We start from the raw sequence: 61603 nt of genomic DNA, 5'->3' as shown, positions 1-61603 counted from the left end.
AACCTTTAAACATACTCCTTCAATTAAGATAACATTTTTAATTGCATTTCTTGAAAAATAATGAATATTAGTAAGCAGCTCTTCAATTTTGTAACGCTTTTATGTTTAAGTAATCAAAGTATAATTTGAATTAAACCTGTAACTGGTCCCACTATGAAACCAAAGTTTTGACTTAAGGTGGTATGGGTGTCTTCCTCCATCTTGGATTGTAAAAAACAGAGAATCAAAGGTCCAGATTTTCCATCAAGTTAGTAAAATTTGATGCAGGAATGCAGATGTTTGATGTACATTTTCATTTAAAAGTACCAATTTATAAGAATATAACTTCTAAATATTGATATTTTTGCAAATGTTAATTATTTTTGGTTGTTTTTATTTTTTTTTAAATTGGCATTTTAAGGGGAGGTAACTCTAAACTAGAGGCTCTAAAGAGCCTGTGTCGCTCACCTTGGTCTATGTGAATATTAAAGTGGACTTTTAGTCCCCGAGGGTATCACCAGCCCAGTAGCCAGTACTTCGGTACTGGCATGAAAATACGGATTTTTTGTGTTATTTAAATTTGCTGTTACAAAATATTAGAAATTATTATAAATTAAGGAATGTATCTCCCTCATGCAAAGCTCTGATTCCTTTCACGAATTTGACTATACTTTTTGGACCTTTTGAATTATAGCTCTTCATCTTTTATATAAGCTTTGGATTTCAAATATTTTGACCACGAGCATCACTGAAGAGACATATTTTGTCGAAATGCGCATCTGGTGCAACAAAATTGGTACCGTTGATTTTATTAAACAAAGGATGCAAATGGATTCATGACAAAATTGTGTTTTAGTGATGGTGATGGGTTTGTAAATCTTACTTTACTGAACATTCTTGCTGCTTAAAATTATCTCTATCTATAATGAACTTGGCCCAGTAGTTTCAGAGGAGAAGATTTTTGTAAAAGATAACTAAGATTTACGAAAAATGGTTAAAATTTGACTATAAAGGGCAATAACTCCTAAAGGGGTCAACTGACCATTTCAGTTATGTTGACTTATTTGTAAATCTTACTTTACTGAACATTATTGCTGTTTACAGTTTATCTCTATCTATAATAATATTCAAGATAATAAACAAAAACAGCAAAATTTCCTTAAAATTACCAATTCAGGGGCAGCAAACCAACAACAGGTTGTCCGATTCATCTGAAAATTTCAGGGCAGATAGATCTTGACCTGATAATCAATTTTACTTCATGTCAGATTTGCTCTGAATGCTTTTGTTTTTGAGTTATAAGCCAAAAACTGAATTTTACCCCTATGTTTTATTTTTAGCTGTGGCGGCCATCTTGGTTGGTTGGCCAGGTCACGCCACATATTTTTTAAACTAGATACCCCAATGATGATTGTGGCCAAGTTTGGTTTAATTTGGCCCAGTGGTTTCAGAGAAGAAGATTTTTGTAATAGATTACTAAGATTTACGAAAAATGGTTAAAAATTGACTATAAAGGGCAATAACTCCTAAAGGGGTCAACTGACAATTTCAGTCATGTTCACTTATTTGTAAGTCTTACTGTGCTGAACATTATTGCTGTTTACAGTTTATCTCTATCTATAATAATATTCAAGATAAATAACCAAAAACATCAAAATTTCCCTTAAATTACCAATTCAGGGGCAGCAACCCAACAACAAGTTGTCCGATTCATCTGTAAATTTCAGGGCAGATAGATCTTGACCTGATAATCAATTTTACTTCATGTCAGATTTGCTCTAAATGCTTTGGTTTTTTAGTTATAAGCCAAAAACTGAATTTTACCCTTATGTTCTATTTTTAGCTGTGGTGGCCATCTTGGTTGGTTGGCCGGGTCACACCACACATTTTTTAAACTAGATACCCCAATTATGATTGGCCAAGTTTGGTTTAATTTGGCCCAGTAGTTTCAGAGGAGAAGATTTTTGTAAAAGATAACTAAGATTTACGAAAAATGGTTAAAAATTGACTATAAAGGGCAATAACTCCTAAAAGGGTCAACTGACCATTTCGGTCATGTTGACTTATTTGTAAATCTTACTTTGCTGAACATTATTGCTGTTTACAGTTTATCTCTATCTATAATAATATTCAAGATAATAACCAAAAACAGCAAAATTTCCTTAAAATTACCAATTCAGGGGCAGCAACCCATCAACGGGTTGTTTGATTCATCTGAAAATTGCAGGGCGGATAGATCTTGACCTGATAAACAATTTTACTTCATGTCAGATTTGCTCTAAATGCTTTGGTTTTTGAGTTATAAGCCAAAAACTGCATTTTACCCCTATGTTCTATTTTTAGCCATGGCGGCCATCTTGCTAGGTTGGCCGGGTCACGCCACACATTTTTTAAACTAGACACCCCAATGGTGATTGTGGCCAAGTTTGGTTTAATTTGGCCCAGTAGTTTCAGAGGAGAAGATTTTTGTAAAAGTTAACGACGACGGACGACGAAGACGGACGACGGACGACGGACGCCACGTGATGGGAAAAGCTCACTTGGCCCTTCGGGCCAGGTGAGCTAAAAAGTGCATTTCCTGAGGGATTCTGTATGGAATTTTCCTATTTTGTATTTTAGCCGGAAAAAACGTACGGTGACCCTATCTTTTATTTTGATATTCTCAAAGCAGTGTCTGAAAGCTATCTTTTCCTGAAGTATTTAACAATTCTATCATTTTGTTTAGTTTCTAATCACAAAATGGTGTTTTTTCCTGTATAATCCATACAAAATGTATCATTTTGTCCCGTCCTGTAGCTTGAGAAAATGCGCGGTGACCTATCATTTTTATTATATTTTTCAGCATGTATCAATAGCTACAACGTTTTGGCAAAGTATGAACAAATTCTATCATTTTTATTTTAGACTCCCATACCACCTTAAATACATAAGAGAAGAACTGGAAGATAGGAAATGAGGAATTAAAAATTATTTTGGTTCCTACTCCAATGTTCATTAAATTGTTTTGCCCTTCTTTCATACCTGACATTATTGGATGCAAGGCCAGACAATCTATAGAACTGAATCTATGATTTATTTGTTTTCGATTTTTAAGAATGACCTATGTATTTCCTTACACAGCAGCGTGTCGTATTTATCTATAATTACTCTTTTGCCCAACTTCAAACCTTTAAAATAATACTTATTAGACCTACATTTGTAAAGTAAACAAAATGTCCTAATTAGTACACGGATGCCCCACTCACACTGTCAATTTATATGTTCAGTGGACCGTGAAATTGGGGTCAATACTCTAATTTGGCATTAAAATTAGAAAGATCATATCATAGTGAACATGTGTACTAAGTTTCAAGTAAAGTGAACTTCAACCTCATCAAAAACTTCCTTGACCAAAAAAATTAACCTGAAGCGAGACAGACGGACATACGGACCCACAGACCAGAAAACATAATGCCTCTCTATCGTAGGTGGGGCATACAAGTGTTTGAAAGACAAATGTTTTTGATATTTGAGATGAGAGGCAAAAGATACTAAAAACATTCAAACTCATTTGATTTTTCCTCTGGTTTGTATATTTAGAAAAAAATGTTGTACCAATGATAAGGGTATTCAAATGTAAGTTAAGGATGTTCGATTGTCATGTTTTTGGAAATTTTGTCAGTTTTTCAGAGTCCTCTGGTTTTATCCATTTGAATGGTTGAAAAAAAAAAAACGTCCACTAGCCCCCATCTTTCTTTTTATAAATCTTTTACATGTATGATTATAAGCCATTTGTCAAAGTCTTTTAAAATCTTTATTTTTTAATAGTTTTTGAAAACTTAAACGTGTCGTTGATAAAGCTATGTAAAATCCAGAATGAACATTCCCCCGCCAAAATTTTAGTGGCTAATATCTCGAAAACAAACACACGGACCTATATATTTTTTTTTAGCTCTTTTGGTGCCTTTAATAATCCCCTATCAATAAACACTGGTGTTATGAAAAGCTTGTTATTTTGAAACTATGTAGCGAACTTCCTCAACATAGTCTACAACTTAATACCAACAAATTTTGATTACATTATCTTTTCAAGGAAATTCTCTGGACTAAGCTTATTTGACTGATTGCTTAAATGAATTATATATATTTCATTAATGTAATTGAATATTTGTAATAATTGTATTCTATCAGTTGTATTGCTTACCAATCATTGATTATTATTAAAAATATATATATATAAGTGAGGAACAACCTTTTAACTTTGTTCAATCTTTATATCTTTACCTTCATACATACTACTTGAATAAGGGTAAAGAATGCAATTGTGACCACAGAATGTAAAATAGGCAGCTCTTCAATTGTGTCATGTTTTAATCTTGATGTAGGTATAATTTGATTTTTTTTAAATGTGCATAATTAATGCCCAATAGGAAACCAATGTACTGATTGCAATGCATAATGGAATATCTGGAAGATGGGAAATGGGCACATGCAGTTGTATTCAATTGTCCACTGAAATGTAGCGTTGTCTCTCCAACACATTTGATGTAGCAAGAAAGTCATCAAACTTTACAAGATGCTTTCAAATTGAGATAAACTTCAGACTGATGCATATGTTATGCCTGAGTGTTTGGAATGCAAGACTACGACAGTCTATTGAACCAAACCTTATAACTGTTTGTTTGGGACATTTTTGTTTAATGTCATTTGCTTTCATCTTACACAGCAGATTACCTCATAATATCTATAATAAATCTTTTTGTCGCTCAACCTATAAACTTTATTAACCTACCTTTTTAAAGCAAACAACATCGACACTAGAAAATCAATAAATGCATATTATATGTCTGTTATTAAGGCATGTACGTAGTTTCCCTGACAGTTAACTGAAAAATGTCTCAATAGATATAGTAAGATGTGGTGTGAGTGGTAACAAGACAACTCTCCATCCAAAAAACAATTTATAAAAGTAAACCATTTAGCATTATAGTTCCATCTCATCAATGACAGTTTCATCTCGATTTTGAAGAAGAGAGGTGAATAATACCAAAAGGACATTATAGAAAAGGAAATATCAGGCTTATACTTCATAAAAATGGTAAAAAAAAAAAAAATAACAAGTAATGGGGTGCTAAAATATATAGAAAAGAGAATAAGCTGTTATCACAGAGTAATGTCTCGCCTTTTTGTAATTTTGATTAAGCAACTGTTAAGTTTAAAAAGCAATACTTTAACATGTTACATAAGTTATGCAAATATTCAAAGTCAATGAACTATGATTGTGCTAATACCAAATACCATTGACTTATTATAAGTCATTTCCTTAAAACAAACATAAACACAAACATAAACTTGTAGACCATGTAAAAGTTTCAAAGTCAATGAACCATGAAGAGAGGGTTGGGATATATAATCTCCATTGAAACAATACTTACAAATGCTAATAAATTTGCACACCAAATATCATTGACTTAACATTAGTAGTTCATCCTACACTGATCTAATCACAAACAAATACATGAAAACTAAGCAAAAGTTTAAAAGTCAATTGACAATGAGTCCTTCTCATGAAGTCAAATAATGTCCATCTCGCTGCTGATGCCTGAAACAGCATACCTATGTTGTGAGACATAAATGGCTTACAACATTTATGATCACAGAATTGAAGGAACCCCCACCCCCTCCCCCACATCCAGATCCTTATGAACTGGCTTCCATCTTAAAAATGGAAAAACAAATAATTTCTGCCAATTCATTTTTCATTTCTGACAATTTGACAATAAAACATTTCTTCTACAATAAAAGTATTGTTAAGATAGCAGTATTAAAAACATGTATAGTGCGTGCTTAAAACAGTATTCCATGATTTCATAGATGGTAATAATTACAAGATAAACAGAAAACATTGACATTTCTATAAACAAATTACTGAGGTACTCATTACATGATACATCAGAATATTGAGATAAAGCATATTGTCTGAAGCATGTCTTCTTATATGACTTTGTATCTTCCTTTGTTGATAGGCTGGTATGAGTTTTGCTGTAAAAAAAGAAAGAAAACAATTATATCATTTCTATAAGTAAAACAGAGATGATAGGCTTATTATATATTCGAAACATCCTGAAGAAGTTAATGGTAAATTACTAAATCACAAAAAGTCTCTACCAGTGTCTCTTGTGATTCACTGCTTCTTAAAAATCTAATGTATCAAAATTACAATATACATGATATAATTATATTTTTAAACTGTAAACAAATAATAATTAATTGTTCATTCTCTTAAAAAAATAGAACTCATGAATCCAGCAGTCACAGCAAATATTAACATTTTTTTGGCGTCCAATGATGTCTGTTAAGACAATTATTCTACAAAAGGGCTTGAGAAGTTTTAATGGGAACTAATTAGGATTCAAAATAAGTGAAATGCCAAATTGATTACTAATATTGAAAGCTTGTTCATTTTCAAAATCACAAAATGCAAAACAAAGGTCCATACAAAACATATAAATAAATACCAGTCTAATGAGCTCCTCCTTAATCAGTCTAGTGATTTCTTTCTTGGCTTTCTGTATGGCCATTTCACTGGTAGCTTCTATAGCCAGGTACAATTTCCTCTCTCCCTCAGGAGGCTCCTTCTTAGGAGGTACATAAGTACCTCTGACTGTAATACCTGCCTCAGAGTATTCACAGATCTGTGCAAGGGCTTCCTGTAAAAATAGAATTCAATGGCTTAATGAAAGATTATTGATCAGTCCAATAGAAAATACAACAGTGAACAATGTATAAACTAAATTTTATGGTGAACTAAAGCTTTTTGTTCCATCTAGAAACAATTTCAAAAGAGTTCTGCTTTTATGGATATTTGCATATTTTTAGAGTAATTGTAAACAAATAAAACACCGATATATTCAAAAAGGTGAGAAATTCATTTGGGTATTAAATCTGAAAATCTCAAAGCATAGCAGAAATCTCTGAACCAATTTTGGCTCTGACTTTTCGTCCATTCATTTGTTTCAACTCAACTCATTTGTATTTCAAATTTTCAGCATCTAAAATATTACAACCTATTGGTGAGACATTATTCGATAAAATAACCACTCTAAATACATTTGTATAAGACTGTCAATGAAGGGGTTTATCTTTTTACCTTAGAAGTGACTTTCCATCTAGCAGTTTGTGGGAAGTCATTAATTTCCAATTCTTCCTCGTAACGTTTAAACATGTCTGCTGCGTTCTCTTGATCTTCCTCCTCTGATACAGGTTTATACCCTAGCTTGGCGTTCAGCTTCTCAGCTACCTGCTCCGCTATAGTCTTAGACTGAAGAAGACAGATTCATATAATCAATATCACTGTAAATTCAGAATTGTTTTATGATAACTTTATGTGTATGTAGTATTTACAAGAATTATAATAATTAATCTCACATTTTTTGTCAAAAATTTCAAAAAAAAATTGTGTAAAAACTTCTAAATGTCCACTGATATAATTATCATATATGTATATAGCTTAAACTATTAGAACCAGATCTTTACATCAGTCAGGGGCATTACTTAAACAAGTAGCTTTTAAAATTACCTATATAAGTATGTTGAAAACGAGGCTATTTTAAAAATTACTTATATAAGTAACTTTTTTAAATAGCATTTTTATAGGTGACCAATTATACAAATTTTACTAATTTTAACAAATTTTTACAGTCATCTGGTTATTTTTCCCATGAAATATAAAATCTAATCCTTCTGAAACACTTATTGCCTTTCTGACGCACTTATCTTTGATATCGACGCTTCTTGGTTAAAGTTGGTCTTTTGGGACTCTTAAAATATCGTTTTCCTTCGAAATCTTGAAGGTAGACAGATATAAATAGATAGAAACTTGTGAATTAATTAAGACTAGAAGTAATTTATAATTTGTAACCCAAAACAATTACATATGTTCCTTAAATAATTGTTATTACTAATTATTTCAAAGATGTATAAAATAACTTATTCAAGTAACATTTTTGTCATCATTTTTTAAGTAACCCTTTATGTCTATTCTCCTCTCAAATCTTACAAATTCTTAAATTTATGATATAAAATGATGTAAAAATTCATGAAAGCTACATTTATTCCCTGCTTCTATTGAAATTTACAATAACTCTATTGAGTAATTTTATATTTTTTAAAAATAAAAAATTAACTATATAAGTAACTAAAAAAAGTTACTTGTTTAAGTAACGCCCCTGACTGTACATGTTGCTAAGAATAACTACAAAACTAAGGTTACTCATGAGTAAGTACTCAACATAACTATCATGTATGTAAATTACTTTACAATGCATTAAGAGTGTATACTTATGTCATGTTAAGAACTTTTGTCAGTTCTTCAGATTTTTGTTTTTCCCCTTGATACATGGTAAAATATTTTGCCCTATCACATCCATTTTTCTTTTCATATAAGACTTCAATAAAAAAAGTCATTTACCAAAATTCAAGCAAATTTCAAATTTCTTTTCTTTCCTTTGGGAACCCAAATAATACCAATGAAAATATAAGGTAAAAGTCTGAGGCAGCCTTTTCTCACCATTGAAGAAAACAAATATCTCGGAAAGGAGTTCCATGGCCTATCAATATTTTAAGCTTATTTTGTTTCTTAACTAATGTTCTTCTGATTTATAAAATCAAATTTAAACTAGATTTTTTTTTTACCTAGTACTGAATACATGTAAAATGCACAATACCCCCCCAAAAAACATGAGTAACACAAACGCCAATAAAAAACTTTTAGTGTAATTATTCATTCCAAAAGAGTAAGCATTTTAAGAGGCTACATATGGCTGACTTACAGCAACAAGAGGAGCAGTTCCCTCCCCAGTCATCAGAGATCTAGCAGCAATCTGTGTAATATCTTGTGCATCAGGTCCTTTCTTCTTACTGATCTGAGCGGCCAGACGTTTGGCTAGTTCTAGTTTCTGTTGATTCGTCTGTTGTGCAATGGCTGCTGGGTTCTGTGTTGGATTTGTTAGGACAGGATGGGACACATTGGTGACACGTTTGATACTGGCAAACATATTCTCTATCTGCTCTTCAATCTGAAAGAGTTTAATACATAATTAATATGAGAATCAATAACTTTGGAAAAATGTGCGATAGATGTCAACTCTATTCAGCCAAAAAAAACTGTCTAGCAATGTCATCGTCTTTAGCATTATATCCAGGTGTAGTTATTCTATGCATTTGAACCTTCGAGAAGGGTCTTAATGTCTTATCAAATGGCAAATTTTATAATTCAAATATTTCTCATATGTACCAGTGAAGCCTTATTTAAAATCAAAATTAGAATTGGAGCTTTATTGTGCTTGCTGTCTCCCTACATATTCACCACCACTCCTTCTATACAAATCAATGAGACAGAAAAAATCGTGTTTCTTTTTCAATGTGTGTAGTTGTATACTAAATTTGAGTTCATCATTAGTTAAAAATCAACTATGACATCAAATTTACTTACTTTCTCCTGATTTCACTATCGTGATGTCACAAAAATAGAAAATTATGACTGATAACCTCTCAAAGCATGAACATGATTCTTTTGAAGATCATTGCCAATACAACAACTCAAAAACAGTTATGAAACATACTCTTCAACTGCACCCCATTATATACATAAATTTCTTCACTAAACTTTCATTTGTCATATATTCTAAAAGGTTCACACCATAATGACCATGTGACTTTTCAATATAGTGACCTATAGTTGTTTAAATGCAAATCCCTCAATCAACAGTTAAATCAGTATATTTAAAATACTCATAAAGATTTGCATTTTACATTTGTAAATATAATGTTCTCAAGAAGAGAAATATTTATATCACTCTATTCAGAAAGTAGAACCTATATTTGTCACTTACATCAACACCAGCATCTTCATCATCAGAGTCCTGTAAACCTAGAGCCTTTTTCTGTAGCTTCTTACGTTCATCAGCCAGATGTGCCTCAGTCTCATCAAACTTAAACCCTCGACCATGAAAACCACTATTCCGTATGTTCTTGCCATCCTAAAATAAAAATGTATAAATTTACAAAATATTTGAATTAACAGAACTAGAACAATCATCACCTAGATAAACTGCCTCCTTAATAATTGAAAACAGTATAAAAATATAACCAGAGATACTATATTTATATGACTGCTTTTCCACCTCTAGGAGTCATATTTGACTTTTTATTAGGATCAAAGATACGTTTTTCTACATAAAACGTTAACCTCTGATCTTTTTTCTGATCAGCATAAATGTAACACTTGTAAACAACTTTCAAATAAATCATCACATTGAGAGTAGTGAGAACTGTATGCAATAAAACATGCCCCAATGAATGCACTTACTACTAAGAGGATGCCAAACAGGCTGATAATAATAAGTTATTTTAACACAACTTTCCCAAATCAACATGAAACCTTTGACTGTCTCTGTTATTTAAAAACATTAACAAAATAAGGTAATTGTTAAAATAAATTGCTGCTAGCATTGTAAAATTACATTCTGGTAAAAATAAATTTAGAAATATTTCACATAATTGGACAATCTGAATATTTAAGCATCTTTCTAACCAATAAACGTATATTAATCATACATAGAAAATATGGATGTTCAGCAGATTCAAATTACTAACCATCTTTGCTCTAACTTTGTACGTTTCCCAAATAGTATTCAATTCTGCTGGTATTTCTGCTCCTGAGAGTTCTAAAGCCTTTATTATGTCCCCTGAATATCTCTCCTGTTCTGGAGTTACAAAGGTAAATGCAAAGCCTTTATTTCCAGCCCGACCTGTCCGCCTAAAATAAAATGAATAGATACATTTTGACATATAACAAATAAAAGTACAAATGTGCAGACTTAATTTTCCTAATGAATGAAAATATTTTATGGTAGATGTTAGACAAAGATAACGACTGAATTAATTTTCAGAACTAAGCAACATATAATAGCAATTGAAATCTGAGACTAATGAATGTATTCTGTAAGTATGTGCCTGTCCTAAGTCAGGAGCCTACAATTCAGTGGTTGTCATTTGTAGCTGTGTAACTTATTTTTTTTGTACAATAATTGTCGTTAGTTTCTCGTTTGATTTCAAGGCCTTTAATAGCTGACTATGCAGTATGGATTTTGCTCATTGTTGAAGGCTATACAGTGACCTATAGCTGTTAATTTCTATTCAATTTGATCTCTTGCAGAGCGTTGTCTCATTGGTAATCAAACCACATCTGTTTTCATTTATTCATAAAATAGAGAACGATACAGATGTGTAAATTTTCATGTAAAATTACTTTTACTAAAAAAATGTTCTACAAAACTTAGGCCTTAGCCACTACATGTTTTTTTTTCATACAGACTCCTTTACTTACCCACATCTATGTACATAATCTTCATAATGGTTAGGGCAGTTAAAATTAACGACCAGGATCAAATGTTTTACATCTAAACCTCTAGCAGCTACAGAAGTGGCAATCTACAAAAAGAAAAAATTATGTGAGCTGTGTTTGACAAAGTTAACTCATCATAAATATCAGGATTTAAATTGTGCCAGACACACGTTTTGTTTTCAATGACTCATCCATCAGTGACCCTCCAATAAAATAAGTTAAATAAAACGCCAAGTGAGGTACAAAGTTGGAGAGCATTCTGTTTTGTAGGTTTCTTATATCATTTTAAATTCTTTAGCAGTTACAGATCTAGACTTTGCAAAAAAAATTGATAAACTGAAATTAGCTATCAGATGTTTTGATATTCATTAGCACACTTCAATTTTTATCCGACGCAGCTCAAGTGTTGTTGGTATATTGTATCAATAGTACACAATCATGTTTAGGGAAATAAACATGTATTTATGTTCACACTTTTAAAAACCTTTTTAACTTGGTTGTCATTCAAACTTACATCTTAATGAACATGCTTCTTTAATTTTCTGTACAATGATTATATGTCTTTCGTAAAATTGCCTTTTAAGAAACCCAATTTCTGATGCAGTTCCTAAATGATCTTACCAGAAGTTTAACATTTCCTGTTTTAAAGTCCTGTATAATACTATCTCTATCATACTGATCTATCCCTCCATGTAAGGACATACAGGGATAAGAGTGTTTCAACAAATCTTTCATCAGGTCATCAGCATGTTCTTGTTTATCTACAAATATCAAAACACTCCCTCTTTCTTGGTAAACACCTAAAATCTCCAGTAGTTTTAAGAATTTTCGGTCTTCATCAATTATGATCTGAAAAAGATAAAGTTTTTATACATTAATTGTCGACACAGAGATATGATTTACCTGTAACCTTATCACTGAAATTAATAATTTTTGACATCAGAAACTGACGCCAAAAACTGTACACCTAACATGCCTTATATAAGTCTCACTTACACATACCTTCAAAGTCAATAAATCTCCCATATGTTTAGTGTTAGGTGTTTTATCTATTATTACAGTATATATATGGTATACCATGGTTTTGAATGAAAACAGATATGTTTTAATTTTCAAAGGCTTTATGGGATGGGACAACTTTTTTTTGTTGAATCATTATTGTGTTCCTTTTACTATGAAAACAATCAAATATATTGGAATATGTTCTTTAAAAAATTGTTTAGAAAACTCTAATATAACAATAGTAACAAATCTAAAATAATATGCTTGTCAATTTCTTCAGTCCATTTCACTGTAACTTACCACATGCTGCTCGACATTTTTACATACAACACTCCTCCCACCTACTTGTACTTCTATAAGCTTCTGTACTTACCACATGCTGTTCAACATCTTTACATACAACACTCCTCCCTCCAACTTGTACTTCTATAGGCTTCTGTAGGATCTTTCGAGCCAAGGCCTCCATCTGTCTGGGGAAAGTAGCCGAGAACATCACAGTCTGTCTGTCTGGTCGAACACACTCAACTATCCTGGTAACCTGGGGAAAATAGATTTAGTATATTTTAGAACTCATCCATATTAGTGAAACTATTTGGGTGATAGGTAAGGGTTAAGATACTATTGAAATTTAATGGTTGCAGTACTTCTGAACAATAGTTTGTATAGAATCAAAAATAAAACTAAGTGTCATAACATTTGGTTGAAGCAAACTAAAACGTTCATTATCACTGAACTAGTATATATTTGTTTAGGGGCCAGCTGAAGGACGCCTCTGGGTGCGGGAATTTCTTGTTGCATTGAAGACCTGTTGGTGACCTTCTGCTGTTGTCTGCTCTATGGTCGGGTTGTTGTCTCTTTGGCACATTCCCCATTTCCATTCTCAATTTTAAAGTTAAAGAAAGGAAACCAACTTTGGGACATACAGATGGAGGGATGTAAAGAGGCACAAGGGTATAACTTAATGCCCCCTTTCGCTACATTAGGGGCATAAAAAAGAATGTACCAAAATTTTCATTACATTTTTACCATTGATAAAACAATCAGTTGTAAGGACATTATATCTAAATTTTAGGGAGAAGATATCTAAATGAATTATTTTAAGCTTGAGTCTTCTTCCATTAACCTGTAATACCTATAGTTTACTTACTTGAGGTTCAAAACCCATGTCAAACATTCTATCTGCTTCATCTAACACAATGTAAGTACATCTCCTCAAGTTTGTTACACGGCCTGAAAATATAGTGGTTCAATATAAAGGCTGTTAGTATAATAAATCAACTTTTTATTTCATTTAACTTTTTTCATTTCCCATAAATATCTTGTTTGTAAATTTCAACTTTTTCAGACAGAAAACGTGTGCAGTACTTACCAGTAGAAAATACAAGCTTTAAAAAACATTATAAAAATGTATTTTATACAAATTTTCATACAAATTATAAGTTAAAAGTTCCTTTTAACAATTTTCCATGTCATATTAACCAAAATTACAGTTTGGCAAATATCAATTTAAAAGATACTTGTATGTATAAAACAATACATTGAACAATAGTACGCTGAACATTTTTTTTCTCCTTTTTTTTTTTACTGTGTCACAGATATCAACTACCGATAATGCATATAAACTTCACATATGATACTGCAGAATTACCAATATCATATATCAAACACCATTTTAAATTTAAACATGATAATAACATGTCTTAAAACATCCTGATGAATTAGATACCATTTAAATCTTCTTGGATGATCTGTATTCATTAGACTGGCTGAAATAAACTGTGAAGTTACTATATGTCCTGAGCAAATAGAAGTAAATACATTACACCGTATGTGTGGAAGTTATAATCCCCACCCAGCCCATAGGATGATGTTTCAAATGAGAAGTGCTGGTATAACACAAATGTCCGAAGCCTTCAGCAAAGATTTAAATGAAGTAACTTTTTTATCAATATATATGCAACATTTATTTCAGGTCATCAAAGCCAATGAAAATGAAACTTTTGTTTTCATGATTTATGGATGAAATTGAAATTGATGTCATATTATGACATATTAATTATTAATTAAAGTTATTAAAAGACATGTATTTAATCAGAAGTTTGGAGAACATGTAAATTCTACCTAAATCTACCCAATACATGCAATATGGAAGTTTCTACCATACAAAATAACCAATGAGATTACACATTTCAAACTGAGTGTAATTTTTTTGAAATTTTCAAAGTCAAAATTTTTAATTATGATATATTAAGGTAAACAAAGCAGAAATGGAAGCTCTGTCATCTCAATAAATTAAATACTTTAGATCCTATCAGTGGAGATCTGTATATTTTTTGTGGGGGATATTAATGTTTATAGTAAGTTAGTTTAAAACTTTCAGACCAAATAAGAAGACATTTTGTTCAACAATAAAAATATGTTGGGGTAACAGAATACATTATAGCTCTATTATATTAAAGTTATAGCACAAAATATTTGGAAAAAACTTTATAAATACTTTTAAAGTTTGAAAGTCCCTTTTACTTCATAAAATGTGTGTGTATATGAAAAATATTTTATGAACACAGAAACGCATCTAAATACAAGTTTGGATTTCAAATGGTTGAATTGTGATTAGAAGTAAAGTTATCTCTCATTTTGTTTACCAAAAGTATGCAATTCAACTTATAATCTAAGACACGCCCACCAAATCTAATTACATACCATTATTGGCTGACAACATGTCAATCATTCTGCCAGGTGTACACACTATAATTTCACATCCTCTTTTTAATTCAGCGATCTGTTCAGAGATTCCAGTCCCACCATACACACAGACAGACTTTATACCAAATACTTTGGCAAACTTTTTACACTCTGTGTGGATCTGCATAGCTAGCTCTCTAGTGGGTGTCATGATAATAGCTAGTAAAGGAAAAAGAATTTTAGTACCTAGCTAGCTCTGGAGCAGGTATCCTTATAATAGCTAGTGAAAGGATCAACAATTTTAGTACCTCAATACATGTATCATAAAATTATTCATAGCTTCCAGGTGAGGTATTTTATCGCTGTGCTGAAGACCCATTGGTAGCCTTTGGCTGCATGATATCGTTGGGATGTTGTCTCTTTGACACATTCCCCATTTCCATTCTCAATTTTATCGATACAATTTATTTATTTTGCATCTTTAAAGAAAACATTAGCAGAACAAGAAAATTCATAAGCCAACTACCATATTTTAAGATATATATAAGTCCTTGGTTTTTTGCCTGAAAGATTGCTGCTCATAACTTAAACATAATTATTTTATTTTAGAAAAGGTATAGGTGCATGTGTAAACTGATTTCTAATCTACAAATACATATTCACTACATGTTTTTAAGATTTAATCATTGTAATAGTGAATTATAATGAAAATTTGTTTTACCTTGGGAAATCAGAGCTTGATATACTGTAAGCCAACTAATTTTTGCGAGCAATTTATTTACATGATTTTGCTAGTAGAAAAATAACGTGAATATAAATCTTTGTAATAAGTAAAACTTGGAAGAATCATAAAATGGGTTAGAAAGGGCTAAAGGTGAAATAAAGAATTCACAAAAATAAGTTGGTTTACAGTATTGTGTTGACACCTGTATATTGTAGAGAACTTAAGGTGGTACCCAACACTTTCACTAAAATTAATTTGGCTTGTTTAATTTTTATAAAATTTTGTCAAAGTACTTACTTTAACCCTTTAACAAAAATATAAAAATTTCAAAAATTTTGAACCAACCGTTTTGTCAGAAAAATTACGCTGGTTATATAGCAGTTTTTCAAACACTTATTTTGATCATTGGGAAGCTTAATATTCCCATATGAACACAACGTCATTAAAACGTTCTGCTGATTTTACAGAGTTATCTCCCTGTAGTGTTAGGTACCACCTTAATATTGTAGATCTATATTAAGCAGATTTCTCTTTGTTATTTTTATCATTGGATTACTTGCTGCTTCACTAATTATACCTCTTATTCCTATCAATGAAGTAATTTACTACTTTTTAAAAGCAATACTTACCGATTGGTCCGTCCTCTTCATCTAACGGCGGCTGATCCATGATGTGTCTGAACATTGGAATAAGGAAGGCAAGAGTCTTTCCACTTCCTGTCTTTGCTATACCTATCAGATCTTTACCTGACATTATGGCGGGTATAGCCTGGGCCTGGATGGGTGTAGGCTTCTCATAGTTATGTCTGGAAATATATCAGATTGTTATATATGAGGGTCTGGAAGGGCAAAGGTAAAACAGAAATGTGTCAAATTGAGCATTTATCAATGTGATTGATGTTCAAAACACACAAATATATGCTTAATTATTGAGATTTCAGAATGCAGCATGTAAATAACAAAAAAATATGGTTTTTTTTGTCATTTGAAGGATTATGTGATGATGGCTGATCATTGACTATTTCTGTTTAATTTATTCACATAATTTATACACTTAGCCTAATTTAAGGCTTGAAAAATTGTTAAAGACACCTGTCTATTGGTTGTAAACTGTATGGTGCTATTTTGATTTCTTAATATAATTTTTATAATTAGGCTGTTGTTTCAAGTTTCATATTTTTCAAATGGTAGAGAATAGCTTTCTGACAATAATACTACATAAACGATTTACATTTTCATCATGAAATTAAGAACCTTAGTGAGCATGCTTAGTGAGCACGCTCACATACCCCACGTTCCCACATTGTCATTGGAGAAATTAAATACGTGTAAGAAAGAAAAAAATGTATAAGAAAAAAAATATTGAATAAAAATTTCCAGTCAATATACACATCTACATAGTATGTCCTTATTATATCTACAAAATTTCATGAAATACTGTTGTGGTTTCAGAGGAGTTGAAATGACAAACTGTTGCAGAAGTACATTGAAGCAAATAAGTTCAAAGGGGCATAACTCCTAGGGAAAAAAATGAATCATAATATTCCTGTCGATATGCACATCTACGTAGTATGTCCTTATTATCTACAAAGTGTCATGAAATTCTGTTGTGAGGTTTCAGAGGAGTTGAGATGACAAACTGTTGAAGTACGTGTAGTACCTTAAAGCATAAGTTCAAAGAGGTGTAACTCCTAGAAAAAATTGAATTGTTATTTCCTGTCGATATGTACATCTACATAGTATGTCCTTATTACCTTAAAAGGTTTCGTGACATTCTGTAGTGTGGTTTGAGAAGGGTTGCGATGACAACAAACAGGAACTGACAGACTGACGGGTCAAAAACATTATACCCTCCGCAACTTCATTGGTGGGGTATAATTAATTGGTTAACATTCTGAAATCAAAATTAAAATTAAATGATAACTTACAGTTTGAGAACACTCATGACTTTACTACTACATCCACACTGTGGCCAGTTCTTTATAGGTTTAGGACAGCCTTTGCCTTGTACTTTAATTCCTTCTAAATCTAGTCTGTAAGCATCTACCTCTGCAAACCATAATAAATTGACATTGTTTTTCTTTAAATTTAAAGAGTTTGTCTGCTAAACATTGACAAGTTTGTTATTTATTTTATTATCATTCTTATATAATTTGCATAATGAGGAATCCTTTGCTGTGATTGTTTAAAATTGCTTTGAAAATTAAATTTCGTTGTCTGTATTTTTTCACACTGACCATGTTCTCCGACTACTTTCATAGCCAATATAAACAATATGAAGGTTTACCTCTGAAATCAAAAGGAACTTACCATACTATGTGTGCATAATTGGAATCAGATTATGGTATATTTTAAAAGAAATTATTAAATATTTGAAACCTTTTTTTAAATGTGTAAGTAAAACAAACAAGAGGCTCTCAAGAGCCTGATTCGCTCACCTTAATTCTTTTGGTTAAATCTCTCATCAATGATTATTTTGGCTTTTCAATTTATTTAAATGTTTTTTGGATCGTCCATAGGAGCTATGTTTCTTGACATACAAGGAAATAAAATATAAAATTTATACTAGATACTCTGAAACTCATTTAGCCTAAGTTTGGCTGAAATTGATACAGCAGTTTCAAAGGAGAAGATTTTTTAAAGTAAGTCAACATGATGAACAAATTGTGAAAAAAGTCTTTAAAGGGCAATAACTCCTTAAGGGGTCAATTGACAATGTTGGTCAAATTGACTTAATTGAAGATCTTACTTTGCTGAACATTATTGCTGTTTACAGTTTATTTCTATCTATAATTATATTCAAGATAATAAACAAAAACAGCAAAATTTCCTTAAAATTATCAATTCAAGGGCAGCAACCCAACAACAGGTTGTCTGATTCATCTGAAAATTTCAGGGCAGATAGAAATTGACCTGATAAACAATATTACCCAACGTCAGATTTGCTCTAAATGCTTTGGTTTTTGAGTTTTAAGCCAAAAACTGCATTTGACCCCTATGTTCTATTTTTAGCAATGGCGACCATGTTTGTTGATAGATCATAACTTCGGATATAATTTACAAACAAGATACCCTAAGGAACATTCAGTTAAAGTTTGGAAGTATTTGGCCCAGTAGTTTCAGAGGAGAAGATTTTTGTAAAAGATTACTAAGATTTACGAAAAATGGTTAAAAATTGACTATAAAGGGCAATAACTCCTAAAGGGGTCAACTGACCATTTCCGTCATGTTGACTTATTTGTAAATCTTACTTTGCTGAACATTATTCCTGTTTACAGTTTATCTCTATCCATAATAATATTCAAGATAATAACCAAAAACAGCAAAATTTCCTTAAAATTACCAATTCAGGGGCAGCAACCCAACAACAGGTTGTCTGATTCATATGAAAATTTCAGGGCAGATAGATCTTGACCTGATAAACAATATTACCCATGTCAGATTTGCTCTAAATGCTTTGGTTTTTGAGTTATAAGCCAAAAACTGCATTTGACCCCTATGTTCTATTTTTAGCAATGGCGACCATGTTTGTTGATAGATCATAACTTCGGATACAATTTACAAACTAGATACCCTGAGGAACATTCAATTAAAGTTTGGAAGTATTTGGCCCAGTAGTTTCAGAGGAGAAGATTTTTGTAAAAGATTACTAAGATTTACGAAAAATGGTTAAAAATTGACTATAAAGGGCAATAACTCCTAAAGGGGTCAACTGACCATTTCCGTCATGTTGACTTATTTGTAAATCTTACTTTGCTGAACATTATTCCTGTTTACAGTTTATCTCTATCTATAATATTATTCAAGATAATAACCAAAAACAGCAAAATTTCCTTAAAATTACCAATTCAGGGGCAGCAACCCAACAACAGGTTGTCTGATTCATCTGAAAATTTCAGGGCAGATAGATCTTGACCTGATAAACAATATTACCCATGTCAGATTTGCTCTAAATGCTTTGGTTTTGAGTTATAAGCCAAAAACTGCATTTGACCCCTATGTTCTATTTTTAGCAATGGCGACCATGTTTGTTGATAGATAAAAACTTCGGATACAATTTATAAATTAGATACCCTAAGGAACATTCAGTTAAAGTTTGAAAGTATTTGGCCCAGTAGTTTCAGAGTAGAAGATTCTTGAAATAGTTTACGACGACAGACGACGACATACGACAGACGACGGACGACGACGGACGCCAAGTGATGGCATAAGCTCACTTGTCCCTTCGGGACAGGTGAGCTAAAAACATGTTTACAGTTAGTTCTATTGTAAATACTGCTGTTAGTCTTGCTAGTGCAATCTATAAGATATGAAGTTACCTTCTTGTGTCATTTTGGAAATCTCTGGTACTTCAACATAAAAGTTTTTCCTGAAGGGTGCGTAATATATCCTGTCGTGGTCTACTGTTATCATTTCCTGAAGAAAACAAAGTAATCATAATATAAACTTATAAATTATTTCAATATATTACTATCCTGAAGTTTTCATGACCTGATGACTCCATGCAAAAAAAAAAATTCACTTGACTTTAGGCATATACTAATTAATCATAAAATTGAGAATGGAAATGGAGAATACATACTTTCCTGTATTTTTTTAGTTTTTTTACACAGCTATCTCCCATTTTCAAGGTAAACTGACTATATTTAGGGACACAACAGTATCATGAGTATCCAGGCTAATAATTTGATAATCCAGACCCGTGTTTCATCTAAATAAGACTCATCAGTGACGATCAGAGTGAAATATGACTATATTTAGTGGCACAACACTTTATTAGTTCACATCATAATGAACATGTTTTCTAAGTTTCAAAGTGACGTGACCACATCTTCATGTTAAACTATCGCGATCTTGACCAAAAAGTTTAACAGCAGAATGTAAGGGTTTATTTGATCAGTGAATTAAAAAATAAGGAAACAAAACTTTAATGTGGCATATAATTTAAAAAATCATATTAAAATGAACATGTGTACTTACATGTAGTTTCAAGTTGATGTGATCTCAACACGCTCAACTTCTGGGTGAACTATCTGATCTAGATTCAAGATAGATGAACAGACCAATGGATGAAGGGGAGGAATCTGGGACTGACTCACAGACCAAAACTTGCTATGTCCCTCTACTATTATAGACAGGGCATTAATTTTGGTCCAAGGTACAGAAGTGTAATAAGTTCCAGCTACAAAGGATATTTTCATTACTATGGACTCATTATTTTTCGTTGGATACCAATTTTCGTGGATTTCGTGGGTATAAGTGAGCCATGAATTTAAATGTTTAATGAATTACAAATTTTCCTTAGACTTGTTTGCAGACTTTGGCAGAACCACAAAATTAAATGTCCAGGAAAGTGTAAGTTTTGTTCAATCCACGAAAATTGGTACCCACCTTAAAGAATGAATCCATAATATTTATGTTATAACTTTTACCTTTTTCTTGTTTTTCTCTTTGGCAATCCTCAACATTGTGGTATCCAAATCATCTTCTTCCTCTTCTGAAGAATACTGAAAGAAAGATAATGCATTTCAATTTTACAACGAGAATGTGTCCATATAACACGTATGCCCCACTTGCACTATCATTTTCTATGTCAAGTGGACAGTGAAATTGAGGTAAAAACTCTAATTTGGCATTAACATTAGAAAGATCATATCATAGTAAACATGTGTACTAAGTTTCAAGTTGAGGCCATAAAAAAGAATAGGTTTGTTTGCCCAAACGCTACCTACCCAGAAAAAAGCTGCCTACTCAAATTCTTTTATTGTACTGATTTGAAGAAGTTTTTTTTTAATCAGATAGGCATGATGACTAATAAATACCTGATACCTCAATTTCTTTTTTTGAAAAAAGAAAAAAGAAAATGCCTACCCACCTACCCACTGTCTCAACCTTTGGGTAGGGTTTGGGCAAACCAAAATATTTTTAATTGTGGCCTGATTGGACTTCAACTTCATCAAAAACTACCTTGACCAAAACTTTAACCTGAAGTGGAACAGACAGACAAACGTATGGATGAACCGACAGACCAGACAACATAATGCCTCTCTACTATCGTAGGATAAAAAAAATACATTAGAAAGTTTATTAACTAATTTCCAATCAATGACAATGGTCACATTTATATTTTTATCACTCATTCTCATAATAAAATTGCACAAAAAATAGTGTTGACTTTTAGATATTTCTATGGAGTTATTTTTGTGTTGTTATTCATGTTCTTAAATTATTTTGAACTCAGTAAAACTGACTTTCTAATTATCTTTTGTAGCATACTTTGTTTTTGTTTGTCCATTGTCAAATTTGCTTGTCATAACAAGTAGGAGAGAGCTTAATTCAATTGTGTTCAAAAGTCAATAGAAGAAAGATGCAGCTGTTTAACTATCCAAAATTACAGAAGAAAAAAGCCTGTGCACTGCATTCTTTACAGTCTATTTGTTTTCTAGTTAAATCAATAACTTTATACATCTAGAATTTTCTTAAGTTGGTATAAAAACACTACAGGGAGTCAACTCTGTAAAATTAGCTAAATGTTTTAAACACAATCTATTGATAAGTAAATATTAAAGGGGCACTAGCTGTCAAATTCTTGGTCACCGATTTGACTCAAATTCTCATATTTTATTCATAATAGTGTAAAACATTTATCCAAACTACCAAAAGTCTAAAATAAACAGTTTACAGAGCATGGGGTAGATAATATGTAGGTTCGTTTCGTGTGTATTTTAGTCCAGACGCCATCTAATTAACTATCGATTTGACCTCAGATGACCATATAAGCGATGTAAACATGAATGAAGATATGAATAGATTAAACCAACACGTGCAATTGGATTTTTTTAGGTCTGTTTGAGTTTATTTTATAGATTAAAAATAAATGTTTCTCATTGTTTTAACCGTATAAGAATGATTTTATATGGATCGAATCAGTAATCAAATGATTTACCGTAGTTTCACTTTCATTGTCGACATTCTTTTTCTTTAAATAATCAGTACACGTACAATGCATGCGTTGTCAATCTCTAGCAAGGGGTTAAATTGAAGTTCACATGAATACAGATTTAATGAGGTCGACTAATTCACTTACAAGTGAATGAGTAATTATCAATGTTTCTTCGCTTAATTTGACAAAATTGAACCGTTTTGGCTGCTAAAAGCGAATTATTATTTCACTTTTTCACTTTCATTATTGATTGAACAAAAAAAAAAATCTTACTTTAGTTTTTTATATATCTCGTAGCTAGTGCCCCTTTAAGCTTCTCAATGATCAAAATTAGTGTTTTCCAAAATGCTATGTATCCAATGAAATTTGTCAGACAAAGTGTGTGGTTCAATATTTTTGAATTTTTTATATTTTTGTCAAATTGTCAAAGTTAATATTTTGTCAAAATCTTAATGAAAATTAAAGGAGCCAAATTAATTTTAGTCTTGGTGTAAGGTACCACCTTAAGCTAAATTTTACTAAACTTTTATGGACCAAATGATATTAAAGATGTGTTGCTGTGATAAAACTGTGGAGCCTTTTATTACATATAACAAGTGTTTTTACAATGTGTATTTTTGTATTCCTAAGAATAGATATTACCTCCATAGCATCAAAATTATTCTCCATGAGTTCTCCTTTCACTATCGAATTATCAACTTTCTTTTTAGTTGCAGTTATCATTGTAAACTTCTTTGTTTCACCCTATAAAATAAAACATTAAACATATTAAACAAGGAAAAAGCTGGCACTGTCAACCAATGCTCCCATTATAGCCCATTCATTTAAGGAAAAAAAAAATGTCAATAGTTCAAACCAGGGTGTAGCTTTATACTACCGCAGAGGTCGAACCCTGAACAGTTGGGGCAAGTATAGACATAGCATTCAAGCTTGATACAGCTCTGAACTTGGATTATGATTAAATTGTCGACACAGCATAGGTTTCTGACACAGAATGAATGTGGTCAAATGAACTGAATTTTTTTTTTTGGCTTTTGAGCATTACACTATGCTGTTGAATATTGATCATGTTGATATAAAAATTATCTAAAGAAATTTTCTTTTTAATTTCTGAAATCTGAAATGAGAAAATTTGTACCCACCCCACAAATTTTCATTTAAAAATTAATATTAATTAATAGTAACTTCTAACAAGAATGTGTCCTCGGTACACGAATGCCCCACTCGCACTATCATTTTCTATGTTCAATGGACCGTAAAATTGGTGTAAAAACTCTAATTTTGCATTAAAATTAAAAAGATCCTATCAAATTAACATGTGTACTAAGTTTGAAGTCCATTGGACTTCAACTTCATCTAAAACTACCATGAACGAAAACTTTAACCTGAAGCAGGACAGACGGACGAAAGAACGAACTAATGGATGGACAGACGAACGAACACGTGCACAGACCAGAAAACATAATGCCCCTCTACTATCATAGGTGGGGCATCAAAATAAATTTACAGCTAATCATCTCAAGACAATCATCATTTCTGAATACATAATTTTCAAGCAGTGTAAGGGAGGTTTTTGCCCCTAATTGCTTAATGATTTGAGCCATAACCCTCCATAGCCATCCCTTTGAGGTATGGAAACTTGTGGTCTAATTTCAGACAGATTTTTACACTTAAACACAATTTATTTTTTTTACAATATTTGGGCCCCTTTTTTGGCCCTTAATTCCTAAACCTTTGGGACCATAACCTCCAAAATAAATCCCAACCTTCCTATTTTGGTTTGCATTGTGTTAAAATTTTGTTTATTTTTATTTACTTATACTAAAGTTATTATCCGGAAACCATGTTTTCAGACGATGACGACGAGGTGATACCAATAGACGACCAATTTTTTTTTAATTTTTGTGGTCGTATAAAAACTAACATATTTTGATTATCAAATTAGCATAAATATGCTACTATAATGGCATATATATCTCACCTGTATTAACAGTGACCTTGACCTCTCAACCCCCAAAATCAATAACTTTCTATCTTTCATTTGCATCTTTTTTTGTGGAGTGTCAACATGATTAAGAGTTTTATTCTGAGAATTATTTTCTTAACTTATCTGTAGGATGATCACTATAATTTGAAATTAAGATATTTTACTGAAATTAGGAGAGCTGTGGTGTAGTGGTTAGTGCATCGGACTACTAACACAAAGGTTCCTTGTCCGATCCTTGATCATGGGAAAATTTCAGGGAATGAATTTTCGACTCTCCATCAACACCATTTGTGAGCATATAGTCTTGAGAAACAATGATAGTCCGTCGGAAGGGGACGATAAATGGTTGACCTGTGTTAAGAGAGAGCCATATCTCTTGCACGTAAAAGACACCCTTGTAGATTTCGAAAAAAAAGTAGGCTAATGCGGCTACAAGGCAGCATTCGCACCCGCAAAGTGGAGAGGGATTAATATAAGTTGCAATAACTTGTTTCCCAATCAACTATAAATAAATATGTTTACACTAAAATAATGATAAGTGATGTCTTTTTAAATTGATAATTTATTGCATCAAAATAGTTGAAAACACAACCAAAAACAGGTCTAGACCTGCATCACTGCATGAAATTGATCAGGTAACATGTGTACTGAAGTAAAACTGATCATTCACTTTCATTGAAGACAAAACAAGCATTCTTAATAGTTCTAAGCCGTTGGTTTCCCATTTGAATGGTTCTACACTAGTAATTTTTGAGGCCCTGTATAGCTTGCTGTTCGGTGTAAGCCAAGGCTCCGTGTTGAAGACAGTTCCTTGACCTTTAATGGTTTACTTTTATAAATTGTAACTTGAATGGAGATTTGACTCATTGGCATTCATACCACATCTTCCTGTATCTACTTGTACAAAGAACAATGTATGGTTACTTTATATATCTCTCACTTCTATCTCAATTATGATGTCAAAAACAACTTAATTCTATGCCCTAACTGGTCAAGAACATGCTCCAATACTGTAAACCAACTTATTTTCGCGGATACTTTATTTCGGGTTCTACCCTTTCTTGGCCACTTCTCGGCTATTTTATTTCGCGCTTTTCTTATTTACTTGAAGGAAAGATCTAAGTTTTACATGTTCGCGACGATTTATATTCGCGTTATTTTTCTACTCGCGAAAGTCACGAAAATAAATAGCTCACGAAAATAAGTTGGCTTACAGTAGTTTAATAGCTAATAATCACTTACGTTTGTGGCATTTTCTGTCTTGACAGGTTTCACATCCTTTTTCTCAGATTTTTTTTTATCAATGGTCTGAAAATGAAGTGTATCATTTATTATCACATGATTATAGCAATTGTTTACAAAAATATTTCTTTGAAAACTAAAAAAGAGTTAGGCGCTCCTTCAAATTAGGACTAAGGGGACCTTAATTTGATACAAAAATTGTCTATAGTTTTACCGTAATATATATATCTGTTAAAAAATTTCAAATAGTAACTATTTTAATTTCAATATACATGATATACATCTCTTTATAATAAACTAATGGTGAAATGAACAAAAGGCTCATAAGTGCCTCGGTTGCTAAACTGGGAAAGATATGCAACTTAGATGTTATATTTTAGCTTTACTGCAATCAGTAATATAATTTTTGAAGATATACTATTGTACATTTAGTGCTGATCATTATTGTGGATCCATATTTGCCCACTGACAGGGGAAAAACTCATAAAGTTGACACATGTACAACATACCACAAGGATCAATCACTACATGATTTTTTTTTGAGTTTCTGAGAGTAAGATGTTTGAAAAGTATACAAGAAGTATAAAAAGTTGATCAAAAATCATCTTTTCATGTTATAATTCCTTAAAGGATATTTTACTTGATTTAGTTGTATAGGCCTGTATCCCGCCTTCAACAATGAGCAAAAACTCATACTGTATAGTCAATACCATCCATGATCAAACCATTTCGATCAAACTAGTATCAATTAGCACTGCTATATGCTTGCTATTATCTTATTTCATAGAATGGAAAACAAATAATCAATATGAAAACTCTAGTGTAGGGTTTGCATACTCAAATGATGAGTAAATTATTGAGTAGACCCTACAGAATAATATACCTGCATAAATGCATCAAGAGGATCTTCCTCGTCCCCATCCCCTCCTGTCTGAGAAGGTTCCTCCTCTTCCTCCTCATCATCATCCTCTAGAGACCATTTCTTAGAAGGAGGGGCAAAATTAACAGGTAACAATTCAGCTTTCTTTTTCCTTTCAGCTCTCCATTCTTCTATTCTTTTTCTTCTTTTATCCATCTCCAATTCCAATCTTTTCTGCTCTTCTTCCTAAAATAAACATCAGAACAGATTACAATTATTTCATTGCTTTATTAATTTAAGAAGATTCATAAATATATAAAATATAAAACCCAGTAAAATGTTAACAGAAATAAGTCTTATTATATTCTTTGTTACAATTTCATGAACCTGAAAAACTTTGAGTGCCTCATTTACGCAATAATAATTCTATTTCAATTTATCTGTTCTTGTGTATAAGTGTAAATTGTTTCATAAGATATCAGTCTTCAGGCTGAATGAAAATCATATTTTTGATTAATGTTTGACTAAATACATGAAATATGGATGATTTTTTTTGCTTCAGCCGATATTATTTAGACAGAAAAAGACATTTTAAATGCAGTTAAAACGTAAATTTGGCCACAAACCTGAATAATAATGCCTTTGATGTTACCCCATACAGAAATTATGGGAGTATTACAATGCATACATATTCCAATATTGTTTAAAAATTATGTACTGGAACAAAATGATAACATTAATCTGATGACAATGACTCTGGCAAACATTCATTGTGAAACCACACAAACTAAGAACATGATCTGTAACAATGGTAACTTGTCATGGTTAAACTATCTAACAAATGTCAAATCAATATCAAGCAGGACAAAAAAAGAACTGTTTATTTGTGTGAATTTTCTAAGTCCAAGTACCATCACTTACCACAAAATCTTTAGACCCAAACAAAATTAGATCTTGATCATTTACTGGTCATGATAAAACATTGTACCTACAGTACCCTTCAAGAGGACCAACTCTCCCACACCCTACACCGAGGAAAATGTCGGAGCCACTCCGAAAAACTCCGATATTCCTCCCAAAATGTTGGGAGGAATTTGGGAGTAATCTCTCCCAAAATCAGGTAAATGTTTATTGTGATAACGAGCTCACTCTCTACACCGAGGAATTAATTGCCCTTATCCTACTTTGATCTCTACCGGCACAAGACTGAATGGGTAATTGGATTACCTGACAGGTAAAGGTTGAAGTAATAAAGAATTATATTTCCGGTCTACTGTATCAGTTTAAGTGTCAAACAGGTGTATAATTTTAAATGTCTTCTATTCTTATTAAATTTAATTTGTGGTAATAAAAACTAAGTCAAATTATTTTCGTATTTTTTGTTAGCCCATCTAAAAATATCTTAACCTTAATGTACTTGCTTTTAAAAAAAAAAACGATTATAAAATATAGTGGAATATGTGAAAAACCAAATATTCTACTTCAAAGTTAAAGTCTTTATTTAAAAATTATATGTCTAAAAGTTTTGCATATGCAAGTAAAAAGGAAAATTTATTCACCATTCATTAGGCATAATAATAGCCCCGTAATAATTGTGTAAATCTACGGCCGTTTTTTTTTTTACGATTATCTAATTGCTGGAATGAATAAAAGATTTAAAAGCAAAATGTTGTTGTTAATTCTTTCAATTGTATTCAAGTTTAATAGAAAAATGAAAACTACTTAATTTTGACCTCGATGTCTTCACCAGTAAATTAATAGTTTATTTACGAAATGAACATACTTGTGTAAAAATAACCGGAAACTTTCGCTAAATTAATCTGAGCAGTTAAAAGAAAATTATAAAATTACGTGTCTGAAAGTTTTGTATATTCAAGTAAAAAGGAAAATATTATTCACCATTCGTTATGCTTAATAATAACGGCATTTTCGTTTTACGATTTGTTGGCAGTACAGTAGGATAATAATACATTTCGGTTACAACAGGAATACTTCTACGGCTGCATTAATTCTTCTTTGTATAATATTTATTTTCGCACAATGAATGTAAATTTGTGTATTTTAAACAAAAGATTTTAAAAACAATTATTTGCCGTGAGAAGACAATTCCACGATACACATCTCAGTTATTAGCTCAGTTATCAACAGTTTGGGTTGAACTTGAACTTGACTTACTTAACAATGTTAAATGCTAAAAATAGTTAACATCAATTTTATCCAAGCACGAGTTTTTTAAAGGGCGGGAAAAAATATCGCGTACTAGTAAACTCAGGTGACCTTTCTAGACGACCGTGGGAAAAGTCCATTCAAGGTTTCTAAATTTGAAGAACGACATTTTTGTGCAATCGTATTGAGGCTCCGGAAGGCCCTTTTACAATTGATTAATCGGAAAAATATAATTCTTATCCGAAAAAACGAGAACACATCTTTAACTATTTGAATGTTAATGTTTTTATCTTTCAAAAAAGGAAGTAGCCTGGACATTAGTTATATGTCCATGGTCAATAATATAAATTACGGTTGATGAAATATTGAAATTATGATGGAAATTGTCCGGGTGAATAATTGTATTCAAATGACAATAATACGATAAAGAACTGCCAATTGTAGGCGTTTGGAAATTTTGAAAATAAAATGATGACTGATTTAACTGGAATAGAATATTATGATGGGCAATTTTGAGGTTTGATATTAATTAAAGGATTAGTGACCTATCGGATAGCGATAAGCTGATTACTTATCATCACAACTTTTAACATCTTTTGTAAACGTTTACTGATTGAGCGTCATAAACTTGTCAAACGCATGAAGACCGGTAGAATTATAATACTTTAAAATGACGAGCGCTATCAATATAGCTGGAAGTTATTTCCTTTGTTCAACAGAGTTGTCATTTTACAGTTTCTGTTCGTAATTTAAATTATTCTAGTCTGTATAAATGTACCGAGGTTGTGAAACATAATATTTCACATGGCTCATTTAATTAAGTTTACTTGATGATCCGATGAATCGTGTTACCGAAAAAACAACATGATTTTATTAGCCAGTTGATTTTTTAAATAATGAACAATTAATGCGCCGATATTGCTTATTGAATAAGTTATAAAAGATGCTAATTGTGGCAAAATTGTCCTGGTTGAAAGAACGCAATGTATGACCTGACGAGATTGTAATAGAAACACAAAATAACAAGTATTTTCTTCATACTTTTTCGTATGTACGTTTTATTTCAAAGATAATGGCATAGGACAAAAACATATAAGATAATAATAATCTTATTCTAAATGATATTATCACATCTTTATCTGTCAAAGAAAGGAAAACATTTTCAATTTTTAATACCGTGATTTTAAAGCACACCTGTGCAACCAAGATCGTTTAATGTTCATAGGTAAATTATCTGGGTAATCCGATTATGTTGTCACGCGTCGTTAATTTTTAGTAATTCCGATGGCCAATAAACCAATTAACAGCCACGCGGTGTTGGGAGAGAATCTTTGGAGAATTTTAGGAGTGAAATCCGCGGTACTCGGTGTGATTCCGAGAAACACGGAAATCGGAAAAAAAACGAAATCGAATCGATATTTTTGAAGGGTACTGTTGTATCAACATGATTAAATTAATATCTGCAAGCAAGAAAAACAAGAATGTCCAATTGCACTATCACTTTCTATGTTCAGTGCACCGTGAAATTGTGGTCAAAACTCTATCTGGCATTAAAATTAAATAGATCATATCATAAGGAACACGAGTACTAAGTTTCAAGTTGATAGGACTTCATCAAAAACTACATTGAAAGAAACTTTAACTTGACGCAGGACAGACAGATGAACAGACGGACAAACGAACACACAGACCAGAAAACATAATGCCCATAAATGGGGCCTAAAAAGTGTGGACAACTGATTTGCAGGAACCCCTCTGGCTTTATAGGTAGAGCACTAACAAAGTTCTATTTATTTAACTTCGCATAATTTTCAATTGTAAATATTGGTTTAAGATCTGGTAAATATTTTGGAAAACATTTCGACCTTCTTGGTGCTACTACTTTGACAGACTTTTATAACTACTACATACATGTATATATGTATAATTATGCACCATCATTATATAAGTATAGCAAACCTTATCAAGAGGTTCATCTTTAACATTGAGAGCCCCTTCTTTGTGTATAACTCGGTCATCATCATTCTTTCTGCCATTTGGTGACCTGGATCTTGATCTTCTGGAAAAAATAATCACAGAATTGATTTTATCATACACGAAAAATCACTTAATAAATATCACTGAATTGACAGAAGTGACAGGTATATATCATGTATATGTCAATCAGACAATTTCTCAATAACATAAATGTTCCCAGATTTTCAACAATATTTCAAAATTTATCATACAAACATACAGTGCTCTAGCTAGAATTCAAAAGGGGCAGGGTGCCAGTGAAGGGCAGGGCACTTTTTTATGATAGGAGAAGGCACTGCTCATTTCTTTTGTCTACGTCCCTGCGTGTATCACGAGTTCACATATTTTTTTACTGTATATATTGTCAATAAAGATGCATAAGTTGTTGTTATGATTATTTAATCTATAAAATTTGCATAAGAAAAGTCATTCATACTACATGTTCATATAACATGGCAATACACATTCATACTATTAACCAAAAGAGGCAAGATAAACTTACTATTCTCCCCCACCCCCTCTCCTTCCAAAAAAATGAACATAAACTAAACATCTGATAGTTTACCATACATGAACATGACTGACAGAGTAGTTGTATTTCAAAATTTTCATCTAGAGCTTGGCCCTCGAAACTTTTTTTATTGTTTGTGTTTAGGAATATATTATTTAGTGTAGCTTCATCATGTTGATTTGTGATGAGAGTTTAACTACACACTTCCATTTCGTAAGTTGATAGCTTAACACCATTCTTACAATTCATTTCTACATATTTCTTACTTGAGAATGTATAAAACATGGATTGCCAAAAGTATGATTATCAAAAATAAATTGCAATATATTTTTTTTGTATGTTCAAAGACAGTTAGTATCCTTAAGGTAACATTCTTATATAATTTTGTATTCAATTGGTTATTTTTTCCTATTTTTAGTGCTAGATAATATTTTAGGAGCACAATTTTGTAATAAGCTTTTTCAGGGGAAGTAACTCCAAAATTAATTTCCAACATGTTTACGTCTGCTTGTCGCTCACAAGTTGAGATGGACGATGTTTCTGTGAAGGCAAAGTTGATTTCTAAATTCATGAAAGTCTTCATTCATACACTCTTCCATTGTGACTATATTTATGACAAAAAGGTACATTGTCTTAATTAAATTACCTAGTAATTAACACCTTTGAAGTCTTATCCACAATAATTGATTGTAATGACATGATTAACCTCGTTACCTGGGGGCAATCACCAGGTGTCATATATGTAATTTAACTTCTGATAAGAAATCGATGAAACAAAAGGCAATTTTATCAAAACGGCACAAGAGTTTTTTTCAGAAAACGGCGTCAGGGCAGAAGGGCGCGGCTGGGGGCACACAGGGCGCGGCTGGGGGCACACAGGGCGCGACTTAGGGCACACAGGGCACGACTTAGGGCACCCAGGGCGTGGCGCCCTTCTATTTTGGGCTAACGAGACCACTGACATATATATCACTATCTAATGCATGTTCATCTAATAAATTGTTTAGTAAATTTTAGCAGGTAAACCTAGGAGGTAAGGCCGTAAGGGACATTACTCTTTAATCACTAGTGTGTTAGTAAAAGCCATTTTCCATTCCTCAGTAACAGATTATTATTCATCTGATTTCATGAGTGCTCAAATGGAATTTTGGAAACACATTGCTAATTACAATGAATTAAGAGTAATCTCCCTTAACCCAACTTGAAACAATGATTGAGGGAATTCTTTTTTCTGTTTGTTACTGAAATATCTGTCTTTAATGAATATGAGTCTACATTTATATTTATTTAAAGTACTGTAATCAACCCTGTTTAGTACACATTTGTGCATAAAATGCACAACATTTTATCCCTATTGCCCTAAAAAACATTTAAATGAAACCAGTCTTACTTCCTCTTATCTCTATCACGTGATCTTGACCGTCTTCGGTCTCTCTCTCTTGACCTAGATCTTCTGCGATCTTTTGATCTTGATCTTCGTCTTTCTTTTGATCTTGATCTTCTCCTTTCTTTAGATCTACGTCTTTCTTTTGATCTTGACCTTCTCCTTTCTCGGTCTCTCTCTCTTGACCTTGATCTTCTTTTAGGACTTCTTGATCTACTTCTGTGTTTCTTCTTTCTCTCCCTTGAAGTACTCCTTGATCTTGACTTTGATCTTCTTCTGTAAGATCTAAACAATAAAAAAAATACAATTCAGCAAAGCTGAATATTACGTTACTGGGAGGTTGTTGTGTAATCTTTGTTTTTTGTTTATTGTTTTCTCATTAATTTTGCTTATGGTTTAATTTAAAATTCAAATTGAACAATTTTATAGCAAACACACTGGGAAACTCATCTGATCAGTCATTCATATTTCATTCATTTGCCATTTGTATCTATATTGTGCAGTTCCTTGTATCTGATAAGAAAATAACAAGCCAACTTGTGATCTTAAGGCTTAATAGGTTTAAAGATATCAATCCTAACTGTATTATTTTTATAAGGGGACGAAGTTCCCTATAACAGTAGAAAAATCAATAAAAAAAAATAGATATATAATTTCCAATGTACTAATGAACTCAAAATCATTAACTATTTTTTCTAACTTTTTTTTCTAACTTTTTCTTTTTGAACAAAACTAATACAGACTTCGTTCCCTTTTACAGGTAATGGCTGCCTCATATTAATACTTAATGATGTAAAGAAAAACCAATGGTACCTGATAGTGTTTCTTTTTTGTTATGTTGAAAATGTTGTCACAACTAAAATCCCCAACATGTTACAACAGAACATTTGACAGAACCAAAATCAGAAGTGTCACGATATTTCTGTTTCTTTTTTAATATGTTTAACAGTTTTTGAAGTTAAAATATGTTTGATTTGAAAACATAATTCATATAGACTTTGTGCTCTTACACAGGTAATGCCTGCCTCATATAAGATGAAAAGAATGCTGGTTGTAAATGAAACATTTAAATTAATTAGAATGTCCCTTGCTGTGGCATGTTTGGTATTCATGGTATATATGTATAAACTGGACCCCTGTTGTGTTCTCTTTTCACTACACTGACAACAGGTTATGGCCTAAATCCTGTGGTCATGGTGGTCAGAATTCTGACCACTGCATTTAATAATTCAATGAGACTAGTGCATCATGTGCTATGTTTATATAAAAAAATATAATATCTAATTATTCAACTGAAATTCGAATAAAAATTGGGTGTGAACGTGTAGGGTGCGAACTGTATTAAGCGTGAACGGACCAGATTTCATAAGACTCATCCAATTAATGCCAATGTGACAAATTAATGGCTCCAACAAGTTCCTTCAATGGGAAGCTAAAGTTGGAACAAAGGGCCACTCACTGTAAGTATATGTACAGAAAGGCACATCCAAGTCTCTTATTCCTTGTATGTTTTCACCTTGTCAATTCAGTTTTACACAGGCAATGACAGGCCAACAGAAAGAGGTTATAAGCCTTGAGGCTCATGTAAATTTAAATTGTTTTCAGATTAAGATAATAACAGTGTTATTCGGTCATTCGTGTTACCCCATGTAGACTGTACTCTGTAGGCTTTTAGCAGGTTGGGAACAAACCCTCTATATGGTAATTTTACCTGTATAGAGGAATAATCCTTCTATAGGGGGATAAAATTACCCCTCTATAGAGGGTTATTTTTGTTTAGACTGGATTTAAATCAAAATAGGGCAGAATGGCATTTTCTACTTATTATGGCAGTAACCTGCAACTGTTGATGCACCAATTGATGTACTTAATTTAATATGCACATGCCCAGTTTGTTGCTTATCTGACTAAATATACAATCTATTGTTCACCATGATTGAAAGCTGTGATGGTCAGGTAAATTCCACTCACTTATGCCTCACTGAACAGAATTTCTATTTTTAGATTTAACATGAAATTTAAAGTTAAACTCTTTCTTTCGTTGTTGTTCGGGTGTTCAGATAGGTATACAATAGATTGCAAATTTTGTCACTTTAGCAGAAAACTGGTGATCCCAATCTTTAGTAAAGTGCATATATGTCATGATGTTGATGCATATAATGCTAGAGAGTATAGCCAATATAACTAGAAAATGCCATTCTGCCCTAATTTGCTAAAAATCCAGTGTGAACTAAAATACACCTCTATAGACAGTCAGGGGACTTATTGAAATTAGTGATTTTTAAATCACTTATTTAAATAGCAAATTCGAAATTTTGTCATAAATTGTGATTTTGTAGTTTTACTAAAATTTTAAATACATGATAGGTTTAGATAATATCTTTTCATTAGTAAAATTGAAAAAAATGAACTTTTTGCTTCTTTTAAGTAGCAAGGTTTATGCCTTTGATGCTATAATTTAGCTGTAAATTCTATTTTATTGGAAAAAATGCTATAATAATGGCTTAACTTAATGAACTGATATTTTCTTAACAGATTTTTCCCAGCAAGTGGGAGTATTTTTCCTGTAAAGTTCAAGGTTTCATCTTTCAGATTATGTAATAAAATTCTACTGTTCGCGATAAAAATTTCACTGTTCGGGGGTGTTGAAATTAGTGGGGGTTATATATTAGAATAATAATACTTAAAGAAGTGATTTTTTGGAAGGAAATTGAGGTATGATACTTAAACAAGTGATTTTTATGTCATTATCCTAGATTCAGTACAAGGTCATCACCTGACATGACCTGGTCATCATAGACAACACAGATGTTGGTTCTGATAATTTTAGCAACATAATTAGTCCCTGGATCATTAGTATTCTATATTTAAAACTACAATAAAATTAAATCACTTAATGTTACTTGAATCAGTGATTTAGAAAATCACTCATTTAAGTAAGTCCCCTGACTGATAGAGCAATAATTTTACGTAATCTGTACGATTTTTATGTTTGAAATTAGATTCAAAACAAACCGGACATATATATAATATAGTTAATTGCTATTGATTAGTATTGCAATGTGCATTGTGTTTAAATGTAATATCAGTATTTAGTTCTATTATAATCTTATATCAATCCTATTTCTATCTTATTATTTTTTAGACATAATTTTTCAAATAAGGACCATAATTTGGTATTCGGCCTTTGGTTTCTTTTTGTATCCTTTTTTATAATTTCTAAAACTTTAACTTTTATTCTGTGGGTTGTGTTGGTGTTAGAATAGTATTAATGGAACAATTGAGTTTTTCAAGAAAAAAATAATACATTTTGATTCACTGTTTACATGACAGGAAACCAAACAGGAAACCAATCTTTATTTTCTTTATTTTGTACAATATATTTCAAAAGACATAATTAATGAACACCATTACTAGTGTTACTTGCTTCATGTTAATATTTAAAATTTATTTTCAATGTTTAATTAAAGTTTTTTTTAAACGCGACAGGAAACCATAAGAAACCGAAAGCATTTTTTTAGTTTTATTTTATTGCAAAATCTGCTTAAAATAGTCTGAACAGTATACTTTTTCTTCAAATCCATCTTAAATGTAACAGTATTATAAAACTCCTAAATATGTGCTTGTTTTGAAAACAATTAGTACAATTTATTCAGAAATTTCCATATTTTCTTCATTGATACAGGATACCATAATCGTTGTATCTTGATGTTTTAGCCAAAAAAATGTATTTATATTTGGTTTTGAAATTCCAGTTATATACAATTTATTCCAAATCATTGGCAATGTAAAATTCTTTAAATCCAGTAAAGAAAAAAACTTTTAAATTGGAATTAAAATCTTTAAAATAGGCACCATGTGATATTTGTGACCTGTGCACCATCTACATGGTTTCCACATTTTAACATACTTTAGTGGGCTAAAATCAATAAAGTACTTCCTTTCAAGTCATGCATGGTAAAAGTTTACTTCTCCTTTGACAAGTTTATTGCGTTTCTGAAAAGTGTTTGCAGAAAAAATAACTAAAATTGTGACAAAGATACCAACTTTGTACATTCCAAGTGTAACAGTATATTAACATGTATTTTTTATTAAGTTATCTTTATTCACCTAAAATATCCAGTAATATTTACTGCTGAAGCAAAATCAATCCAACGAGCATCGGCACAATGATGAGAGACGTAATGTCGATTGAATTTTCCAAGGACCCTTTACATCGTTATCAGGAAACAAAGTGTGTTATAACGTCTGTCAAATCTGAAATCGATTTTGTCAAGTCATTGGGCATTTATTTTCACACACGATCGTATGTAACATTATGCACATAGGAAAAACAATAGACCCCCGGTGCAATCTCTTTGAAAATTGTATTTTCCTTTTTTAAACAAGACGAAACAAGTCTACAGATTATGTTTGCTAACATCCCGTTGGAAACAAAAACAATGTTTAGACCTAGTATTTCATACATCCGGCCGTAAGGGCGTGATCACATGTTAGTCACATGTTTCACGTATGACCGGAAATGATTAGAACTTAAAGACAAAAACAATTTTAATAAAAAAAAAGGAAATAACTGGACTTTTGTTTCATTTGGAATGTAACGCATAACGATAACGTCATTTTCTAACTTAATTATTACGAAGAACAAAACTAGAATGTAAATCATCTCTGATTTACCTGTTTGAACATCTCGCGAGAGTTCATATTTGCATATTGTTATTAAGAATTCTATTACAACAAAGCAGATTACATCATCTAAAATTTGCGTTACGAAATTGGAAACCAAAGTAATGCTAGTGTTCTTACACCTGCTACAGAAATACTTATAGTTCTCGGCATTTTCTTCTGACTATTCTTATTGGTCGATGTTCTTTATTATTTGAAAGCAAAAGTTACGAATTTGCCGGTGACGATTATCTATAAATCAGTCAGCGTTATGCACTTCGGAAGCGAAAAGTAACGCGAGAAACGACACAAAAATACTGTCATATAATCTTTGAAATTTGTTAATTTCAATTTTTTTTCTAGGGAAGAGTAGCATACACTTGTATGTTGATAAAAATAAAGGCATCTTTAGATGTAGTTACAACTTTTCTTACAGTAATACACATTTTTATCACTTTTCTATCGTTATAGGAAACGAGCCCAATAGCAAATTATGGTCCATTATATATGACGTCATATTTCTGCTGTTTCAGAAATTCAAATGTCTGCATGACGTAATATTGTGCCTTTTCACCATTTCGTTCGTATGTGACGTCATTGTTTACTTTTTGAGTTCAGGCCTGGTTTGTCACTGAGTCGGGCGTGTCTATTTTCTGTGTTGGTCTTCAATGTATTATGTATTCGGGTTTTGTTTTTTGTAATTAGTTAAGACGTCAGTTTTATCATGTAAATCTTTTATATTCATTTGATAAAATTCACTGTTTGCAATAGCATAAATTCTTCTATATAATAAGGATGTTCTTATCACAAGCAGAAAGCCCTAGCCGTATTTGGCACAACCTTTTTCAACTTTTGATCCTCAGAGCTGTACAACTTTGTACCCCACCCCCTTTTTTTGACTTTCCAACTTTTATATCTGGGCGTCACTGGTAATTCTTGTTTGGACGAGGCGCGTTTTTGACGTAATGAATTTTAAACCTGATGCCTTTTGTTATCTATTATTCATGTGTTTCTTTGCCTAATACGTTCTCCTATTTATTTGTATTGTAGTCCTGTATTATTATGTTGTCATTTTAATGTTATATTTAACAATGCCATCAAATGCGAGGTTTGGCATGCCACAAAACCAGGTTCAACCCACCATTTTTTTCTTTAAAAATGTCCTGTGGCCATTGTTATATCATAGTTCGTTTCTGTGTGTGTAACATTTTTACGTTGTGTTTCCGTTGTGTCTTTTGTTTTCTCCTATATTTGAGTGTGAATTCACATTACTATAAGACGTGTCACGGTACTTTTCTATCCCAAATTCATGTATTTGGTTTTGATGTTATATCTGTTATTCCCATCGGATTTTGACACATTTCCGAAACTTTAATCATGTTAATATGAATATATGTATTAAAAAGTAAATATTTCTAGATATTTCTCTTAGTTATATATTCAAACAATTGCCAACAAATTATTTGTGAATTTTTGTCCTGTGACTTTTTGTCCTACCAAATTTGTGACTTTATGTCCTGTGACTTTCTGTCCGTTTACCATAATCACCATACAATAATACAGGGGGTTTGTTCCGAATCCGGGTCCGTCCGCCCTGATTTCGGTTCGCCCTAGTTACTGTTCGCCCTAGTTCCGTTTCGCCCTGAGACCGTTCGCCCTGATTTTTATTTTTTATTATAGTGTTGTGTTGTGTGTATTTAATTGAATATGTTGAAGTCAGTCTACAATTTCGCCGAATATTTACGAACTATTGAGAACTAAGTTAGTATCTGCATGTAATTACGCTACTAGGAAATCACTATCACACATCCTTTAAGTTTTACTTTACATTTCCACACATGATTTGATCAATAAAAATGATACATTAGGAGCACTTAAGTTATACATAAGAAAGTGTTCAAAGTTCAAAGTGTTAATTGATCTAAAATTCTTTACTGCAGCAGCTGAACGTTGTCTAGTGGGTTGTCGGACGGCTTGTACAGTTTGGCAATAACTTTGTAAAAATTTTATTTGAGAAAAATGTTATTTTCATTATTATGGGGACGAAGTCCCCAATAACAGTAGAAAATTCAATAAAAAAAAAAATCGGGAAAATTTCCCGAATTTTTCATTGTTCTAATGAACTCAAAATCGTTCAAATTTTTTTTGTCGTGTTTTGAAATCCCGGACCTGCGCAGAAATGTATAATGTACTTCCTTTTTCCGGTCTCGTTAGTATGAAACTTTGAGTAAAATATATATTTATCAGTCTAGTATAAAATAGGAAGGAACGTGCAATACCAATTTCATTTTTAATAATTCCTTGATATGAAAAAACGTTACCTGATGATAGCGTTTCTTTGTTTACATTGCACATGACGTCATAATTTAAATAAAGTCACAACTAAATTCCTAACAACAGAACCAAAATCAGAAACGTTACGTATTTCCGTTTCTTTTTTTTAACAAATATTTAAGTTACAAAAAAATAATTCATACTGACTTCGTCCCCATTTACAGGTAATGCCTGCCTCATATTAATCCATCAAAGACAATTCATATAACAATCAGTGATATCAAAGATTTCAAATTATCAGCAATCAAAATTCAATCAACAGTAATTAAAAGTAATTTATTAAATATAAAATAAAGTGTAACAATGCAGCCAAGAATTTTATTTCATTAATATTCTGTATACATAAATTTTAATATATATAAATATATATTTCTTTCATTAATGTAACGTATCCATTGTACATATCATAAATGAAAATAGGGCGAACGAACCCAGGGCGAACGGATTACCAGGGCGAACAAACTCAGTGCGAACGAACCTAGGGCGAACGATCCCGATACCGTTTGTTCCCAACCTGTTTAGCTTGGTACGTTTTGTAAGATAGTCATTTTACTTAAAACATTATAGTGAGATAATTGGTGGTCTTATACCTCCCGTCTCGGGGCATTTTTATTTTTCTCTCCTTTCAAGCCTTTCTTTCAAGTGTGAGACGATGAAGACAACCAGCCAAACGTTTTTCCTTCAATGCTGTCATGTGAGTGCTTGTTATTTTTCACGAAACAGTCGGTGTGTTAAGCGTTCAACTGACTACCAAAAGCCTAATTGTCGTAATTATTTATTTTTTGTATTATGTATCGAAATATTTGCCCTTAAATTTTTATTTATCATAATTTTGAAAGTTTTTGAGCCATGATTGTAAAATATTAGATGAAATATAAAATCGTACACATGTTACGACATTTTACCGGAAACTGTTTCTCGCAGGCAGCACATGGTTTTGTTTTGAAACTTTCTCCACAAATTAATTTATCAGGTGACCATCTTCTTAATCATTATTTTAATCATTTTTCTTTGTAGGTTCCTCGAACTAAATCATAATTTTTTTTAACATTTAAAAAAGGAGGTGTTGCCAACAAGGCAGACCGAGTCAGTCAGAGATCACAAAAGAAGGCAGGTTGGATCTCCAATAGATGAATTATTATGGTGTAGCTGTACATTTTATAAAATCAATATTTTCTGTATCTGCAAATGACAACTCAAATAGATCAGGTCAAAATGCGGGACATACCTTTAAATTTTCTTTAAAAAAAATGTTGCATGACACCCCCCCCCCCCCCCCCCCCCCATTTTTTTGCTGCAATTTTGCATCACTTAGCCCCTCGACTATTGACAAAAAGGATATTTCCTACTATGGGTGTTAAAAAATCTGGAGGCAACACTGAGATCATGATATCCCTTATTCTACAATATTTACAGTTTGTTTTTATAGCTTTTCAATCTCTTGGTTGATGTTCCTGATCCTAAGGTCAATAATATTACTTTCGAGTTCATCCCTCACCGGAAAAAACTTGTCAATTATACACACCTTTATGACGTCATTTACCAGATAGAGGGTATGACCTGTATTCAATTCAATTCAAAATATTTTATTGTTCAAATATCAAATGTACATTTAAACAAAGGGATTGGACAAAAGGCAGTGCCTATACAAATCCTTTCCCATACAAGATGGATTGAAAAACATGCATGATAGTATATAATTTTCTGATAAGTTAATAGATAATGGTTGTTTTGAGGTATTAAAATGAAAATTCCCTAATGACAGCAGTGCTGATTGTCAATTTTGAGAATTCAATTTTCCGAATAATTTGTACAATATGAGAATTATAGTTTTCCAACCACTCGCTCAACATTGGAATGGAAGTGATGACGCCCCTAAACACTCAAATGACTTATTAAAACCGGACTTTTTGTCGAAAATGCATCGAACTCGAAAGTTGTCTATTAACAGTCAGGGGACTTACTTAAATGAGGGATTTTCTAAATCACTGATTCAAGTAACATTCTTTCCATAAAGGTTGAAAGTAAGAGTTGTCTTTCTTTAATAATCACCTATTTAAGTAGTACAAAATAAACACTAGAAGAAGTGATTTAATTTTACTGTAGCTTTAGATATAGAATACTAATGATCCAGGGACTAATTATGTTTCTTAACTTATCAGAACCAACATCTGTGTTGTCTAGGATCAGGGGCGGATGCAGGAATTTTCAAAAGGGGGGGTGCTAACCCAGGGCAAAGGGGGGGGTGCAGGGGGGGTGCAAAACATATGTCCCGATACAAATGCATTGATTGGCAAAAATAAAGGGGGGGTGCGCACCCCCGGAACCCCCCCCCCCCCCCTGGATCCGCCACGGAGGATGACCAGGTCATTTCAGGTGATGACCTTGTACTGAATCTAGGATAATGACATAAAAATCACTTGTTTAAGTATCATACCTCAATTTCCTTCCCAAAAATCACTTCTTTAAGTAGCATTATTTTAATAAAGGATTAACACCTACTAATTTCAACACCCCCGAACAGTGAAATTTTTATCGTGAACAGTAGAATTTTATTACATAATCTGAAAGATGAAACCTTGAACTTTACAGGAAAAATACTCCCACTGCTGGGGAAAATCTGTTAAGAAAGTATCAGTTCATTAGGCCAAAATAAAAAGATTGTATGTTTGCCCAAACGCGACCAACCCAAAATAAACCCGCCGACTCAAAATTTTTTTTGGACGTTTTTTTGAAGAATTTTTTTTTGAAGAATTTTTTTTGGGTCCGCTCCGTCATCGTACAAAACTTAATGTTAGTCGTCTTTGCGTTTGAAAGTAACTGAATAAGATTAAAAGAAAGCGTATAAAAGACGCAGTTAATCGATATTCGATGTTCTCTGTTTTTATCTTCTGATTTAACGAACGTAAAGAAGTAAAACATGTGAAGTGGCAGTTTTTTTTACGCTGTAGTTGTCTGTACTACCAAACCCTTACCTATATGCTCAATGTTAATTTCATCGTGTTATCGAATATCTGATAAGAATATTCAGGTAGATTTGTTCAAAACCATGTGCAATCGAATATTTTCAATGTTATTCTGACAGGAAATGGATCCGGAAAAGTTGCGAATTTACAATCTTGCAAGAAGATTTTGTTTTTACTGAATAAAAAAGAATTATTTCTTGATAAATTGTTGTCTTTAATTATAATCTTTCTTTATCATGTAAATTAGATGCCCTTTTATTCAAATAGTTCAAATTTACAAGTCTCATTAGACAAGATCAGTACGTTGCTGTTTGGGAGAATTTGATAAAACTATAATTGTTCACAGAATCAGAAATATAATCTTAACTGAATGTAACTCCCTCTGAATAATTTATTGCAATATAAATCCCTTTTGACAAGAGAAATCTGACTTTTGACAGAAATATTTTTTTCACATGTGCAAAAGTAAAAACATGTTATGGACGCCATATTGGATTTTTCTACAAATTTGTGAGGAAGCCTCTAGAACCATGACCTAAAAATAAATAGTCTTCAGAAAACGTTAACTTTATGCAATTATATTTTATCAATAATGATTATTTTCAAAAATTTAAACTTGATTATTTAAAGAAATAAAATTATAACAAATACGTTTTTAGTTTGGAGATTCTACAGAACATGCTTTGATCTATTTACCGGTATAGCCAAATTAGTTTACCTGTGTGATAATGTAAATACAAATTTGTTTTCAAAACATAAACAAGACACAAACTAAGGATGGTAGATAATAATTCATATAAATATTTTAATAGAAATAGGATTTAAAAACTGCAAACAAATTTAATCATTACATAATCAGCTGATATTTTTTTTACAAAAACATCGTGTTGATGGAACTGTTGAAAATCACTTCATAAATCCACCAGCCCTTTCACACAGCTAGCAATTGTCAGTGTTATAAACATCTCAGGATACAAATCATATAGTAGACTAATTTATTTATAGAGGTTTTAAATTCATGGCTTTTGGTTTTCTCTACAAAGGTTTGACGAAAAAAAAAAGATATACTGTTTTAAGATCTTTTAATATTTTCATGCAAATTCTGATAAAAAAAAAAAAAAAAAAAGAATTTGCCTACCTACCTACCCACACCCAGTCATCATGGGTCGGGTTTGGGCAAACTGAAATATTTTTAATTGTGGCCTTATGTAAAGCCATTATTATAGCATTTTTTTCAACTGAAATAGAATTGCAGCTAAATGATAGCATCAAAGGCATAAACCTTGATACTTAAAACAAGCAAAAAATTCATTTTTTTCAATTTTACTAATAAAAAGATATTATTTAAACCTATGTGTTTAAAATTTTGGTAAAACTACAAAATCACAATTTGTGACAAAACTTCGAATTTGCTACACAAAGTGATTTAAAAATCACCAAAGTGATTTAAAAATCACTTATTTCAGTTAGTCCCCTGACTGATTAACATGACCATGATGACATGTCTCTCTTGTACTGAATATTCCTCATATGGTGCACTATTTCTCATAAGTACGATGTTGATGTCCCACCATATTTCAGTGTGTTCATGGTGTTTGTCAGTCTTTAAGATTTTTTTTAGCAACAAATGTATTTTGACCTTTTGAGTGTGAAATAAGTCAAGATTATATTATGTTATAATTTGTTTTTGAATCTTTGATATTAACCATTTGTTAACCATGCTGTAAACTGAAGGTATACATGGTACCCATCAAAACAACATTTGATAGAAAAATTTAACAATACTTTTAGATATTTGGATGATATATTGGCTCTAAATAATGACGACTTCAGTATGTATACTAAAGAAATTTATCCTGTAGAACTTACTTTAAACAAAGCTAATGCTAACAATGACCACTGCCCTTTCCTCGATCTTGATATCTATATCATAAACGGGAAGCTTAATACAAAAGTTTATGATAAAAGAGATGATTTTTCATTTCCTATTGTTAATTATCCATTTTTAGATGGTGACGTTCCCTTGTCACCATCTTATGGTGTTTATATATCTCAACTTGTACGATTCGCTCGTGTATGTAACAATGTATTAGATTTTAGCGAGAGAAATTTATGTATTACTGAAAAATTATTACACCAGGGTTTTCGATATCACAAACTGGTCAAAACATTTACTAAATTTTATCACCGGTATAAGGAAATAATTCGTAAATATAACTCAACATGCAGACATCTTATACGTTCAGGTATTTCACATCCAAAATTTTATGGAAATATTCTTTATAAAGCACAAAAATGTCAGTATTCTCCTCAGAAACTAACAAAACCTTTAAATAGACTTATTAAAAGGGGATATAGTTACGATACTGTTGTCAGGTCATTAAAGATTGCATATTTTGGCTTTAACATTGATTCACTGATAGGGTCTTTGCATCGGAACTAAACACATTTATTTCTAAAAAAACAGTTGTTGGCATGACACGGGTTATGTTCTTCTCATATATTTTATGATAGTATGATACTAAACCCCTAACGGGAGGGATTGTACCTGATATTCATATGATGAAGACATAATCTTTCAATCAGTTTAATTGAGGTCTGGAGCTGGCATGTCAGTTAACTGCTAGTAGTCTGTTGTTATTTATGTATTATTGTCATTTTATTTATTTTCTTTTGTTACATCTTTTGACATCAGACTCGGACTTCTCTTGAACTGAATTTTAATGTGCGTATTGTTATTCTTTTACTTTTCTACATTGGCTAGAGGTATAGGGGGAGGGTTGAGATCTCATAAACATGTTTAACCCCGCCGCAATTTTGCGCCTGTCCCAAGTCAGGAGCCTCTGGCCTTTGTTAGTCTTGTATGATTTTAATTTTTAGTTTCTTGTGTATAATTCGGAGTTTAGTATGACGTCCATTATCACTGTACTATTATGCATATTTTAGGGGCCAGCTGAAGGACACCTACGGGTGCGGGAATTCTCGCTACATTGAAGACCCATTGGTTGCCTTCGGCTGTTGTTTGCTCTATGGTCGGGTGGTTGTCGCTTTGACATATTCACCATTTCCTTTCTCAATTTTATTATGGTACATGTATATTATCTTAAATTATATATCCTTGATAATATAAAAAAAAATGTTTTTTTCACTTGTTTCTGGTATATAACTATATTTAAAAAGACAATTTAATGTATGTTTCAATATTTATTAACCATGTTGATTTAAACAGGCGTTTAGTTAAGAAAGACAACTCTACCTTCCAATCTTTTTGGACATAATGCAGTGTTCTCCCCAGAAATTTTGGATAGCATCACATTTGGCGTAAAAAAAAATGTATTTTTTTCAATGTAATTTGTCGCATCGTGGCAATGCTCTATTTCCATTATGATATATATGCTTTATTGTTTATTACAAAATGTATTATATTGTTTGTATGCTATAGGTCCTTATTTGGTGAATAAAATATTCTATTCAACCCTATTCTTTGTGTCAATATTGTTGAATTCATGACTGAGAATACAATTAAAGTATAACCATGATAACAGTATTTTCAGTTTATGTTTTCTATATATTCATTTATAGTTCCAGAATTATTTTTCCTCTTGGGCCAAATGAAAAAAATATGTGTGGTTCTAGTTACCCTACCTACATGAACTACCCAGTTAAAAAAAAATCTTTATCATGTCTATGAAATATATTGGCTCATGGTATTCAATGAATCAGTCCCAGTTGTTTCTTTTTATCAAAATGATATATATTCTTAACAAAGTTATCTGACAAATAGTCTGTTTGTGCTTAGTTTTCTCTTTAGGTATCATTGTTTTCTGTTTACCATGTTTACTGTGCCATTTGTGCAAATGTAGTTATTATTGTAAAATACGGATTTTTGTCATATCTGGTCTGGTTCACATCATTAGTTTACACTAAAATATTAAATGGCCGTTGAAAGCAATGAAAAATACAAAAATAAACAATGTTTGACAAGAGATTTGGAATGAATATGGCGTTTTTAATGCATTAAATGGATGAAGCATAAACTAAAGCCAATATTGATCACTTTCTAAAGAAAGACCAAAACTTATTTAGCTCATAATCAAAATTTTCACTCTCGATTTACAAAAAGTGATAGGAAGAGGAAGAAAGTATATACTACTGTAATATTTTGCAGACCACGTGGTATTAATCATGTCACAAGTGACAGCTTAGGGTATTCCAATCCAAACAGTTATCCCCCAAAGGCAATTAACTCCTATTTATTCACTCTTATTTGTCTATTGTCCGACATGAAGGGATTAAAGGTGATATATTTTTTATGATCATAAGCGGTAATTAGATGAAAGTTCAAAATTTAGGACATGGCTTTGCCATATAGAAACGAGAAAAATAACATCCTAAAAATAATTATAGCGTCACGGAAATTATTATAGCGTCACGGGAAGAAAATATAGCGTCACGGTACCGCGATGCTAAAACGTCCTGGGGAGAACACTGAAATGTTTTTTGAATCGGTGATTTAGAAAATCATTCATTTAAGTATAAAGTCCCCTGACTGTTGATTATTATACTACTTAGAAAACAAACTGAATAAACAACCTCATGGAACATTGGTGATAATTTTTATATATTTGCTGTTTCAAGGTTTTAGCATTATGGGATTTGAAAGAGGTGGTGGTAGGGGTGGAGGCCGAGGAGGAGGAAGAGGATTTGGCGGTGGTCGTGGAGGTGGATTTAGAGGAGGTGAGTTTGATGGGGCTGATCACAAGATCTTGACTTATTTGGATATAATTTGTTCAAGATGATCCATATATAAGTTTTATACCATGAAAATTATACATGTACATGTACATGATGTAGCAGTCAACCCTCATTCTTCATCAAGCTAAAGATAACCATCCAATACTTTTTTCTTCATTGTTCTTCAGAATTTGGAAATTTTCTGATAGTTCCTTATTATTGGTAGCAGAAGAGTTCAAATCTCCCACTTCAAAGAAATGTCATGTTTTCTCCTTCTTCACAATTATTAGCCAATAAATACTTTAAGTCATGTCAAATTGTTTAAACATTTATCATAACATTATAAGCTTGCAAAGTACAACGTTACAAAGTATTCCTTATATGATGTTACAATGTAGCACAGTTATATCAATGTGTACATACATATTTAGCTACATATACCTGCAATTGTCAGAATGATTAAATGCTGTTAAATCTTGGTTGGTATATGGGCAGGAATTTGCTAGTGAAATTTTAGGGTCAATAGTGTTTATCCAATTAAAAAATAAAGAAATCATGCAAATATGGAGAATAAACATTGTTTAAATATCAAAGTGGGTTAGTCTTTATTGCCACATGCAAAAAAAATGGTTCCAATTAAAAAAATCAACAAAAAATCAGCACTTGTTATGTGCTGGCAGTTGAAAACTGTAGACAAAAAGTGTGACATTTCTGCAGTGGCAAAACCCCTAGTCATATTTAGAATATGCCTGAAGAATTGTTCTACTATAATAGTTGAAAATCAACTGCAAAATGATCGGTCTATCATTTAGAAACCCCATTTTGTACAGAATCCGATTATTGCTGCAAATAAAATACGTTTGAAAATGGACAAGTGCATGTAACTTTTCCCGTCAACAAATGTTACATGCACCTTTTCATTAGCTGATTAGCTTTGGAAACAAGTTATTGGTCCAGCATGGCAAATTTTGAAAGGTGTCAACAATGGTTACAATTTGGATTTCATGATTTTTATCAATCAACTGAAGTTTGAAAAATATAGAAGGTACGAAAATTTATTTCATTTTCGTGTCAATACTGCCCAATAATACTTATCTTTTTATAACAGTTGTATACTTTTTATAGTAAGCATTAACATAATTATTTTTTTCACATTTCAACCCACTGACAATTACATTAAAATGTGGCTTTGTCATCTTTCACACTTGGCATCTACCAGTGATCAAGCAGATGATAAGAGAGTGGGACCAGGTTAATTTGACCTCACAATGAAGTGTTACATGCACTTTTTGTGTAAATTAGGTTCTTTGATAATAATGTGTGACTTGCTTTGCAATTTTGTCAAAAAATATAAGTTTATCTTGTATTTTAACAGGTTTGACCCTTACGATATTCATTTTATTGCTGGAGAGATTTCTGTACATAACATTGACACGAAAATATTTACCAAGGAAAGGTGTCTATGATACATGCAAAAGCTTTTTTTTGTACGGTTTGCCTTATCAATCTAATTTTTTACATGTAATACCACAGATTAATTGCCAATTTGATTAACTAGTACTTGTATTCATTCTCAGCATTATAAAGATAACTGGCCACTTAATTTGAAAACATAAAATGTAACATTGACACCAGAATAAAAACAATATTACTTTATTACACTTAAAGCATAATTGGCCAGTGCATAATATTAAATCAAATGTAAATTTAAGCTGAATTCTTAACAGAGAAGTTGTTGATCTTTCTTGATTTCTAGACTTTACAATATTTACTTGTAATTCTTATCGTTTAAAGGCATGTAACATTGACACATCTTCTGTGTCCAGGTTACATGCTACAACCTAATAAATGTGCATACAATTATTCAATCAATAAAATCTTGTTGAAATTTAAATTTGCTTCATTAAAATGATATTAAAGAAATAAATGAGTTTCAATTATTTGTGTTTATTTTTTTCCTGATTGACTAGCATTTTTTCCTCATCATTTGTTGGTGTTCCTGTCAATGTTACATACATAACCCAGAATTATAATGTTTTAAACGCATTGATTTCCAAACCTCTGTTATGAGCTTTAAAATGAGTTTATCTGAGTTTATAAATGACTAACATCTGAAATATTGTCATCACACAATTTCTTTGATGCTCCTATGATAACTTTATGAGTAACATGGACTACGATTTTTGTATCAGGTCTTTTTTGTGTTACATGAGAAGATTTTACTGTGTTGAAATCAACAGTTAATCTAATTTTTTATATTCAAAGTTATTATTATGATACTTATTTTAAAAAATAATGTATAAAGTAAACCCAAATTAAACTTTTTTTTCATTAAGAAATTGCATGTGTATGTAACATTGACAGAGTCTATTATTTAGACTTTTACATGTTCAGGCCATTGTTACATGCGTACACACAACTTACTGCCATATGGAGCTATTATCTTATTTTTATTTTACAAAATTAAAGCGTTTTCATGTTTTCCTGTTTAATTTGTCTTTTAACACTAGCTAGTAACATTGACAACAATATTTTGTGTCAAGATTTTTTTATGTTACATGCAAAGGTATTACTTCCTTAAAGTCAGAAATTTATATAACATTTTATAACCTAAATGATTAATTAGATATTACTGGGCAGCAATTATATTATTTTTCCAAAGTTGACTATTAAGCACACCACTTTCATCTTCTGGTCTTCATGTATGTAACATTGACATACAACCTTTTACTTTCTGTCAATGTTACACGCATGAACAGAACTGATAACATTTACTAACTCCTTTGCTCTATAAAGAGATTATTGATAATTTAACTTGTTTTACCACCATCAAACTTCATCTTTATTTCTAAATATAGATATTCTTTTTAGAAGTGTATTTTCTTCATTGACAACAAAATTGGTGTCGGTCATGAAAATTTACATGCAATTTTTAATAAAAAAAATCTACAGGCAATATAAACCTAAGAAAGAAAAAGATGATCAGCAATAAATGTGATGAAGAAAACTCTCAGGAAGATGCTGCAAAAAGATACTGTCCCTGTCAACCAGTCAGATGGTGATGTCCCTGGCAGCCAGACAGATGGTGATGTCCCTGTCAGCCTTGAAGATGGTGATGTACATATCAGTCAATCAGTTAGTTGGTGATGTTCCTGTCAGTCAGTCAGTCTGTGATGTTCTTGTAAGCCAGTCAGAGGGTAATGTCCCTGTCAGCCAACAGATAGTGATGTCCTAGTCAGCCTGGCAGATGGTGATGTTCATATTAGTCAGTCAGTTGGTGATGTTCCTGTCAGTCAGTCATATGGTGATGTTCCTGTCAGCCAGTCAGATGGTGATGTCCCTGTCAGCCAGTCAGATGGTGATGTCCCTGTCAGCCAGTCAGATGGTGATATCCCTTTCAGCCTGTCAGATGGTGATAACCCTATCAGCTTGGCAGATTATGATGTCTGTGTTAGCCAGTCTGATAAGGTCCCTATTAGTGAGTCAGGTGATGACGGTCCTTTCAGCCAGTCAGATAGTAGTGTTTGTCTGTGTCAGAAAACCAGATGATGGTGACTGTGTATGCAGACATAATAGTGATCTCCAATTTGACCATTCTACAGCAGTGTAGAAGATTGTTATTTCAAAATCTTGTTTATTTATCCCTTTTCAATCACCAGTCAACACATGTATCATGTGTATTTACTGATGCTCATTATAGAAATCATGAGGAATTCAATTTGTAACATTTTTTTTTAATTGTTATGCCAATAATTGACATTCCAGAATATCTTTTGCATTATAAGAGGTTCAGGCTCCTTCTGATTTCAAAATAATAATAATAAACTCATCATGGATACCAGAATTGAAATTTTGTAGCCCAGAAACGCTTTTCGTTTACAAAAGACTCTTCAGTGACGCTAATTATGAAACAAAAAAGTAAAAGAAGGCCAAATAAAGTTGAAAACAGGACTATGGTCTGTTGTTTTTCTCTTCTGAATTGTTTTACACTGGTCATTATGGGGCCCTTTAAATTGTGGCTTCCTGTAGTTTAGGTAACAAGTTTTCAAGATGAAATGGCATTGAAAAATCGAAACAAGATATTTGAGAGTTTCTATATTATTGTAAATTTTATATTCTATGCATGGATTTTGGTTCTGATTAAGGGTAGATTAATTGTTGTTTTGGTTATTTCTTTTTTCAGATAGATAGTTGAAGATGTTGGAGACAGAAAACAAGAAACAAGAAACTTGTTTTGAATGTTTGAAATAAAATTTATTGTTTAAACCTTAAAAAGTTATCATAAATGTAAGATTAACCAGCAGAAATAAAACGAGATATGGGGTAATATGTCTATCAGACAACAACCTCAAAGATGAAACCCAAATTGTTCTTTATAGAAGTTATGTAAACGATTGAAAATAAGATTCTCAATAAATGCAGCTGTATCAACCTCTCGTAGATTTGTCCATATTTTGTCTTGGTTTTTCATACTATTAGTTTTAAGTGTAACTGTGTCACATGAATGAGGGATACATGTAATCATTTTGTACCCTTACTTTGTCAGTATTAGTTATTGCGTGAGAAACTTGTGGATGCTGGTGGTTGTGTGGTTGTGTGGTTGTCTTCTTATCAATCTCATCCCTGTGCATAAAAAAACGGGTTGCTTTTATAACTTACTGATATAAAAATGTTTCATGTTGTGGAAATTTTGGATGACTCCTTCATCAATTGATCTATCTTTGGTCTTAATTTTATTTTTCTGGTTATTTTGACATTTGAATATCTTTTAATTTAGCCTTCCATAGTGTACCACCATGAACAAGCATAACTACTGGTATAGTTAAAAAATATGTCTGTTGTCTGAAATTTAGGTGAATGGTTTTGGTATTAACCACTATTTAAATAATATCATATATGAGAAATGTGGCAGTATAATTGTATAATTTACATTCAGATGGTTGTTTGGAGGCTTTTTATATCTTTTAAGGTCAATTCTGGCATGGTTCATTATTCATATATTTTGTGTCCACGTTACATGCAACATTTAAGTCACTATTTTATGACAGAAATGAGATAATTGCAAAAATATTAATACAATTTTTTAATGTGAGGGTAACACAATGAAAAAGAGCCTTTACATGTTCAGAAAGAAAATGATTCTTACTGTATTTATCTCTTAAACATTGCATGTAACATTGACAGAAAAGTAGAGGAAACTTGTTTTCACAAAATTTCTGTAAGAAATGAAAATATACATTTTAGAGTTTTGATGATAGACAATGTTTTGTGATCAATATATATGATATTGAATGTTGAATAAGTTAAGGAATCATTAATCTCAATTTGGAAAAAGTGTCCATGTTACATGCTCCAAATTCATTATTTGCATTGGTTCCAAACTGACGCAAGTTTGAAAATGATTTTTTTGGTTACAAATAGAAGGACACTATTTGTAGCAATAATTTGTAAAAAATTTAGAAGCTTATAATGATTTTTATTTTTTTCTTACAATGTCACACTAAAATAGCATTAGTGAATTCCTGCCCATATATAAAGAATTCATGCTAGAAATTTTAAAGACTAATCATTGATTTAATCTGTGTTAATCCTTACATCAGGAGATTTTTTTTATTGCTTTTGAAAATTACGGATTGTGCTCAACTATAGAAAGTAGGAGTTATTATGTTTATTTCAAATTTTGAAATTGTGTAGTGCAATCGAAGGATATAACATTATCATTTCTTCTTTCTCACATTTTGTCTTTGTATTTTAGGTAGAGGAGGAGGAGGAAGAGGGGGTGGAGGAGGCAGGTTCCAACAGGACTATGGACCTCCAGAATATGTCGTTGGTAATTAATCTATTAGATTTTTTTAATAGAAAAAAAATCATATATACATGATATACTCAGTGCCTAATAGAAATGAATTTATATTACAGTGAATAAAATTCAAACCAGGAGAAATTTATTGAGAAAGTTGACTGATCACTTTTTTGATTTAGCAATTTTCTTAGGATGCAAAATTTCAAAGGTATTTAAGTTTGATCCAAATACATGTACTTACAAATTCCATATTTTAAACAAAATTATTGTTATACATGTATCTTTAAAATCAAGAGATATACCCAAGAAAAACTGTTGAGGGGAACATTTTTTTAAATACTTTCCATGGTATGGTAGATGTTGACATTTTGGTATGGGGATACTTTTGGTTGATGTTATTAAATTTTGCAATGTCAGATGTAAAATGCACTAAAACATTCTAACCAAAATGGTTTGAAGAAGGCTACCATATAAAGATGTGAGGTGCAAACTTTTGTGGTTGATAGATGAATATTTCACACATGTTCAGGAAAAAAAGGTTCAATTTTGCATGAAAATACCTATATCAACAATGATAAAAAGATGACAGGTTTTTGCATAGTTATATATATATATACATGTTCAATGATGTATATTAATGTCAAATTAATTTCACATATTATACATGTTATACATCTTTTGATTTTAGAGATTGGCACAATGGAACACACATGTGAAGATGACCTGGTATGTCTAAATACCAACGAGAAAGTACCATATTTCAATGCACCAGTTTATTTAGAGAACAAACAACAGATTGGCAAAGTAGATGAAATATTTGGGTCCATTACAGAATCTGTATCCTTTAGTATTTGTAACCGGATTTTTGTGACAAAAATGTCGGTTATTGATTTGGGGATGTACGGCGGGCGGCAACCAAATGTTGTCTGTGCATTAACTCATGAACTGTTCTTTCAAAGCTTCCCAAATTTTAATATGTTGTTACTAATGACAAAATAGAGGTCAAGTTCATTAATGGCGATTTTGACTTTTACCGTTCAGGAGTTATGGTTCTTGAAAGATCGTAAAATGGCGTTTCCATTCACGTTGTTACATTTTCTCATGAACCATTCAATCTAAGCTTTTCAAATTTTGATATGTTGATACTGATGACAAAAGGGAGGTCAAATTTGATATTGACGATTTTCACTTTCACCATTCATCAGTAATGGTTCTTGTGATATTACCAGGACACAAATAAATGTTAATAAATCCGGTTTGCTGTCGTTGTGACAGCCTCTTGTTTTAAGTCACTTACCCCTGCACATATATTTTTTTACTACAAAGCATAGAGATGATTTTGTAAATTTGAAACAGTATGTTAACTCTTTATAGACAAAATTTTAATATGTTGTAACTGATGACAAAAAGGAGGTCATGTTGAATATTGATGATTGTCACTTTTACCGTTCAGGGATTATGGTCTTTGTGATACTAAAAAATGCCAGGACACCAATAAATGTTAAAAAAAAAATGGTTTGCTGTCACTCTGACAGCCTCTTGTATAGAAATAATTTCCTTAACTGTTTCAAAGTATTTTTCAGTAAAATTGTCAGATGATATGAAAGCAAAATCTTTTGCAAAGTTATCTAAGGTAAGTTAATTTATTTACTGGTAGACATTATCTAAGAAGTTAATAAAATGAGGTCCTACATCAAAAAGTCAATGTAACTGAGACAGGGAACACCATGAACACTGAACTATTTACTGTAATTGAAAGACTGTATATATGTGAGTTTTAGTAATATTGTCTTCTTATTTTGTATTTGTCACAAACTCAATGTTTATAGTTTATGTGGCAATAAATATTTGAATTGAATTTGAATTTATAATACAATATTAGTTACACAGTGTGCAATTGTCCTAATACGAGAATTTATCGGGTCAATAAAATTCATATCGGGTGAGGCGAAGCCAAACCCGATATGAATTTTATTGACCCGATAAATTCCGTATTAGGACAATTGAACACTGTGTAACGAATTTATCCTGATTTTGTTATATGACATATTATTTTATTCAAAATAAATTTTAGGACAATATCAACAAATATATTTTAGATATTTAATCTAAAACTGTGAATTTTGTTTTTTATTAGGGGGCTGCTTCATTTGTTCTAGGGCGGGCTATGCACGGTTCGCCCTATCACGTGACCGGGTTAAATATGGCTGAAAATAAAACGAGTGGAACCGGCTGATTTAAAGATGGCGACAGAATTTCAAGTTTATACTGTTTTGCTTTCTAAGCTAGGGAATATAAAAAATGAACCTGTTAACAATATGAATATATATTTTTAAAATGCAATCTTTTTTTCTTAGGCCTTATTCATCATAAAAAACGTTTTTCCGACATAAATTTTATAAACTTGAAAATAAAATATAGCATGGCAATTTATTATCGTCATAGTTGACCAATGCAGTATCATATAATATAGTCTGATTGAAAAAAATTAAATCTTCACCTTTCAAATTCTGACAATTTATCTAAAATTACGCTTCCCGCCATACTTTTATGACCGGCTGATTGCTTGCCGGTGAGTGAAGACCGGCGAGGGCGGCGTATGCCTATTTGTGCCGGCGGCTGATTTTACAGCAAATGAAGCGACTGTGCCTATACCGGAAGCATCGACCGGGCTAACCCGGGTTAAGCCGCTGTGGCAAATGAAGTACTACCTAGGTCAATGGTATAAGGGAAATAATTTCAATTGACGTAATAAATAAGGGAGATAATTCCAATTGACGTGATAAAAAGTTGTACTGAAATTTATTAGGACAATATCAGCCAATCAAATTGCGAGAAATTACTCTAAATCAGGATAATAATTATATATTGGTATTAGGATAATAAAGTACAAAGTACTTCAGTGATTCCAAAACTTGAATATGTAAATTCAGAAATAATTGTGTGCATTTATTATTGTGATGTTGTCATTTTAGACTAAAATGCGATTTTAATTTTTGCGATATTGAGAAACATTTTGTTTTAATTCATATAAAAAATTTCAAACTGCAAGTTTAAATGATTTCAATTATAAGCCTGTCGTATTGTTTGCACATCGCAATAATTTCTGAATTTACAGTAGTTTCTTCATGTCAGATCTCATTGTGCACACACTATTTATGTCTTACTAAAAGATTTTCTTTATAATTCCCTTTCCAAACAATTTATTTTGAATTTGTTTTATTTACAGTTTTTTATAGATCCAGCCAAGTTATTACCTTTACAAAGATTTTTACCTAAACCTGCAGGCTCAGCAGGGAAAACAAGAGGTGGTGGTGGTCGAGGAGGTAAGAGTTGTCTCCCATTTATTGTTATTTCCGTCATATTAATGACATAAAATTGAGAATAACAAACAACCACCCTACCAGACAGCAGAAATAGCTGAGGGCCACCAATGGTTCTTCAACACATCTAGAAAATCCCACACACGGTGGCATGATTCAGCTGGCCCCTAAACAAAAAAATGTGTACTAGTTTAGTTGTAATGGATGCCATACTTAACCCTGAAATATACAAATGAATTGAAATTAGAATATACAAGACAAACAAAGGTCAGAGGCTCCTGACTTGGGACAGGCACAAAAATGCCGCTGGGTTAAACATGTTTTGAGAGATTTAAATCCTCTAGCTAATGTAGAAAAAATAAACACACAGCAATACACACAGTAAAACTTATTTAAAGTCCAATGTCCGATTAGGTAATAAAAGTAAATAAACAAAATGACAATGATGCACCAATTAACAAATGCCTACTATCAGCAGCTACTGACATGCCAGTTCCAGACCTCAAACTGATATATGAATTTTCTGGTTCTAATCAACAACAAAAATTCGAAAAAAATGTGATAGGCAGGCACAAACAATCAGGGTTGGTTGGGAGGCAGAAAATAGAACTATGTATTTTTGCCTAAACTGAAATTATAAATAATGCATTATTTTTAGTGAAATACATAAGAAGGGAAGTCAAATTTAAAGTAAAAATAAATTGCAATGGACTGTATATCACCATTTGATGTTTTGTTATTGCATAAATGGTTTTTGATTTTAGAGAAATCAACTGATATTTATATTCCACCATGTTTTCATTTACAGGTGGCAGAGGCGGAGGTGGTTTCAGAGGAGGAAGAGGAGGAGGTGGCCGTGGTGGAGGTGGTTTTGGTGGTGGCCGTGGAGGAGGATTCCGTGGAGGCAGAGGCGGTGGTGGTGGTGGATTCAGAGGACGAGGAGGAGGAGGGGGAGGTTTCAGAGGGGGTCGTGGACGTTAAAAGACAATAAAGTTTTAGAAAAACTTTTAATTGAAAATGTGCAATAATTGCACTAACAAGACATATATTTTATGATAGTCTTCACAGATTATGTGAATTTCAAAGAAGACCAATAATGTTATGATTGGATGAAGACCAGCTGTGTTTGTTTTGGGACATGGAATTATGATAACTTTTTTATTGTTGATTTTGATAATAAAAAGATTTTTTTTTTATCCTGGATCAATATGTTTCCAACACTCAAATTCTGTTAATGATTATGATACTTCTTTTTTGAGGGTCATTTTTATATCATTCATTATTATTGTTAACATTAAAAAAATCATGATCACTGAAGTCTACATGTCTTATTTGTTTAATTGTTATACGACCGCAAAATTTGAAAAATTTTTCGTCGTATATTGCTATCACGTTGGCGTCGGCGTCGTCGTCGTCGTCGTCGTCCGGCGTCCGAATACTTTTAGTTTTCGCACTCTAACTTTAGTAAAAGTGAATGGAAATCTATGAAATTTTAACACAAGGTTTATGTCCACAAAAGGAAGGTTGGTATTGATTTTGGGAGTTTTGGTCCCAACATTTTAGGAATTAGGGGCCAAAAAGGGCCCAAATAAGCATTTTCTTGGTTTTCGCACTATAACTTTAGTTTAAGTTAATAGAAATCTATGAAATTTTGACACAAGGTTTATGACCACAAAAGAACGGTTGGGATTGATTTTGGGAGTTTAGGTTTCAACAGTTTAGGAATTAGGGGCCAAAAAAGGGCCCAAATAAGCATTATTCTTGGTTTTCGCACAATAACTTTAGTTTAAGTAAATAGAAATCAATGAAATTTAAACACAATGTTTATGACCACAAAAGGAAGGTTGGTATTGATTTTGGGAGTTTAGGTCCCAACAGTTTAGGAATTAGGGGCCAAAAAGGGACCCAAATAAGCATTTTTCTTGGTTTTCGCACCATAACGTTAGTATAAGTAAATAGAAATCTATGAAATTTAAACACAAGGTTTATGACCATAAAAGGAAGGTTGGTATTGATTTTGGGAGTTTTGGTCCCAACAGAATAAGGGGCCCAAAGGGTCCAAAATTAAACTTTGTTTGATTTCATCAAAATTGAATAATTGGGGTTCTTTGATATGCCGAATCTAACTGTGTATGTAGATTCTTAACTTTTGGTCCCGTTTTCAAATTGGTCTACATTAAGGTCCAAAGGGTCCAAAATTAATCTTAGTTTGATTTTGACAAAAAATGAATCAGTTAGGTTCTTTGATATGCTGAATCTAAAAATGTACTTAGATTCTTGATTATTAGCCCAGATTTCAAGTTGGTCCAAATCGGGGTCCAAAATTAAACTTTGTTTGATTTCATAAAAAATTGAATAAATGGGGTTCTTTGATATACCAAATCTAACTGTGTATGTAGATTCTTCATTTTTGGTCCTGTTTTCAAATTGGTCTACACTAAAGTCCAAAGGGTCCAAAATTAAACTTAGTCTGATTTCAACAAAAATTGAAATCTTGGGGTTCTTTGATATGCTGAATCCAAAAATGTACTTAGATTTTTTATTATGGGCCCAGTTTTCAAGTTGGTCCAAATCAGGATCTAAAATTATTATATTAAGTATTGTGCAATAGCAAGTCTTTTCAATTGCACAGTATTGCGCAATGGCAAGAAATATCTAATTGCACAATATTGTGAAATAGCAAATTTTTTTTTAATTAGAGTTATCTTTCTTTGTCCAGAATAGTAAGCAAGAAATATCTAATTGCAAAATATTGTGCAATAGCAAGATTTTTTTTTAATTGGAGTTATCTTTCTTTGTCCAGAATCAACTTAAATCTTTGTTATATATATACAATATACAATGTATATTCACTTTTTACTACCAACTGATAAATTATAATAAATAACATTCAGTGATAACAAGCAGTTTTTTTTACATCTTAATATTTTATGATGTATTTAAATGAGTAGTTATTGTTGCAAACTCCATTAGAAATTTTAATTGAGATTAGTTTTGGAATAAGGGAAAGGGGGATGTGATTAAAAAAATTGGGTTCAATTTTTCTCATTTGAAATTTCATAAATAAAAAAGAAAATTTCTTCAAACATTTTTATGCCCCACCTACAATAGTAGAGGGGCATTATGTTTTCTGGTCTGTGCGTCCATCCGTCTGTCCGTTCGTTCGTCCGTCCGTTCGTCCGTCCGTCAGTCCCGCTTCAGGTTAAAGTTTTTGGTCAAGGTAGTTTTTGATGAAGTTTAAGTCCAATCGACTTCAAACTTAGTACACATGTCCCCTATGATATGATCTTTCTAATTTTAATGCCAAATTAGAGTTTTTACCCCAATGTCACGGTCCACTGAACATGAAAAATGATAGTGCGAGTGGGGCATTTGTGTACTGAGGACACATTCTTGTTTTGAGAGGATTAATATTCAACAGCATAGTGAATTGCTCTAAGAGAAAACAAAAATTTTAAGTTCATTAGAACACATTCATTCTGTGTCAGAAACCTATGCTGTGTCAACTATTTAATCACAATCCAAATTTAGAGCTGAATCCAGCTTGAATGTTGTGTCCATACTTGCCCCAACCGTTCAGGGTTCAACCTCTGCGGTCGTATAAAGCTACGCCCTGCGGAGCATCTGGTTTTGTTGTGTTATTGTGAAATTGACATATACACTTTATCTCCTTGCAGTCATGATCAATCTGATTTAAAGTAGTGTAAACAGTTATCATTCGCACTCACACCACATCTTCGTATATCTTATCAAAGGTACCAGGATTATAATTTAATACACCAGAAATTTCCTCTACATAAAGACTCAAGGACACTCAGATCAAATCAGTTATAAAGCAAAACTAGTACAAAGTTAAAGAGCATAGTAAAACCCAAAATTCCAAAAACTTGTGCCAAATACTGATAAGATAATCTATTCCTGGGATAAAAAAATCCTTAGTTTTTCCAAAAATTCAAAATTTTGTAACAGGAAATTTATAAAAATGACCATATAATTGATATTCATGTCCACACCAAAGTGCTGACATGAATATCAATTTTAAAAGAAATAGTCAATTTAATGCTATGCTTTCCCCCAGGACTTTTGATATTTCTGAATCTGTAAATTGTTGAAGATGACCTTCTTTAAACATTTAAGTAGCTGAGAAGTGTTTGAATTCATTTATCAAATTGTTACTGATATACTTTCTGTCACACATTGTAATAAAAGTGTCATGTATAAGTTATTCACCCTTAGTTATTATTATCTACCTCTATGGTCCTAATTGAGGTTGTTGGCCTCATGGGAATGAATAAAATCCCAGTCTTTAATGATGTAAAAAATGATACCACGAATTACCAATTACCCAAACAGATGACACCAACACTTCCTTTCCTTAAAACAAAATAGATGAACATACAAAGACAAACAACAATTAACATCACATTTTTCAGAAAGCCTTAAATTTGACTGATTTTAATAAAGTAGAGTTAGCTTTATGCACTCCTCCCCTTACTTAATCTTGGTCATTTGTTGCTTACAAACAATAACAAACTGATCATTGCACAGCCACAGCAACTTACAGGATAAGTACTTGATGATAAATAATGAAAAAAAAAACATTGCAAAGCATGATCAAAATTTGCCTTCTGCTACATGAGGCTCTAGATGAGACATTCACTGTTGCTTGTTCAATGCTAGCTTTGAGGAAAGCAAAATTCAAAAATGAAACATAAATGTTTCATGAAATCTTCATGCACAATTTATAGTTTATTTGAAAAAGAGGGACGAAAGATACCAAAGGGACAGTTAAACTCATAAATCGAAAATAAACTGACAACGTCATGACTAGAAATAAAAAAGACAAACAGACAAACAATAGAACACATGACACAACATAGAAAACTAAAGAGTAA

The 61603-nt window shown here is 31.9% G+C and overlaps 2 protein-coding genes across 2 annotated transcripts; one reads left to right on the top strand and one right to left on the bottom strand.

The window, feature by feature from the left end:
- Positions 1-5699: 5699 nt before the first annotated feature.
- LOC139489178 (probable ATP-dependent RNA helicase DDX46) lies at positions 5700-40603 on the bottom strand. Its single transcript, XM_071275353.1, has 21 exons — positions 40473-40603; positions 32890-33168; positions 30932-31031; positions 26831-27052; positions 25948-26013; positions 23361-23462; positions 21208-21282; positions 20095-20191; positions 17704-17824; positions 16406-16581; positions 15071-15271; positions 13515-13597; positions 12741-12905; positions 11987-12214; positions 11348-11451; positions 10615-10777; positions 9852-9998; positions 8790-9035; positions 7109-7279; positions 6477-6668; positions 5700-6000 (listed from the first exon to the last, which is right to left on the bottom strand). The coding sequence occupies exons 1-21, from the start codon at positions 40487-40489 to the stop codon at positions 5953-5955; spliced, it is 3003 nt and encodes a 1000-aa protein (XP_071131454.1). The 5' UTR covers positions 40490-40603; the 3' UTR covers positions 5700-5952.
- Positions 40604-47487: 6884 nt separating this feature from the next.
- On the top strand, positions 47488-58025 carry LOC139489176 (H/ACA ribonucleoprotein complex subunit 1-like). The gene is made up of 6 exons (XM_071275348.1): positions 47488-47585; positions 53338-53412; positions 54074-54222; positions 54959-55018; positions 56615-56711; positions 57517-58025. Exons 1-6 carry the CDS (start codon positions 47498-47500, stop codon positions 57687-57689), a joined length of 642 nt encoding a protein of 213 aa, XP_071131449.1. The 5' UTR covers positions 47488-47497; the 3' UTR covers positions 57690-58025.
- The last annotated feature ends 3578 nt before the right edge of the window (positions 58026-61603 follow it).

Source organism: Mytilus edulis, chromosome 9 (assembly GCF_963676685.1).
Source record: "Mytilus edulis chromosome 9, xbMytEdul2.2, whole genome shotgun sequence".
NCBI classification, from domain to species: Eukaryota; Metazoa; Mollusca; class Bivalvia; order Mytilida; family Mytilidae; genus Mytilus; species Mytilus edulis.
The sequence above is the reverse complement of the archived record's forward strand: the minus strand, read 5'-3'. Positions and strand labels throughout refer to the sequence as shown.

Excerpts from the sequence above, each read along its gene's own strand:
- LOC139489178 (XM_071275353.1), bottom strand. Across the intron at positions 11,452-11,986 it reads CAGGAAATGTTAAACTTCTG|ATTGCCACTTCTGTAGCTGC; the intron begins GTAAGATCATTT and ends TTCTTTTTGTAG. Across the intron at positions 9,999-10,614 it reads ACAAAGTTAGAGCAAAGATG|GATGGCAAGAACATACGGAA; the intron begins GTTAGTAATTTG and ends TTTTTATTTTAG.
- LOC139489176 (XM_071275348.1), top strand. The coding sequence starts at position 47,498 with ATGGGATTTGAAAGAGGTGGTGGTAGGGGTGGAGGCCGAGGAGGAGGA. Across the intron at positions 47,586-53,337 it reads TGGAGGTGGATTTAGAGGAG|GTAGAGGAGGAGGAGGAAGA; the intron begins GTGAGTTTGATG and ends TTTGTATTTTAG. Across the intron at positions 53,413-54,073 it reads ACCTCCAGAATATGTCGTTG|AGATTGGCACAATGGAACAC; the intron begins GTAATTAATCTA and ends TTTTGATTTTAG.